At 49.7% G+C, this 70954-nt stretch overlaps 1 protein-coding gene across 3 annotated transcripts; it reads left to right on the top strand.

Annotated features, from left to right (window-relative positions):
* Positions 1-12613: 12613 nt before the first annotated feature.
* Positions 12614-67766, top strand: Colq (collagen like tail subunit of asymmetric acetylcholinesterase). 3 transcript variants are annotated; one of them, XM_005077664.4, is made up of 17 exons: positions 12614-12797; positions 36860-36972; positions 37495-37593; positions 39774-39818; positions 40137-40163; positions 41645-41716; positions 44434-44496; positions 44837-44863; positions 45507-45551; positions 45655-45690; positions 49950-50030; positions 54569-54674; positions 61034-61167; positions 61777-61896; positions 62236-62356; positions 64091-64193; positions 66312-67766. In XM_005077664.4, exons 1-17 carry the CDS (start codon positions 12692-12694, stop codon positions 66379-66381), a joined length of 1368 nt encoding a protein of 455 aa, XP_005077721.1. In that variant the 5' UTR covers positions 12614-12691; the 3' UTR covers positions 66382-67766. The 3 variants fall into 3 exon arrangements, with proteins under 3 accessions (XP_005077721.1, XP_005077722.1, XP_040603679.1); XM_005077665.4 differs by lacking the exon at positions 12614-12797 and adding an exon at positions 31471-32003; XM_040747745.1 differs by lacking the exon at positions 12614-12797 and adding an exon at positions 31902-32003 and having other exon boundaries at positions 36846-36972.
* Positions 67767-70954: the final 3188 nt, after the last annotated feature.

Below are 70954 nucleotides of genomic sequence, written 5' to 3'. Positions count from 1 at the left end.
ATGCAAATTAGCCTGGCCGTACACACTGAGCCCCCATTAGGCCCTGAAACTTTTTTTTAGACAGTGTTTGTAGCTTTGGTGTCTGTCCCGGAACTCACTGTGTAGACCACAGAGTGGCCTCGAATTCACAGAGATCCTCCTGCCTCTGCCTCCTGAGTGCTGGAATTAAAGGTGTGTGCCACCACCACCACCACCACCACCACCGGGCTGGGTCCTGAATTTTTGTTTCTACTGTAGGACTTCCTAGTCTGGTGGGGATAAAGTCCCTCTGTTTGTGCTGCTCTGGAGAAATTATTGTTAATCTTTCAGATCTGAAAATAGTTTTGCTGGGTGTGGTATTCCTACTGGGTTTTTTGTGTTCTTTTGTTTCATTTTAGTATCTCATATGTCACTGTGGTCTGTGTTCTGAAAGGGTTCTTCTGAAGTGTCTGCTGTAAGTCTAGTGGGAATCCCCCTACTTAATGCTTTTCTCTTGCTGTCGAGCCTTGGCCACAGTGAGTTAACAGTCTTCCAGGGCAATAAACCACTGCTGAGACTGAAGACATGTTCCCTTTGATTCTAACAAGGAAACCGACACCCAAGGTGACAGTGTTTGGAGGTAGGAATTGGGCTGATGAATGCACTGAGGCTGAACCATCACAGGCGAGACTGGTATGTTTATAACAGAGGCCTCAGGGAGAACCTTGACTCTTCCCCCATTGAGAAGACAGCAAGAAGACATTCAGGACCCCGGAAATGAACTGAATCTGCCTGTGCCTCAGTCTTCAATTTCCAGCCTCCAGACCTGTAAGAGAGAAAGCTCTGTTCCCTCCAGGGAAGTCTGTGGTCTTGGGCTATAGCAAGTCACGCAGACTAACAGCAGTGTATTACCAGATTGAAGGCATTGACTAGAGCTTCTCTCTCTCTCTCTCTCTCTCTCTCTCTCTCTCTCTCTCTCTCTCTCTCTCTCTCTCACACACACACACACACACACACACAAACACACGCACACTTCCTTGTTTCTGAAAGGTTTAAATGGCTCATGCCACATAACAAGGCATTTGGCAAGGCATTTCAAGTGTAATATTCCAGATCTATGCCACTGGTCTACCATGTGTCTCCTCATAAGTCTACCATGTGTCACCCCAAGAGAATCCATGCCAATCCTTCCAGCAAAGGTAAATAGAACCACCCATTAGGCTGACCAGAACACTGCTTGGGTCATTCTACTCATGGTCAGAAGTCATCTTTGCAACTGCTGATCAACCAAAGGGACCGCCACTCAGCCAGAGGTAGCTGTGGTTCACCCGGGTCTGAGCTCTGCACCTGTCCTAACGTATCTGGAGAAGGGCCAGTCTCAAATTCCCTGGGACTGGGTCTGTGTAGCAAGTGCTTAACCTACGGAGCCGTGTTGCAGCCTTCCTCTGTTTCTTAACCAGTGTCTTTTAGAGTGAGATCCCCCCCAACACAGACGGTATGGGAAAATGCAGTGTTGGGAAAGATTATTGCTGCGGTTGTGACTGAACCCCCGACGGTATGAACATCTGCCCAGAAAGAGGAAAATGGAACACCTGACCTAGAGCTGTGCCTGCCAATTGCCCCTGGATGTGCTTGACTAGCCTCGGCTCCCATGCCTTCGCACAGTGTGAGACTAGTCTCGGCTCCCATGCCTTCGCACAGTGTGAGACTAGCCTCGGCTCCCACGCCCTTTTCACAGTGTGAGACTAGCCTCGGCTCCCATGCCTTCGCACAGTGTGAGACTAGCCTCGGCTCCTACGCCCTTCGCACAGTGTGAGACTAGCCTCGGCTCCCATGCCCTTTGCACAGTGTGAGACTAGCCTCGGCTCCCATGCCTTCGCACAGTGTGAGACTAGCCTCGGCTCCCATGCCCTTCGCACAGTGTGAGACTAGCCTCGGCTCCCACGCCCTTTTCACAGTGTGAGACTAGCCTCGGCTCCCACGCCCTTTTCACAGTGTGAGACTAGCCTCGGCTCCCACGCCTTTGCAGTGTGAGACCCCATTTTATTGCTCTGGATCCGATTTAAGACGAAACTTCCGGAGGACAGACTGCGGTTCCCTGAGGCTTCTCAGCTGCCCAGTTCTGTCTATCACCGCTGAAAGAGATGGCCGGGACCTCCGTGTTAGTGAACCGCCACTCATTCTGGGCCAGAAAGACTAGCCTCAGAGCCGAGAATGTCTGCCAGAAGCGACAGCTCTGTCTGCCCCCAGTGGAGTGTGGGCAAAGGCCTTGGACTTGGAACACACAGGAAAAAATGTGGTTCTTCTTTCCTCCTAAGTTAATTCCTTGAATTGTTTAAAATGAAAGTTAAAAATTTTGCATACATTTTACACAATACAACTATTTATAAGATTAAAAAGGAAAGTCTTTTGTGGGATGTGCAGCATTCCAGATCTTTCTATTTGCACATATAAATAATAAAGTTTGTTTGATTGTTCAGAAGTTGAATGAGTGGATGAAAAAAATGTGCAACACGTAGAGATTGAGATGTGCTGCTGCGTTCCTGTTCCACTCAGCGATAGTCCGTGACAGCTTTTCACGCCAGTACACGGGTCTGAACTACCGTTAAAATACTTACCTATATTTATGTAGTTCCTTTTGCGTGCATGTGCATGTGTGAGTGTGTGTGCATGTGTGTGCATCATGTGCCTGTGAGTGTGTGCATGTGCGAGTGTGTGCATGTGAGTGACTGTGTGCATGTGTGTGAGTGTGTGCCTGTGAGTGACTATGTGCATGTGTGTGAGTGTGTGCCTGTGAGTGTGTGCATGTGTGTGAGTGTGTGCCTGTGAGTGTGTGCATGTGTGTGAGTGTGTGTCTGTGAGGGAAGAGCCATCTCCACTGACTGTGGTGGCGCCATGCACCGGCTGGGGTCCTGCACTGCATAAGAAGGAAAAAAGCAGTGGAGAGCATGAGCACCCATTTCCTCTGCTCCCTGACGCTGAAGTCATGTGATCAGCTGCCCCACACTCCCCGAATGCCTCCCTTCGCCCCCCCATACGACCCTCGCCCACGCCCCTGTGTGCCTCCCCCTGCCCGCACCCCGCCCCCATGTCTACCTCTCCCCCGACCCCCTGAACTGGACGCTCAAAATAAGCCTTCTTTATGCTGCTTTTATCTGGCATTTGTCACAGCAAGAGGGAAAGTAATGCATTATGATTTATCCTGTTAATGGTTTGCGTCTATATTTAGGCCTATGATTTATTTTGAACTGATATTTTAAGATAAGCCTTGCTACGCAGCCTGTGATCCTCCTGTCCCAGCCTCCCAGGGCTGTGTGTATAGGCATGCCCAGCTTGAACAAATTCTTTTTACTTTGTTTATTTATCGTGCATGTTACTCGTGTGCGTGTGCGCGTGTGTGGCAGGGGTGGGGCGGGGCGGGGCGATGCGGAGACCCGAGGCTGATATCACTTCCTCAATTACTTTCCCCCCTTAGTTTTTTAGACAGGGTCTCTCACCGAACTTGGCGCTCATCATCCCAGCTAAACTGGCTGGCCAGCAAGCCCAGGGATCCGCAACGGCAGGGAAACGGGTGTGGGCCTCCCTGTCCGGCTTCCTGAGCCACCCGGCACGAATTCTTACAAGTGGGACAAAGTAAGGGTTAGCCTTCACCTCTGCTTTCACTTCCAGTCTCACCTGTGACAGAGACTTGATTTTTGTGCGTGGGCGAGCGCCGGGGATGCAAACCCACGCCGGGCCGGTGCTTCCACCCCCAAGACCGGTTCCCTTCTGTGTTCTTCTTATTGAGGCCAGGCCAGGGCTCTGTGCTTGCAGGCTGATGATCATTGTGCATTCTTGAACCCGGAGCATCGGGCAGTTAGCTGTGTCCGTGGAGCGTCTCAGTCAGGGGGCGCCTGTGTTGAACAGAAACCATTATCCAGCCGATTTTCCCACCTGAAACTTCCGGGAGAAGAGATCTTGACTGGCTTCCCTGCTGTGAGCCCGTCTCGAAGTCTTCCTCGTGGACACTGGGCGTCGATTGTTAGATTCAGCAGGGTCAGCCCTTCTAGGAGGGTCTAAAAGAGGAGATCGTCTCTGCCCTGGTTAGTTGGGGTATCGTGAGAAAGACGCTCACAGCCGGGCGGTGGTGGCCTTTAATCCCAGCACTCGGGAGGCAGAGGCAGGAGGATCTCTGTGAGTTCGAGGCCAGCCTGGTCTACAGAGAGAGTTCCAGGACAGGCTCCAAAGCTACACAGGGAAACCCTGTCTCGAAAAACAAAAGCGACAACAACAACAAAGAGGGCTCACAAGATACGCGGGGGAAATGAAATTTCCCAAGAATTCATTAAGTAATGGAGCCTTTTACACTCATCTCCGTGCGGCCCCGAGGGGCAGCCATGCCTATGGTGACTGCATCGTCCTTTACCTTCCGTTGCATCAGGTATTTCTGCTTCTCTTTTTGGCACATGAGGGACATAAACCCACGGAGATGTGGGGGATTTGGGTGGCCGTCATTGTACCCCACCCACCACAGCCCTTTGGATTTCATTTGCGCTGTCTTTAAGTTCTAGTTTGAAGACAGCCCACCTCACAGTATCTCATTAACCTCTCCAACAACCCGAGTAAGGGAGCTATGAGACAGCAAAGGCTTTGGGAGTCTAATAATTACCTCCTGCCGCTCAGCTATGCAAGCCCAAATCTAGTTCTAAACTGTAGAGAGTGGTCTTTTTGTTTTGTTTTGTTTTTGTTTTTTGTTTTTACGAGACAGGGTTTCTCTGTATTGTTTTGGAGGCTGTCGGTCCAGCCTGGCCTCGAACTCACAGAGATCCACCTGCCTCTGCCTCCCGAGTGCTGGGATTAAAGGCGTGCGCCACCACCGCCCGGCTGAGAGTGGTCTTACACTCTGTCCCTGCCACGGTCCCCGTTGCTCACTAGATCCAAATAAACCTTTGCAAGGAGTCTATTATGTAAATTATAGCAAAATTAACAACTCTATGGATTAGCATTGTGTTTATTTCTTATTTTATTTTTTTATTCATCTGTTTATTTTACACCCTGGCTAAAGCCTCCCCATCCTCCCCTCCCAGTTCCTTCTTCCCATTCTCCCGTACCCACCTCCCAATCCCATCCTCTTCCATCTCCATCCAGGAAAGGGCAGGTCTCCTATGAGCGCCAATAAAACATGGCCTATCAAGTTGTAGTAAGACTAAGCACCTCCCCGTGTGTTAAGGCTGGGCAAGGCGCTCCAGCACGAGGAGCAAGGTCCCAAAAGCCAGTGAAAGAGTGGGAGGCAGCTGTTAGGCGTGCCTCAGAAGACCAAGGCACACAACTATAACGTGTATACAGAGGGCCTGCTTCAGACCATACAGACTCCCTGACTGGAATTCCTAAAGGGATCTGCCTGCCTGCATGAGAGACCTTTCCATCTTCTGATATCTTCTTTGACTTGAAGTTCTTGCTTGGTTAGAGTTATGCCAAGATAGTTTATATTATTTGTGGCTGTTGTAAAGGGTGTTGATTCTCTGATGTCTTTCTCAGCCCATTTATCTTTGGTATATAGTGGGGCTACTGACTTTTTGAGTTAATCTTGTATCCTGCCACTTCAGTTGAGAGAGTTCCCTGGTAGAGTTTTCTTGATAGCTTATGTATACTGCCACAGCATCTGTGACTTCTTCCTTTCCAGTTTGTATCCCCTTGATCTCCTTTAGTTGTCTTTATTGCTCTAGCTAGAACTTCAAGTACAATATTGAAGAGGTATGGAGAGAGTGGACAGCCTTGTCTTGTTCCTGATTTTAGTGGAATTTTTAAAAAATTTCTCTCCATTTAATTTGATGTTAGCAATTGGCTTGCTATATATTGCTTTTATTATGTTTAGGTATGTTCCTTGTACCCCTGATCTCTCCAAGACTTTTATCATGAAAGGATGTTGGATTTTGTCAAAGATTTTTTTTAGCATCTAATGAGATGATCATGTGTTTTTTCTTTATTTTACTTTGTTTATATAGTGGATTACATTGACTATTTGCAAACGTTGAACCAGCCCTACATCACTGGGATGAAGCCTACTTGGTCATCATGGTGGATGATCTTTTCAATGTGTTCTTGAATTCAGTTTGCCAGTGTGTGTGTGTGTGTGGGGGGGTTGTATTGGCTGTCTATTCTTTTTTAAATTATTTTTTAATTTAAATTAGAAACAATATTATTTTACATATTAATCCCAGTTCCCTCTTCCTCCCATGCCCCCCACTAACCCCTTCATCCCATCCCCTTTCTGCTCCCCAGAGAGGGTGAGGCATTTCATAGGGGGTCATCAAAGTCTGTCACATCTTTTGGGAGCAGGGTCTAGGCCCTCCCCCATGTGTCTAGGCTGAGAGAGTATCCCTCTATGGGGAATGGGCTCCCAAAGTCCATTCATACACTAGAGAAAAATGCTGATCCACTACCAGAGGCCCCATAGACTGCACAGGCCTCCTAACTGACACCCACATTCAGGGGGCCTGATTCTGTCCCACGCTAGTTCCCCAGGTATCAGTCTGGGGTCCATGCACAACCCCTTGTTCAGGTCAGCTGTTTCTGTGGGTTTCTCCAGCTTGGTCTTGACCCCTTTGCTCTTCACTCCTCCCTCTCTGCAACTAGATTCCAGCAGTTCAGCTCACTGCTTAGCTGTGGATGTCTGCTTCTGCTTCCATCAGCTACTGGATGAAGGCTCTAGTATGTTTCCAGTGTTTTATTGAGTATTTTTGCATCTAAGTTCATGAACAAAATTGGCCTGTAATTCTCTTTGTTGGATCTTTGTGTGGTTTGTACATCAAGGTGTCTGTGGCCTCATAGAAAGAATTTGGCAATGTTCCTTCCATTTCTATTTTGTGGGATTATTTGAAGAGTATTATTATTAACTCTTCTTTGAAAGTCTGGTATAGTTCTACCCTAACACTTTCTGACCCTGGGCTTTTTATGGTTGGGAAACTTTTAATGACTGCTTCTATATCCTTAGGGGTTTTCTGTCTATTTAAATTGCTTATCTGGTCTATTTAAATTTCTTATCGGATCTTGGTTTAACTTAGGTAAGTGGTATCTATCAAAATTTTTTCATTTCTTTTAGATTTTTCCATTTTTGTGGAATAGAGGTTTTTGATGATTCTCTGTATTTCTTCGTAGTCTGTTATGTCCCCCTTTCATATCTGATTTTGTTAATTTGTATATTCTCTTTCTGCCTTTTCCTTAGTTTGGATAAGGGCTTGTCTAACTTGTTGCTTTCCTCAAGGAACCAACTCTTTGTGTCACTGATTCTTTGTATTGTTCTTTTTGTTTCTATTTTACTGATTTCAGCCCTCAGTTTGATAATTCCCTGCCGTCCACTCCTCTTAGCTGTGTCTGCTTCTTTCTGTCCTAGTGCTTTCAGATGTGCCGTTAAGTTGCTAGTGTGAGATCTCTCCAGTTTCCCATGGAGGCTCTTAGGGCTATGAACTTTCCTCTTAACACCCACTTCACTGTGTCCTGTGCGTGTGGGTGTGTTGTACATTCACGTTCATTGAATCCTAGGAAGTCTCTAACGTCTTCATTTCCTCCTTGACCCAGTGATGACTCAGTAGAGGTCTGTTCAGCTTTAATCCATGGTGGTCTGATAAGATACAAGGAGGCCGTTTCAATTTTTTTTTATCTGTTGTGACTTGCTTTGTGGCCTAGTATATGGTCAGTTTTGGAGAAAGTTCCATGAGGTGTGGAGAAGAAGGTATATTCTTTTGTGTTTGAGTGAAATGTTCTATGGATATCTGTTAGGTTCATTTGAGTCGTAGCATCTGTTAGTTGCATTATTTCTCTGTTAAGTTTCTGTCTGACAGACCTATCCGTTGGTGAGAGTGGGGTGTTAAAGTGTCCCACTATTGTTGTGTGGGATTCTATGTGTGATAAGCTTCAGCAATGATTCTTTTACAAATGTGGGTGTCCTTATGTTTGGGGCACAGATGCTTAGGATTGAGACATCATCTTGATGGATTTTTCCTTTGATAAATATGAAATGTCCTTCTCTATCTCTTTTGGTTAATTTTTGTTGGAAGTCTATTTTGTTAGATGTTAGGATAGTTATACCAGCTTGCTTTCTAGGTCTTTTGATTGGGAAATCTGTTTCCAATCCTTTATCCTGTCTATCTTTGCTGTTGAGGTGTGTTTCTTGTGTGCAACAGAATGTTGGATCCTATTTTCACATCCAGTCTGTTAGCTGTATCTTTAATGTTATTGGCTAATTGAGTCCATTGATATTGAGGGATATTAATGACCAATGATTGTTAATTCCTATTGTTTTGTTATTGTTGTTGGTAGTGTGTGTGTGTGCGTGTGTGTGTGTGTTCTTTGGGTTTTGCTCGTGTGAGATTATCTATTGCCTTTATTTTTGTGGGTGTAGTTAACTTCCTGGGGTTGGATTTTCCCTGTAGTACCTTCGTCTATAGAGCTGGTTTTATGGATAGATGTTGTTTAAATTTGACTTTGTCATAAAATATCTTGTTTTCTTCATCTATGACAACTAACAGTTTTGCTGGCTACAGTATTCTGGGATAACGTCCATGGTCTCTTATAGTCTTCAAGACATCAGTCCATGTTCTTTGTAGCAGATTTTTTTTCAGGATCATAAGCTCCCCAATTATGACCTACAGACTTATTATTAATTATGAAAGCTTGGCTGATAGCTTAGGCTTGTCTCTAACTAGCTCTTAAAATTTAAATTTAGCAATTTCCACTAATCTATGTGCTGCATGTGGTCTGTGGCTGTTACCTCCTCTCCTGCATGCCCTGCTTGTTCCCCATCTCTCAGCATCTCCGCCTTCTTATTCCTGTGTCCTCTTCAGCCCCCAAATCCTGCATGGCTATTGCCTGTTCAGCTTTTTATTAAACCAATCCAAGTGACACATCTTCACAGTGTACAAAAAGATTTTTCCACAACAACCCTTCTGGATTTTAGTGTCTCCATTGAGAAGTTCGGTGTGGTTATAATAGGTATGCCTTTATATATTACTTGACCTTTTCCCCTTCCTGCTTTTAATATTATTTCTTTGTTCTGTATGTTTAGTGTTTTGATTATTATGTGGTGAGGGGATTTTCTTTTCTGTTCCAAACTATTTGATGTTTTATACGTTTTTTTGTACCTTTATAGGCATGTCCTTATTTAGGTTGGGAAAATGGTCTTCTATGATTTTGTTAAATATATTCTGTGTGTTTTTGAGCTGGGTTTCTTCTCCTTCTTCTATTCCTATTATTCTTATGTCTGGTCTTTTCATGGTTTCCCAGATTTCCTGGATGTTTTGTGTTAGGAACTTTTTAGATTTAGTTTTTTTTCTTTGACTGATGAATTTATTTCCTCTATGGTGTTTTCAAAACCTGGGATTCTCTCTTCCACCTTTTATATTCTGTGGGTCATACTTGCATCTGTAGTTCCTGTTTGCTCACCCAGATTTTCTATTTCCAGGATTCCCTCCATTTGTGTTTTCTTTATTGTTTCTATTCCCATTTTCAGGTCTTGAACAGTTTTGCTTATCTGTTTTTTCTTGGTTTTCTTTTAGGGGTTTATTTATTTCTTCCATTTTTTTGTCTTTTCCTCAATTTCCACAAACCACATGCAGCACATAGATTAATAGAAATTGCTAAATTTAAGTTATAAGAGCTAGTTAGAGACAAGCCTAAGCTAAGAGATTTGCTCATTTCCTGTTTAAGGACCTCTCTCTACCTCTATCATCTTCATAAACTAATTTTTAAGGTTGTTTTCTTTTGCTTCAGCTGTGTTGGATTGTTCAGGGCTTGCTCTTGTAGGATGGCTCTGGTGGTGCCATATTGCCTTTTCTGTTACTGATTGTGTTCTCACACTGGGGTTTAGGCATCTGGATTTGGAATGATTTTAGGTCTTGGTGTTGATTCCTGCATTTGTCTTTGTTGGATGGGTATTTTGTTCCTTGGTTTCTCTTTTCTCTCTGGTCTTCTGGTCTAAATGGCCAAGGCTTCTGGTGACTAGCCTGTTTTCAGGTTCAGCAGGGTATCCCCTCTGGTTTTTTTTTTTGTTTGTTTGTTTGTTTGTTTGTTTGTTTGTTTGTTTTTTGCAGCTATGGGTCCCTACATCTGGCCTGGCCTCTGATAAGGCCAAAGCCATCTTCCAAAGCTGTAGACCGGATATGGATCCCAGGGGAGGGGATGCAGACTAGGGTCCCTAGATGTAGTATGGTCTCTTGGGTCCCTAGGACCAGCTTGGTCTCCAGTACAGTTTCTGTCACTGGAGTCCCTAGATCTGGCCTGTGCTCCAGGAAAGCTGACTTTTTTCTGAAGTTGTGGCCTGGGGTCCCTAGATCTGGCCTGGCCAATGATAAAGTGGAAATTTTTCTTTAGAAGTTGTAGACTGTGTAGCCGGGCGGTGGTGGCACACGCCTTTAATCCCAGCACTCGGGAGGCAGAGGCAGGCGGATCTCTGTGAGTTGGAGGCTGGGCTGGACCGACAGCCTCGAAAACAATACAGAGAAACCCTGTCTCGTAAAAACCAAAAACCAAAAAAAAAAAAAAAAAAAAGAAGTTGTAGACTGTGATATGGATCCTGGTTTGGGGGTTCGTGTGTGTGTGTGTGTGTGTGTGTGTGTGTGTGTGTGTGTGTGTGTTTGTGTGGCCTCTGGTAAAGCCAAAGACTTCTGCCAAAGTAGTAGACCAGGATATGGGGCCAAGGGGTGTGGATTCAGTCTGGGGTTGTTAGATAGGCTTAAAAGGGATTAATGGGTGATGAATGGTGTCTTTCCTGGGGTCTCTAGGACCTCTCTGGCTTCCAGTACAGTTGCCAGGGGCTGTGGGCCCTAGTGTGGAGCCCAGAGGAGGGGTGCCTTAATTGATTTTCAAACCTAAGAATCATTTATAAATCTTTATAAACTCTTTTAAGGCCATACCTGTGATGGGGGATGTCTTTCTGTATATGTTTCTCTCATTGGTTGATGAATAAAACGCTGGTTGGCCAGTAGCTGGGCAGGAAGTAGGTAGGGCTATAAGATAAGGAGAATTCTGCGGAGAGGACACAGAGAGAGGCGGCCAGAGAACTACCGGGAAGATAGGATGCACCTGGTGTTCTCTGGCAAGATAAGTCCATGTAGAAATACATAGATTGATAGTTATGGGTTAATAATTAAGAGAGGCACAGCCAGTAAGAAATCTGAGCCATCGACCAAACAGTTTATCATTAATATAAATCTCTGTGTGCTTATTTGGGGCTAATTGGCTGTGGGACCAGGCAGGAATAGAACCTCTATCTAAATATTTTTGCTTCACTTTTTATTTATTTTTAAAATTATGTGTGTATGGAATATGAGCATGTGTGGGAGGGTATGTGCACATATGTGGGGGGGCATGTTAACATGAGTGTGTATGGAGCATGTGCATGTGTATGGACTATGTACAAACATGTGTGGGAGTATGTGCACATGAATGGGGGCATGTGCATGCATGTGGGTGAACGTGCACATGTGTGTGGGGGTATGTGCACATGTGTGTATGTGGGGTATGTTCACATGTGTGTGGGGTATGTGCACACGTGTGTGGGGGGGTATGTGCACATGTGTGTGGGGGTATGTGCTGCAATGAGTATGGGAGCAAATGCATGTGTGTGGGTGTATGCGCACACGTGTGGGGGGGTGTACACGTGTGTGGGGGTATGTGCACATGTGTGTGGGGTATGTGCTGCATACAGAGTGTGGGGGCAAATGCCTGTGTGTGGGGGGGGGGTACGCACACACACACGTGTGTGTGTGTGTGTGTGTGTGTGTGTGTGTGTGTAGAGTATAGGCATATGAACACAGATGTCCTGGGAAGCCAGAGGCATGGGATCCTGGAGCTAGAGTCACAGGAAGTTGTGAGCCAACTAGCATGGATGCCGGAACTGAACGTGGGTCCTTTTCTGTGCACATGCTCGTAACTGCTGAGGCATCTCTCTAGCCCTGCTAATTTTTTCTGTTTGAAGAAATTCAGTCTAATCAAGATTAAGTTGACGATGCTGTTGCTCCAAGTACGATCTGATAACTAACGGTTCACTTTTACGTCCTTTTACTAATCTCAATGCTTTGCTTTGCACGAGGTTAAAGGGTTGCAGCTTTGTGCGGGGCTGGTGGGGTTCTTTTCATAGTGACAGCTGTTTGGAAATGAAAGTCCCCAGCAGAAAGTCCCAGCTCACTTGCACTTGTTACCTTCGGGTAAGGCCGTCCAGTGCCAGCAGCTTGTCCTAATGGAAGGCAGTTTGCATATGGAGACTTGATTAGTGCCAAGGCAGCCCCAGTGTTTCATATGTGTAGATGATGGTGGGTAACAGAGTAGGAAACCCATCTGCCCCCCAGGACGGCTGCAGGTTAACACTGGAGACATGGCTGCCTCTTCATCATCTTTCCAACAGCCGCTTACCTCAGACTCAAAAAAAGAAAACTCTGACATCTTAATTTTAATGTGGACATTTGACCCAGTGCTTGAGATAAATATAACCCTGTATAGTACGGAGAAGGTTTAATGGGAAATGGTTGGCATTCTTTCTTGATAAAGGCATGGGGAGAGGAGAGGGAGGGAGGGGAAGGGGGAGGGAGGCAAGGAGGGAAGCAAGGAGAGAGAGAGAGAGAGAGAGAGAGAGAGAGAGAGAGAGAGAGAGAGAGAGAGAGAGAGAGAGAGATCGGCAAGCAGCAGTCAGCACAGAGCAGAGCTGGGAAAGCACCAGCAGCTTTGCCCACTAACTTGACGTTTACCAGACCTGGCCAGCATGGTCGTCCTGACTCCAATGACTTTGGGAATTTATCTCCAGCTCTTCTTCTGCTCCGTCGTGTCTCAGGCGGCTTTCATCAGCAGTGTCCTTCCAGTCTCGGCAGGTAACTGATGACCACAAGGTCCCTCGCTTCCGTCTAGCTGGGGCAGAAAGGTGGGGGGCGGGGGTGGTCGAGACTGTCTGGCAGTATGTCCTGGTACTTTTGACATTCTGCTCTTAGCAGAGGAAGGCTCGGGGGGGAGAAGATGGTCACCCAGGATGTTTCCTGCCACCCGAGCTTGTCTCTGAGGCCCTTCTGCTACTCAGCTGCTCAAAGCCAGACTCTAAACCGTGGCTTCTGTGTCCCCATCTCTCCTGCGGGTTCGTTGAGGGTCTGTTTGGGAGCCTGGGAGAGAGAAGTACAGTGTCTGGAGGAGTGAGTCCCAGGCGTTTCTGTAAGGCTGTCTCTGACCTCCTCGCAGTGGGGCTTGCCTCATGCTGGAGAGCAAACACCTGTCTGCCAACCCTGCTGAAGGGCAGGGGCTCCTGCTGGCCCCTTACTCCCTTGCTGGCTCAGGACGAGCCGTCTGTCTCCTCAGCCCTGGCTGCTCTCCTGTTGGGCTTTCTTCTCTTCATCTTCGACAACTCATCTAGAGGTGCCAGGAGTGGTTAGGGCTTCCAGAGGGTCTGAGGGCCTGGAGCCAGATGTGTCTTGCTGATGTGCAGGGCCGGGGAGGGAACTGGCTTGGTCGGCCAGCCTGGCAACCTCTGCTGCAGGAATTAGGCTGTTGCCTTTGCCCTCCCTGGTTTGGTGCAGGGGAAGTGTTGGCATAGCCCTTTCCAAGCTTTCTGAGGAATTCTGAGATCCCAAGGCTTGCTGCTCCTCTCCCCCCCAGCCCCCTCATTCACCTCAGCCACTGCTCCAAGGCACCTCTTAGTCAAGCCTTGTTTTCTAAGCACCGCAGTCGGCTCTGTGTCGTTGCCTGTGAAACGCAGGGAGGACATTCCTCTGGACCCACCCCCAGCCTCTCTCCATTCATAAAAACAGCTCATGGTCAAACTCTGCAGGCCCTAAGCGAGTGACAGGGAGATCGCTGTGAGGCTAATTATAAAAGTGTGAGAAACAGAAGCGGGAAGACACGGGAGAGGGCCAAGAGAATAGCGGGGGAGGAGGGAGGCAGAAGAAGCAGGTGGCTGGGCCACCAAGAGCGTGTGTCAGCGTGCGTCTTCCAAGTTCGTCTGGTCTGTGGAGCACTCTTTTCCTACCCACTGGAAAGCTTGACAGCCAAGTGTGGCGACACCTCCTATGACAGCACCCGAGAAGCAGAGGCAGGGGAATAGTGCGTTCAAGACTGGCCTGGACCACATAGTGAGACCATGTTTCAAGAATCCTGCGAGGACTCAGTGGCTAATTTGGCCCGACCTAGTGTTTGTTTCTTTGTTGCATTTGGGCTGCAGATTTCTTTGAGAGTCTGCTGAGGACTTAGGAACTAGGGACACCCGTTTCTCTGGTTTCAGCTCCACCTCTGATGTGCCGTCTGACTTCTGGGGGACAGCCGGGTGTAGATGGTGGGCACCAAGGGGGCAGGGACTGTGCCATCTTGTGCGTCCATAATCACAAATATTTCCAGGATCTGTAGATGCTCAGTAGCTACTTGTTGAGTGAAAGAACAAAAAACCCCTTGTCTGTAGGCTGGGGGGGGGGTCATACACATTTTAAAATTATCTAAGTTATGTAGAAGCCAAGGCCACCAAGTCCTTGGTAAAGCCAGACAGAAAAGAGGCTGTAATTTCTGAGAACAACTTACTTAGGAGGGAACGAACCCGCGCAGTGTAGACATCCCTTAGGGAAGGGTTTTAAAGGTTGTGCCGGTCGGAACACAACAGTGACAAGGTGTAGCTTGGGTGCTGGAAACGTAAACACTTGAGTGAAGGGCTCACTTTCGGGGGAGTCGGGTCAGGGACACCTGCCATGTGGAGGGGCACGGGCTTTGTGACTGCAAGAAGACTTTACCATCCTGTGCAGGGACAAGAAGTGAGCGAATGGACCCCCAGGAGCCTTGAGGCCTCGAGGGAGGCGGGAGGGACGGCCAGGCATAAGTGATGTCACTCAGGGACCCAGAGCAGGGAGAGGAAAGTCCCCCACCTCTGTCTCCTCCCATTCTGACCCCCACTGCCCAAACCCCACCCCAAGCAGAGGTCTAAGAAAGGAGCTCCTTCGTGCAGACGGTGGGGTCAGTGTATGGGGCCCAGGCGCCCGCAAGGGAAACATGGACCAAGTTCCCCACCATGCACAGGCTCGTCTGCCTGCCTTTCCTTTCCTGAATCCCTCCTCCCTTTCCCTCTCTGCCCATGCTCTTTTCTTCCTATCCATGGCACTAGGGATTGAACCCAGGGCCTTGAACGAGCTGGGCAAGCTCTCCCGGCAGAGCGACCCCCTAGCCCCTCAGGTCCTTGCTAGCCCTGGGTGTTGTGACTGGGAACGTAGGCTTCAGACACTTGGCCAAACGATGAGGTCAACCAGGGACATTGTTACCAGTCTAGCACAAGTGTCTGCTGTCCCCTGCGGGAGTCACTTCAGTTTGTCCCCCTCCTTTGGTTTACACGGCTTCCCAGAGCACCGTTTTGGAATTAGTTCAGGTCTCCTAGTGAAACTGTTCCCCGAGTCAGGCCGACCGGGGAACTTTCAAATACCCACCCACAATCTGACTTGACCTGACACTCTCTGCCCGAGCTTTGTACTTCTGAGGACGGTAAGCTGGGTGGATGCTGAAGTGGGTGAGAGCCTCTGGGGAAAACGGTTTCTCTTGGCCACTGTGTCTTAGGAGACTCTGCTGTGTGCCGGCAGCGTGTGAAGCGCTTCAGGGTTTCTCAGGGGCTGGTAGAGTGCAGCCTGTGTTCTAGGGGCTGCGTGGAAGCACCGGCTGGCTCAGAGTTCTTCAGGTCTGTGAGGGAGGAAGGTCCTCCTGCAGAAAGCGCTCACCCTCACGTGGGGGGCAGCCTTCCTTCTCTTCAGGAAGGGCCTCCGCCTGAACCGCACAATAGCCTCAGCTCTCTGAATCAGGTGTGCATTACCCGACAGCCCCCACCGGGCCGCAGGGAAGAACCAAGCAGGAAGCAGAGAGACCACAGTTGTGAGTAACCCAGCTCCTGAGCTCGGGTGTTTGACACACGCTATCGCAGGTTCCTGTCCCAGTCTGTTATGTCCGAGCATCATTCTCCCAGGCTCACACGCTGCCTCTGGTAGAGGCAGTGACAACAGGCAGACCATTTCTCCTTTTCATTTTCACTTATTAATGTGTGATGGTAAGGGGTCCACGTGGTCCTAGGACAACTTACAGGAGTTGGTTCTCTCCTTCTCCAAAGGTCCAGGGATGGAGCTCAGTGTCCCAGACTTCATGGCAGGCGCCCTTCCCTGCAAACCACCCAGGTAGCCCCACAGGGGGACTCGGCAAGTCCGATTGCAATGAGCTGAGTGTGACGTGCACACCTGCGGTCTCACGCTCTGGCACCCAGCCGCAGGAGAAGCCCAAGGCCAAGGCAGCTTGGGCCAGGCTGGAGGACTGAAACGAAAAGCGGCAAACATCCAGGGGTGATCTTAAAACCACAAAGAGTGGGGGCGGAGTGAGGCGTACAGCCCCTGGGATGACCCTGCTGTAGCGCAAGGGCTGGTTTCCATGGCGGCGATTGGGGGGGGTGTCCAGTGAACACAGAGGAACCGAGTTCCCTCATTGTTCTTCCTTCCAAAAGCAGACAGGTGACAGACACATCTCAGAACAATTTCTGTTGTAAACGCCAGGAGCCTGGAGGGTGCTGCCTTCGCCATTTGCTGGTTAATAAGCTACCACCCGAAACTTAAAACTATAAGTGTTTATCACTGAAGTTCACGTTTTGTGGGTCACCCGAGGGTCGTCTCATCTGGCGAGGTTTGGGCTGGCCCTGGCTGGGCTCTGTTTGTGTCTGTAGACTGACTTGGTGCTGGTGTCCACCTATAGGTAGAGCTCAATAGTTGTGGCTTACAGAAGGATAAGGCACAGGCCCAAAGGTAATCTTTCCAGAGGCACAGACCTCTCCTAAGATGTATGCGGTATTCACACACAGCCTAGGGCGGGGGTTATGGAGCAATGCTCTTGTTTCTTTGAAGAAGATGCAGAGGCACAGAGAGTTTAACCAAACAGCATACTCCAGGCCACACAGCTGGGCTGTAGGAGAGCTGGAGACTGGAATCCTGCCTCTAGGTCCAGGGCTTTTATCAATGTAGACCAAGCCTGCTTCTGGCCTGCAAGCGGCCTCTGCAGGACAGCAAGGCTGCCCCCAACCCCACCCGTGGAGACTCCACTCTCTAGTCTTCATTGTCCCTGCTCTGTCCTCAGGGTCTCAGTGTTGACGGTTCTCACTAACGATTGAACACTGGTTTTAGCTATTGCTGGCTTTTGATCTTGTTGTGTTGTCCTCTTGGCCTTGAACTCGCTACGTAGGTTGGAGTGGCCTAGCTATCACGATCTTTCTTAACCTTGCCCCACAAGTGCTAGGATTACAGACACGCATCTCTACACTCAGCTTGACCATCAATGCATTCACGACTTGCCCAGCCACTGATTTATCTCTCCGGTATTTCTATTTTAGTGTGTGTGTGTGTGACTAAAAAAAATCAGACCCAAAGGCCGTGTTAGGGAGATGAGTTTGAATCAGGCTGTTTTGGAGGATGGGACCTTCCTATAACCAAGACAATCCCACAACTACGTTAGGTCTCATGAATCATCCTACCCTGTCTGCCTGCACGAACACACACACACACACACACACACACACACACACACACACACACACACACGCTCCTCTTCCATAAAGGATTTCCCAGGCAGGCGAGAGGACAGTCAGGAGCTCTCCAGGGCGTTTGTGGATCCACACGCCAGAATCCAGATCAGGGAAAAGATGCAAATCTAGTGCCACAGGTGAGGTCACTTGGAAGGCTGTGACTCTGTGCAGACGCTGGAATCCTCTGCTGCTGTATTTTGTGGCCTATGCGATGCCCAGCTACCCACTCTGCTGCCTGGAAGCCAGCCAGACCACCATTTGGGGACCATCCAGATCTCGGCACTAGATCATGGGTCATTCATTTGTGTCTGATGCCGATCAGCTATTGTCTAATGTCCCATGATGCTCTTGCAAGCCGTCTCCTCTCATTTAGCTCCCCATATTTCCCCTGGATAATAACATCAGAGAAGGTTCTTAACATACAGGGCTCTCTGGGGGGTCTCAGGCATCTGCCACCCCCATCGCATCCTCTACAGAAGCAGGAGCCGCTCCATCCTCAGCGCTACGAAAGCAGAAGTGGTTTGGGAGGTGGAAGGCTCCCCCTCGTCACCCTTCACCCCTCACCCCTCCACAGCACTTCCCCTCGTCACCCCTCACCCCTCCACAGCACTTCCCCTCGTCACCCCTCACCCCTCCACAGCACTTCCCCTCGTCACCCCTCACCCCTCCACACCACCCTTCAGCGTATCCAGGCTGCCCTCCTCTGAGGCATAACCTCACAGAAGCGGCGTCGTTCCTCTGGAGACAGACAGCCTCTGGCTTCTATGTGACCCACAAGAGGCAGGCGGCAAGCCTTCCTTACATGCTCCTGATGCTCACGAGTCCTGCCTGAGACTGTTGCCCCAGCCCCAGCCTCTCTGCCACGGAGCCGTGTGATAGCCGTGGGAGTGCCGCTCTCCACAGCATCCCCATGGTAAGAGGTTCTGGGTTTGAACCCTGACTGCCATGGCTATAAACTGGGTGGCCTCAAGCTCCTCGTCTGTTAAATGGGCAGAGCAGATACTCTGGGGGTATTGATTCATTTGACTAAATTTCAATGAGAGTCGACAAGTGGGTTTAACACAGAGACAGTTACCCTACCTACAGAGAACTCTGTCAGTCATCTCTGAGAACGTGTCCTAGCTGGCCTGCTGGTTGCTGCCTTCATGCTTGGAGCATGGAGAGAGCACGGAGCTGAGGGTCAGATTGCTTCAACTGCAAATGTTTAAAAAGTGGATGACTTTATACTTTATTTCTGGCATCTCTTGGAATGCTGACTGACTTGGTGGTCCTGATCCATCCTTTCGGGGTGGCATGTCACTGTGCGGAGAATCTGTTCCCCCTCACCCAGTGTCTACACACCCTGCTGCCTTACACCCGCTTCAGCCTTCTGATTATATATATCTACCTCTGTGAGCTACTCTGCGCATGTGACTCTAGGCCTCGGGGCCAGAAGCCCTGCTGGCTTGGCCTCTGTCTTTCCCTCCCTTCTCAACCTCCAGCATGACTTTCTAGGTTTCCAGAGTTCCGCATAGCTCAGTCTGGAGGGAGCACTCCACATCAGCAACCCTCATAACACAGTGCTGGAGGGAGCACTCCACATCAGCAACCCTCATAACACAGTGCTGGAGGGAGCACTCCACAGCAGTCCCTCATAACACAGTGCAGGTTTCCAGCCCAGCTAGAACCGCCTCAGTAGTTCAACAGAGGGCCGGCATCTGAACTGAACAGTCCAATGAGGTCCGGGTCTGTAGGCTGTGGATGACGTGTGGGCAGCCTTTCAAGTTCTCCTGGTGATCAGAAGGGTTAGCTGTGGCTAACCACTGCACAGCATCGGAGACAGTGAGGGCTTGCTAAAATGCAGATTCTTGGAGCCCACCTCAAGAGGTTTTGATTCCGAGGTTCTAGGACGGCCCAAGCATCTGCATCACTGCCGTGTTTCTGATGCTGCCAGGCCCGTGGTCCACATGAACTGCTCACGGCGGTTACTTCATTGGCTTCCTGTGGACATGGACCACACCCAACACTGGCACAGGACACCCCTATTCTCGTACAGCTTTCGAGGCCCAAAGTCTGAAATAATGCCGCCGGGGGATGGAGGGCCACGGGGGACTTGGTTCTCTCTCCTTCTCTGGATGGAGGCTGCATTTCTCAGGTTCCTTGGTTCCCAGCCTTCTTTCCTGTGTTCATATGCAGCCGTGCTACATCTCGCCTCACATGGGATCCTTTCCGGATCCCCTTCGTCAGTCTCTGCTGTTTGTGGTGCTGGGGCGTGAACCCAGGAGTTTGCACACTTTAGGCAAGCACTCTGACACGGAGCTACATGCCCCAGCCTCTGCCTCTGTAGTCTGCACTTAGGGACCTCCCAGATAACCCAGGATTGTCTCCTCCCTTCAAACATCTTAGCTGAACCCACAATGCCCCCGTTCCCACATAAGGTCCAAGCCCCAAAGCTCAGGGCCTAGATATCGATGGGTCACCCAGGGCGCCGCATTTGTCTTAAATGTTGAATCCTAGCACACTAAACGCAGCCGACAGGATGCGGGTGCGAGCCGTGTGTTATCTGGTGGGACAGGGAAGAAAGTGAAACTCCATGCGAGGTGTTTTTCTGAACTGGTCACCGCATTGGTCGCCGGACCTCAGTGCTGCTGGGGACCCCAGGAAGACAGGGAGGGCGCTGGGATAGGTACAAACCAAGTCTTGGGGACCAGACTTTGTTCACAATCATCACAGAGGCAACTTGGGAGTAGCATTTCTAGCATTGTGCTGCTGGGGTCAAGCTTAATATTTCTCATAGTTTTGTGACCTTAGGCAAATTGCCATCCACACGGAAAGTACCTCACACCGCAGGGCTGTGAATATGCCTGTCACACAACCCAGGACACACAAACATTCTTGACCTCGCTTCCAGAATCTCACTGTGTGTAGACACGCGCCAAAAGGTTATGGCTCACCCTACAGTTAATCCCAGAAAACCCCAAAATCCTGAATAACTGTGTGCTTAACACACTTAGGGAATCAGAGCAGGAAATTCCGGTTTCTATCACTTTGTTTGTCGAGCAGGCCCCGGAGAAGGGAGATGCTGGGCCACGGGGAGAACTCTGTCCTTCCCTGGCACCGGCTTCCCTGGTGTCACTGAAGAGAAACCGGACACGCTCCCACCCCTGAGCCCAAGCCTCTCCCCATTCAAAGCTTACTTATGTCCCCATGGCAACGAGGAAAACATGGGGAGTTGCTGTGGACAGCTGAGAGGGAGCACGTGGCCCGTGTCACCTCATGGCTAACTCTGGGGTGAGCGCTGAGAAGAGGAAGCAGAGAAGTACGGGAAGGCGGGACTTGTGCATGCGTGGATAAGCCCTTCCAGCCCCCGACGTGTGAACAGAGAGGACATGTGACGTGTGAACAGAGAGGACATGTGACATGTGAACACAGTGAGGACATGTGACGTGTGAACACAGTGAGGACATGTGACCTGTGAACAGTGAGGACATGTGACGTGTGAACAGTGAGGACATGTGACGTGTGAACACTGAGGACATGTGACGTGTGAACAGTGAGGACATGTGACCTGTGAACAGTAAGGACATGTGACGTGTGAACACAGGAGGACATGTGACGTGTGAACACAGTGAGGACATGTGACGTGTGAACACAGTGAGGACATGTGAGGTGTGAGCTCAGTGAGGACATGTGAGGTGTGAGCACAGTGAGGACATGTGACGTGTGAACACAGTGAGGACATGTGACGTGTGAACAGTGAGGACATGTGACATGTGAACACAGTGAGGACATGTGACATGTGAACACAGTGAGAACATGTGACATGTGAACACAGTGAGGACATGTGAACACAGTGAGGACATGTGACGTGTGAACACTGAGGACATGTGACATGTGAACAGTGAGGACATGTGACCTGTGAACAGTGAGGACATGTGACGTGTGAACACAGTGAGGACATGTGAGGTGTGAGCACAGTGAGGACATGTGACGTGTGAACACTGAGGACATGTGGCGTGTGAACAGTGAGGACATGTGACGTGTGAACACTGATGACATGTGACCTGTGAACAGTGAGGACATGTGACCTGTGAACAGTGAGGACATGTGACCTGTGAACAGTGAGGACATGTGACGTGTGAACACAGTGAGGACATGTGACGTGTGAACAGTGAGGACATGTGACGTGTGAACACAGTGAGGACATGTGACGTGTGAACAGTGAGGACATGTGACCTGTGAACAGTGAGGACATGTGACGTGTGAACACAGGAGGACATGTGACGTGTGAACAGTGAGGACATGTGACGTGTGAACACAGTGAGGACATGTGACGTGTGAACACAGTGAGGACATGTGACGTGTGAGCACTGAGGACATGTGACGTGTGAACACAGTGAGGACATGTGACGTGTGAACAGTGAGGACATGTGACGTGTGAACACTGAGGACATGTGACGTGTGAACAGTGAGGACATGTGACCTGTGAACAGTGAGGACATGTGACGTGTGAACACAGTGAGGACATGTGACGTGTGAACACAGTGAGGACATGTGACGTGTGAACACAGTGAGGACATGTGAGGTGTGAGCACAGTGAGGACATGTGAGGTGTGAGCACAGTGAGGACATGTGACGTGTGAACACAGTGAAGACATGTGACGTGTGAACACAGTGAGGACATGTGACGTGTGAACACAGTGAGGACATGTGACATGTGAACACAGTGAGGACATGTGACGTGTGAACACAGTGAGGACATGTGACGTGTGAACACAGTGGGTTTCTTCAGCTGTAAAGAACCAGGCTGTGCTATTTTCAGGAGGGTGTCTGCTACTGGGGGTCATCATGTTAGTCAAAATAAACTGGATTCAGACAAATACCATGTTTTTCTCATATACGGTCTCTAGACACTATTCATAAACACAGACAATATATGTTTATAATTATGGTGCATGCAATTATAGAAACATTATCATATATGTTTCCACATGACAATAAGAAAGGACCTATCTGGAGGCATGAAATGCCTAAATAGAGAAAGAGCGGTTAATAGGGAAGAAAGACAGAAGATAATAATTCTCTCATAGGCAGAGTCTATACTAATGTGCAGCTTGGCTCTGTGCAGGTGATCATGGCTCTAGTGAGTCTGTGTGTTTAGCAGACATGTCAGCTTCAAAGCACACCCCACCTGTTCTACATGGTTTCTGCCCTCCTCTCCCATAATTTTCCCTGAGCCTTGGTATGTGCGTGTGTGTGTGTGTGTGTGTGTGTGTGTGCGTGTGCGTGCGCGTGTGTGTGGGTGTGTGTGCGTGCGCGCACGTGTGCATGTGGGGGGTATGGGGGTGTGTTGTGCCTGTGCGTGTGTGTGTGCCCGCGCGTGCGTGTGTGCAGATGGCTCAATTACGGCTGCATGCTGACAGTTGCTTAGTCTCAGCACTTTGAGCAGTTCTGAGTGTCTGCATTAATTGCTACAAAAGGCAGTTTCTCCAAATGTATGGATGCAAGCATAAATATTTAAAGGATTTGCTGTAGGACAGCAGTGCAAAACAGCAGTAAGACTCCCCGGAAGGGCCTGTGCCTCCTAGCCATGGGCTCTGACCAAGTTTATAGAAATAGACTTTTGTTTCCTGTTTTAAGGCACAAAAATATGTCTTCTGTTCTCTCATGTGTACACACACAGACACAGACAGGCACACACACACACACACACACAATAAGCAGGAGGGCCATGTGGGAGAAGAGAGACCAGCAACAGTGATGTGGGGACAAGGAATGCTGATGGGCACACATATGAGTACAATAAACGACACACATGGATATCAAATACAATAAAAACAATTAGTTTGTGTGCTAACTTAAAATCAATAAAAAGTTGTCCTCTAAGAAAAGTAAAGAAACTTATATCTTATAATACAAAGTACAAATATAAATACATTTTAAATATGAAATAGGAACTGTAAGATTATTAAAAGAAAGCTTGGGAGATTTGTTTTGTTTTCTTTGAGACAGGGTTTTTCTGTATTGTTTTGAAGCATGTCCTGGAACTCACTCTGTAGACCAGGCTGGCCTTGAACTCACAGAGATCCACCTGTCCCAAGTAGTAGGATTAAAGGTGTGCACCACTACCACCTGGCCAAGCACATTTTTTTTTTTTTTTTGGTTTTTACGAGACAGGGTTTCTCTGTATTGTTTTGGAGGCTGTCAGTCCAGCCCGGGCTCGAACTCACAGAGATCCACCTGCCTCTGCCTCCCGAGTGCTGGGATTAAAGGCGTGCGCCACCACCGCCCAGCCAAGCACATTTTTAATAGAGTGGAATGTAACGTATCAACACAGAATAATCTTTGGATGTGTGCACATGAGCTAAGTGGGTTAGACATGGTGGCACACGGAGGAGAGAGCTAAGCAGGACGATTTCTGCAGTTAGGTGGTCACACGAAGTCTCAGGGTTATCGTGGCAACTTGCTCCACTGAAGCCTTGTTGCTCAATGGAGCCCAGAGGGGCAGCCCTGTGTTCCCCAGTTTCTGGAATACAGGGGCTCATGCGAGCTGGCCAGATGCCTGTCTGTGTTTTTGGCAGCCAGGGGCTCCCAGGAACCCAGCTTCTCTCTTTCCCACTTGTGGAACCCCAGACAATATACATAGCAGGGTCAGATGGAAAGGGCGTTTAGTGATCCATGCAGTTTTGTATTTCAAGTTCCCATAGTGTTGCCGTGGAAAAACGAAGGCATGGAAACACAGGGTCTTCCCACCCATCCACAGCTGTCAGCAGGTGTTGGAAATAACTCACCCTGCACCCTGCAGGCCTAGGGCAGCTGACCTGTGGCCAGATTTCCTGAATAATTCCACAAACTTGGCCTTCCCTGTCAAGCCCGGCAGGAGATTTAATAGTGCCCGCTGATTGACGCTGGCTGTTGTAATCGAATTCCCAGCCAAGGAGCAGCCAGTGTTGAGGAGGCTTCTTGATGTTCCCTGGTCTCCTAATAACATTGTCTCCTCCTCCCTCTCCATCCACCACAGGCCATTTGGTCAAATTAGAGCTTGAACTCAAAGAAACAGATGCCTTCCTTTAGATAAGATCCCAAACAATTCCCTTGTGGGAGGAAACGGGGTGGGCTTGTTCTCTTCTGTTCTTGGAGCAAAGGAGGCACCCTTGATATGTGGCTTGGATAAAACATGGGCAACTGGGAGGTGGCCCTCGTTCTTCCTTGCAGCTCCTCTCAAGGTGTCTTTATGGCATGCCTGAGCGCGGGGTGGGGGATGGGAGGTGTCTGGTCCTCATGATGAGTGGCTGAAAACTCCCCAAAGCATTGACACCAATCTGTGTGGCCTCAGGGCCCCTAGATTGGTCAACAGAGGTACAGGGCTGACCTGCCTCGACCTTCATCTTATAATTCTAAGTTGCTTTCTTAAAAAGATTTTAATTTCTCTATTATTATAACTAATCTCAACAATTCAAAAGGACTTGTGAAAAGAACCGTTCAGAGACCATCAGTATGCAGCTCACCGCTGTGTGCCAAATGATGCCCCCTCAAGATTCCTCACATCCCTGCAGTACATCAGAACGAGACTGTTGAGGGTAGGGGGTCTTTAAAGAAGCAGTCGAGCTAAACAAGCCTTAGGGTGAACCCTAATCCACTCTAACCAGTGACTTCACGAAAGGTGGGGACTCAGACATACAAAGATAGGCCAGGGACACAGGTCCAGGGGAGAGGCATGGCAGGACACAGCAAGATGACGTCCGGTTGCCCGTGAGTCAGGAGGAAGGGCGCAAGAGAATCTAACCCTTCAGCATGTTGGCTTTGGTCTTCCAGGGACCTGAGCTGTGAGAAATGAGCGTGTGTAAACAAAGCCACCTGGTCTGAGATGCGCCTGCTCACAGCTCAGCAGCGAATCGCCAACTGCCCCGATTCTCCCCCGTCGGAGCTTGGTCATGCTCGCTCTACCATCTGTTCAAACAGCTGTCTCCTTTCTGTTACTGTTTTGGTGGACTTTAAAGTGACTAGGAGACTCTGCCCGCTCTGAAGAGAAGCCTAGAGAAGGTAAATGTGTTTCAGAAAGCCAACCCGCCAACACATATGGTTGAGCCCTGGCTGTGCAGAGTCAGAAAGGCCGCCAAGACCAATAATCCAGGAATAATCGCAAAGTTTCACTGCAAAGACAGGATGTGGGCTGGAGAGATGGCTCAGCCAGTAAAGGCACTCGCTACCAAGCCCGACGTCTTGAGTTTAATGCCTGTGACCCACCCAGCAGAACAAGAGAACCAATTCCTGCATGTCATCTCTGACTTCCGCATGCATGTCACGGCACATAGGCACATGTGAACTTAAATAAGATAAATAACAAAACTCCAAAAGTGTAGGATTTTCCTATATTTAAACATAGATGCAACAATTATACACAGACACTGTATGTAGCAATTATATATATATTATAATATATAGTGAAAATAGGTGACCTATAAAGGAGGAGAACAGATTCTAGCGGGAGTGGGGGAAAGGTAAACAAGAGAAGTTAATGAGGGGAGAAAAGAATGTCTTCATGTCCTCTTGTGTGTAGAATATAAACATATATATAACTGTGTGGCAGGAATGCAGAAGGGGATTGCCTGCCAGGGGAGAATTGATGGAGAGGAAAGGGACAAATCAGAACGAGAGATGACGTTTGAGTGAGAATGCGATCATAGGAGGCCCATTATTTTATGCGCTAAACAAAAATAAAGTAAATGTAGACAGGTTTCTACATGGTAAACGGCCGTGTCCCCAGACGGAATTTTAGATATAGCCTCTGGCTTCCCTAGGTTTCTGTTCTCTGGGTGGTATTGGACACTGTGCCCTCAGTCTGACAGGCCAGTCATGGCTACAGAGACCTTGTCTAAAGAAAAGAAAAATCCAGGACTGGAGAGATGGCTCAGAGGTTAGGAACACTAGCGGGTTTTCCTAAGGTCCTGAGTTCAATCCCAGCAATCATGTGATGGCCCACAACTGTCTGTAATGAGGTCTGGTGCCCTCTTCTGGCCTGCAGTCATACATGGAGTCAGAACACTGTATACATAATCCATAATAAACACTTAAAAAAAAAAAAAGAAAAATCCCAATCACAGTTCAGCATCCCCAGTGGGGGAAGACTCAGCCCCAGGAGACACTTGGGCTGTGGGCCCTCTCCATGCTGTGGCTCCACCCTCCCCTCAGATGGAATCCCCTGCACTCAAGACTATTGGCAGGAAGGGTCCCGTGCCCCAGTTCTCAGGGATTGCCCTGGCCTGTGGAGTGCTGAACTCTTTGAGGGAGGGGGGGTTAGCCAGCTGGGTAGGGAGTGGTCAGAGTGGGGGAAGCTGCTGGCTCCGCTCAAGTACTGAGAAGAACAGGGAGGGTGCAGGTGGCTGGGTCGGGTGAGCTTGGCCCAGGTGGCTGTGGGGGCCACCTCTTCACAGGGCTGTGTGTAAGATCCCTTTGAACTCCATTTCCAAGTCTGTTCTAGCTGTGGAGCTCAGACCTGTTAACATGATTCTGCCAAAAGTAATTTTCCCTTCTCAACATGGAGACGGTGAGCCAAGAGCACTAACGGCAAACGATGTGGAAAGTGCCAATCCACCATCGCCATTATTTCAGGGTTCAAAGCTTGCCATGCCTAGGTGTTCAATTAAGTATTTGTGGACTCCAGTAGAATGTTCAGTAGGCCTGTTCCAAAAGCAGTGGTTCTGGAGGCAACATGTAGTAGAACTTAAGGCTGTGAGCAATGTTGTTAAGACTAGCCCCGTGAGAGACAAAGTTCTAGATCAACTCCAGTACAAGGAAAAGTGGGGACTTAAAGGGGCCAGTTGGATGAGTGGATGGAAACGTACTGGGTAGGGGGATTCTGCCAAAACCAGCTCACAAGATTTTTGTTAAAAGCAGGCCAGAGTCATTCAATGTCAAGACTCAAGCTGATGTCAAGAATGAGAAATTCCTTTAGGTTGATTAGTTGGGGTGGGTGCAGGGTAGCTACAACTGTAAGAATGGATGCAGGGGCCCAAGTTCAAGCTGGAGTCCTAGTCAAGAGGAGAGAGGGCAGCATGACTGAAGTCTGGTCAAGGGGAGGGGCAGTCTTTGTCAATGGACTTCTTCAGCTACGCTGCCCACAAAGGTCTGGAGATGGGACAACAGAGTTCAAGTGTCCTACGGCTGGTGGGATCCTGAGCTCTGCTCCCAACCGTGTAGACTTCTGAAAAGTATGGTGTGTGTGTGTGTGTGTGTGTGTGTGTGTGCGCGCGTGTGCACATGCATATATACACATGCATGCTCACTCATGCATGTGTGTGGCATGCATTCAAAGGTCAACTTGCAGGGTTGGTTCTCTCCTTCCACCATGTGGTGCCCTGGGACTGAACTCAGGTCAGGGTTGATGACACGTGCCTTAACTCTTTGAGCCATCCCAATGACTCTTTCCTCGAATTCTGAAATACGTTCTCACTGTTAGCCCAAGCTGACCCAGAATTTACAACGCCCTGTCTCTGGAGCGCCAGGATTGCAGGGTCATGGTTGTTCACCACCAAGTCTTGCTCGAGTATGGACATGTTTTCCTCGCATGAGAACTCTGGGTCCCTGGGGTCCGGTGCTGGAACTGGTTTGGCCACAGATATCTATCTATGCAGCAGTGGCAGGTGAGCCCGGGGAGGCAGATGTTGTGACAGAATTCATTTTGGCTGTGATTTGCAATGACAGGCCCCTGTGCTGCAGTAGGGACTGGAAGTTCTGGAATGGTGCCCAGGGAGGCACTATTCCAGAAGTGGTCCTCTGGCCTGGGTGATAAATCCCAGAGCCACAATTAAGACAAAGCACTGTGAATGTGACACCTGTTGACAGTGGCAGGATGGCCCGAAATTGATTATGAATGAAATTTTGCAGGCAGCTCATCAGTAGTAAGCTGGGCCTGGGCCCAGGAATAGAGGTGAAGCTAAGGACAAGGCTTGATACCTTGACTAGAGGGACGAGGGATGCACCTCCCTGTAGTCAGGGCCCTACAGAGGATCTGTGTGCAGGAAGCATGGCCTCTGTGGAGAAGTGGGAGACAGCTCAGAGCACACCTGGCCGGTGCCCTTTCATACGCAGGGGAGAGAAGCCATCCAACCCCAACAGCAATTTCCTGCCAGGGATAAGGACCAGGGATCCTACGTCCCAGGCTGGCTGGAGCTAGGGGAGTGGCAGGAAGGTGGTCCCAGGACGAAGAGAGCAGGTTAAAGTTGGAAATGGGGTGAGACAGACGGAAAAGAGCAGCCGAGGGAAACACAGAAAGACGCAGGACGCAGCCTGTTATTAAGAACAATAGGAATTCAGAGCTCATGGCCCAGCGACTTTCACAGGAGTCACATGAGGCCGCTGAGCTGGTTATTGTTGAGGGCTGAAGACAAGGCACATCTTGCAGAGGACCCGGGTCCTGTTCCCCGCACCCACATGGTGGTTCACAACCATCCATAACTCCAATTCTAGGAGTTCCAGTGGCCCTTCTTACCTCTGAGGGCACCAAGCACACACGTGGTGTACACAAACTTATGCAGGCAAAACATTCACACATAGAATAAAACGAATAAACCTCTTTTTAAAAAGCCTGATGCTACATGGTATTTAAAAAAACAATGGTTTTACTGTGGAAATGGGAAACTTCCCAGGGTTCGTGACATAATGCTTGGGGGAGGAAAATGAAGCTCTGACCAGATGTGCGGCACACGCTTGTGATCCCAGGACAGATGTGCGGTACAGGCCTGTGGTCCCAGGACAGATGTGCGGTACAGGCCTGTGGTCCCAGGACAGGAGAGTCACTGTACGCTGAAACTGCACTGTGCAATCCTAGGATAGCTTGGGTTACAGAATGAGACCTCTCCAAAAAAGATGAATAGGAGGAAACAGAATAGGAACAGGAGGAAGAAAGGGGACAACATGGGGACTGTCTTAGTTACTTTTCTGTTACTGTGACAGAACACCATGACCAAGGCAACTAGTAGAAGACAGCGTTTAGTTGTCCGATGGCTTCAGAGGGTTCGTTAGATCCCTGACGGTAGAAAGAAGGCGGGGTGGCGGGAAGAACCACGAGCACACACCTGGTTGGGGAAGCACGAGGCAGAGAACAGTGACAGTCTTTGGAAACCTCAAAGCCTGCCCCCCAGTGACACACCTCCCTCCAACAAAGCCACACCTCCTAATCCTTCCAAAGCAGCCCGGACCAAGAATTCAAGCAGATGAGCTTCTTGCTGAAACCATCACAGGGACTGTGACCGCAACGCCGGGGCTGGGGAGATGATGCAGGTGACATTGTTCAACTGTTGGGCCTCTAAAGTGAGTGCTCCCTGCCCTTGATGCTGCTTGCTTCGATGTCTTAGACCTCGTTCCCAGAGGAACTGGGTCTGAGCCTTCCTCCTCCCCCTCCTCCCCTACTTTGTGCCAGAAAAAAATCTCTGCTTTTAAGGCTCGGCTCAAAGCCACCTCTTCCAGGAAGCCCTGCTAACTACTCATTTCATTCTCTCTCCATCAACTATCTCTTCCTCCTGCAGATTTCTCCAGACATCCCTCCCTGTGTTCCACTCTTTCACCCTGAAAAGGTTATCCAAAAGCCCCAGCCCGAATCCTCCCAACGGAGTAGCAAAGTACGTATGCAGCACCCACTTTACAGGTGGAAAAGCTGAGACTCCGAATAGAGTCTTCCTCATGGGCACATGGCTGTCAGGTGGCAGGACAGGACCTGAGCCATGCTTGCCTGATGCCAGAATTGGTGCTGTTTCTGCAACATTGAACAGCACGTGGCTGAGGCTGGAAATCAAGCCTGGTCGTTGTACAACCACACACTCCCCTCTTCCCGTGTTCCTAGTGGATGATGCATACGATGGGTAGACACTGTCCTTTCATGTGATAGTATAGTGCTAGGGTCAGCAGACTACAGCCAGGGCCCAAGTCCAGCATGCCTCCTATGTTTTTATAAATAACGGTTTTTTCCCAGGATTTGGTTACACTCATATCTTTACATATTGCCCATGACTGCTTTTATGTATAATGGCAAAGTTGTTTGCCACAAAGACCATGTCTCCCTGGAATCCTAAAACATTTAATGTCAGCTGTTTGTGGAAAGAGTTGACTGCTTTTGTTATAAAGCTCATCACTAAGATGCCTAAGTTAGCATTTTACAAAGTACCAATAACCTTATCTGTCGTGCCTTAGAATACTATGTATGTTCATGCTCTGGACACATAATAAAGTGTCAGGTAGCGTATTTCACTGTGTATCTGGGCACATAATAAAGTATCAGGTAGCGTGTTTCAGTGTGTATCTGGCATGGGCCACTTTATTATTTTGTAGACAAGGTTCCTATAAAAAGGTTTGAGGCTGGGGATGTAGCTCAGTGGTAGACTACGTGCTTAGCAAGCATGAAGTCCTAGTTTTCAACCCTCATGGTCTTTGAAAAAATACATATATGTGTGTGTATGTATATATTCAAATATATATATTTACATATATAGAAGACTACATAGCAAGATTGTGTGTGTGTGTGTGTGTGTGTGTGTGATATATCCATGGTTTGTGTTTTGTGATTTTGGAGTGTGACTTTATTGACAACACCTTGCCAGGCATAGCAAACCCCGAGCCACAGGTCTTCCCTGAAGCAGGAGAGGGCAGTCGTCTCCCTGGACACCCTCTGTGGAGTGCGGAGAGGGCAGTCGTCTCCCTGGACACCCTCTGTGGAGTGCGGAGAGGGCAGTCGTCTCCCTGGACACCCTCTGTGGAGTGTGGAGAGGGCAGTCGTCTCCCTGGACACCCTCTGTGGAGTGCGGAGAGGGCAGTCTCTCTCCCTGGACACCCTCTGTGGAGTGCGGAGAGGGCAGTCGTCTCCCTGGACACCCTCTGTGGAGTGCGGAGAGGGCAGTCTCTCTCCCTGGACACCCTCTGTGGAGTGTGGAGAGGGCAGTCTCTCTCCCTGGACACCCTCTGTGGAGTGCGGAGAGGGCAGTCGTCTCCCTGGACACCCTCTGTGGAGTGTGGAGAGGGCAGTCTCTCTCCCTGGACACCCTCTGTGGAGTGCGACTCTGATGCGTGCCAGAGCAGCACAGATGAGGCAGTTTTGAGGCGAATGAAAAGCTGCCTGGCTGACAGGCTGTGTTGTTTCCTCTTAGCGGTGTATGAGGTGATCAGTGCCCTGAGCTCCCAAACTCATATCCTCCCGGGGCAGAGGGTGCTGTGTCTCCGTGGCCTGCCCCACAGAAGCATCTTTGAGGAGGTAGAGAAGGACGGCTGACCCATCCCTGCTCCCCGGAGCTCAGCACTGGCCCCTGCGAGCCTGGCATCTGGGGCAGAAGCAACATCAAAGCCGGGATTGGCCGACTCCCACCACGAATGCCAAGCAGGCCAGGCGAGGGCAGCGTGGGGGCGTGACAAATCTCAGCCTGCCTCTAACTTGTGTTCCCTGTCAGTCTGCCCTGGCCTTGCCTCGCGATGACGGGCCCGCCACTCAGCCTCACTCATCTCCTCACCATTTCAGGACTTCTCTGTCACTCAGTTGGCTACCTGGGTAAGTGTGTGTGTGTGTGTGTGTGTGTGTGTGTGTGTGTGTGTGTGTGTGTGTGTGTTAGAGAGAAAAGGGAGAGGGAGGGAGAGAGAGTATGTGCATGCAGTTTTTTAAAAAAGACTTACACAGTAAGCTTGTCCTGGGAGCATTAGCGGACTTTAAATTTGAAATTCCTCAGCCAGTGTTAGGATTGCAGGGTAAAGGGGTGTCATGGAGTCAGTGGGGGCCTTGCATATGTGTGTGAATTTGTTTGTTGTCCCTCTCGTGACCTTGACTCCAGGGTGGCTGGCAGCTGTTGTCCCCTTGACTTTGGAGTAAAAGCGTGTTCTGTGGGCCATGACCCCCCCCCCTCACATTAGGTGGCTGGGATGCTCGCCACCATTCCAGGCCAACTGGCTTAGCTGATGTGGCTCACAGGCAGCAGCCACCAAAGCACTTCCTCTGCAGCCATGTCCTCACCTGCTGCCTACGCTGGCGCACATCTCCCCGGCGGCCTCCCAAAGGATTTCAAAATGCTTTCACCGTTTGGATAAGAGTTTGTTTTGCAAAGGCAGTATGGTCTGTGCATGGGGCCGAAGGAAAGTCCTTGGAGTCAGGCTTTCCTGGAATACGTGAATTGTAGACAACGCTGGGCAAATTGCAGCTAGCGTGTGGATGTTGTTGTTGCTGGACCTTCCAGCCTACCGTGGGTGCACCCAGTGACAACAGGGACTGTCCCTTTCACCTTGCCCTTTCTGCCGTTCCCTTCTGTCACCACTCCAACCGGTGGATGCAGTGAAAACCTAGGCTACCACCTTATGCACGGCAGGTGCGGAGTCGCTGGCATCTGGCTGCACTTGGCACCTTCCGACCTGCTAAGGCAGGATGCCTTCTTTTACAGCTGCTTCCTTTGGAGGCTTTAATGACACAGTGGCTTGCCCTGAGGGGTGCTGTTTGGTGTAGGAGGTTGAAATAGGAGCAGCTGTCTTGGTGGCCTTACTTGATGGTCTGAGCTTGTCTTGCGTGTAGGAAAATGAAGATAGACCTGGTGGTGATCCTGGTGTCACACTTACCTTAAGAACTGCCTTTGTACGTCAAACTCTTGGTGGTACAGAGGAGGGAGCTCAGTCCTTGGGCTGAGTAAGTGAGTTGCTCTGTATCACGTGGTCACATGCCCCCCCCCCCCCAGATGCACACTCCTGGAGTCAAGTGCCTGAATTTCCAAGAGCCCAGGGGTATAGATAACTTTCCAAGAATGTATCTCATTTGCTCAAAATAAAGCATGGAAAGGGATCCTTTCCAATGAGAAGGAAAACCAAACACTGCTGAAACCTTCATTGGACAATTGCCTCTACTTTGGCAGTACCATACCCACAGATGATACAGCATTGGTGTCTTTAAGTGAGGGCTGGTGGCCTTGGAGTCCCTTGGTAGTTGACATTGCCAAGGCGGCTGCCTGGGGCTGAGCTATACATGGTGCACCCCGGTCACAAAAGGCACCATGTAATACACACACACAACACACATACACTCCAGTTCATGGCGTTAGCACCTGCCTTCTGGGGCTCTTCCAGGCTGGTCCCTGAGCTTAGGTACCATCCCAGCAGAGACAGCACAGGCCTGGGAGACCCACAGGCCACTCAGCACCAAAATAGACATTGGAAGCCCTGGCTTAGCTGATGGGGGGGTGGTGCTGCTCCCAAACTCATCCACCTGATGGAAATACTCAGTGCTGGAATGAGCCGTAAATAAGCCAGACTGTGCTAAAAACAGACATCTCCTGGAGTTGGGGGAGGGGCAGAAATCCAAGCCCCCCACCTGCTGGGATGAAGTAGGTCAAGGGGGAGAATGGGGAGGGTGGGGGTAAGTGTTACAGGCAGACGCCTTGGCAGCAAAAGCAGCTGATAATTTATGTTCACTGAAGATGCCTCCAGTTTCCAGGAAGAAGTTAGAGGAGCGATCCATTGCCTTGAGACACCCAAGCTCTTCCCTGAAGGGGCTCCCAGGGTGCCAGACAGGCCCCACTGGAAACCATATATGGACTGGAAAATCAAAGGCAGGGTGCAAATTAGGCACATGGTCCGCCAGGCCCCCAGGTGTTCTTTCCGGGAGGGGCCATCTGGAGAACTCAGCCTTGGATCTTTGCTGTCTACTGAGGCCATAGGAAGACGAAGGGAAACGATCTGGAGGGGGCTTTAACAGGTTTCTGAGGCTAGTGTGTACCTGCCGCCCTCTTCGCTAGCCCAAGGTAGCCTGGAGAAGCCAAAGCTGTCTACTCCTGGCTTCTTGCACTGGTGGCAGAGGAAAGCTTGAAAACATAACTATCATTTTCTACCAAGAAAGAGAACAGTGGGGGGGGGCAGCTGGAGGATGACTCTGTAGTTGAGAGCACTGGCTGCTCTTCCAAGTGACCAGGGTTCAAATCCCAGGAACCACATGGCGGGTGTTACCCCAGCTCCAGGAGATGCCCTCTCCTGGCTGTCTCAGACACACCAGGAAAGACATACACGCAGGCCAAGCATCCGTACACATGAATTAGCATTTACAAGAGAGAACAGTGACCACAACGGCTGGAGCTGCCCAGGCCAGGAACACACAGCATCCCCTGCGGCACATGATTCCATAGATTCAACCTCAGACAGCCCCACTCTGTGACCGTGGTGGATCAGGACAAAAGCAAGAATATCCCCAAGTCATAACCAAACACAGACAAAAGCCAAGGCTATCCCTCCATAAGATGACCATTCTTGTATGTAATCGGCTTGTGTTTGTCTCCACTCCCAGAGAAGAACTAAGCCTGCTGATAGCCCACTCCGGTCGGTAGCTGCTGCTCCAAAGCAAGGCTAGACCTTTGCATCTGTCTCCCACAAGGAGCCAGGGTCCGAGAACAAGTTTCTCTCAGTGCCTCCTGGTTCTTCCCGTGTGCTCCCCTTTCTTGCCATGAACCAACAAACCCAATTAGGTTCCTCTTCGGCCGTGTTTCTGGCGGTCTTTGGTTGGAAGGCATTGATACAGTGGTCTCAAGCAGCGTTACGGGGGGGGGGGGGCTGCCTCCTTCCTGGGTCCCAGTCTTAATTTCTGCCCATTTGGAGTCAGAGTTCAGAAGAGCAGTCTCTGGTATGGGTTCCACTGCTGCCTTGCTGTTTGAACCTATGCTGCCTGACTCACTCATGACCAGTGGGTGGGAATGACGACGGCAGGGTTGGTGGTGTTTAGCTCGTGGTCGCTCTGCAGATTTGACATATTTGTGTACATCTCGCACGTAGTTAGCACCTGACACTAAATTGTTAATTCGGCGACCATTTATCGAGGTCTAGTGTCTACCAGGTTTGGAAACTGGCCCTTGCCCCCCTTCTCAGGAAGCACAGATCGTGCTGGGAGAAAGAAGGGAATAGTTTTAGCTCAAGGAGAAGCACGGGCACGGGGATAAACCCCCAGAAAAGAGTAGCCAGGCCCCTGACGCTCGGTGTGAAGGAAAGCTTCCTACTGATGAGATTCAACCCGGAGCTCAGTGCTGAGAGGCATGGGAAGGCCCACCTGGGCTTGTTTTGTGAGGTCAGGCATCCAAGCAAGACAGGGAGGTTGAGATGCCAGGAAAACCAGGAACTGAAAAACATGGCTTCCTGCTGCTTCAGACAGTCCAGTGCACCCGCCTTCTATGTTAACTCCTGGAAGTCTCTGAGCTGCAGTGCTTGTCTATGTCCTGCTCTGACAGAAAGCACCAAGCAAGTTTCCAGAGAAGACATGAGCCTCCATTCCCACCTGCTAGCATGTAATGACGGTTCGGCCGTCCCCCATCCTCTCCACACGGTCCTTTTCACTGGAGCCATTCCGGTGTGTGAGCACCAGCATGATCCCATGTTTATCTGTGATGCTCAGCAGAACGGATAAGCTCATTATGGTCTAGCCGCAGGGCAGAACGCTGACAGCCTGCTCCACTCCCCCAGACACTGCGCCGAGTAAGAGAAAGACAAACAGAGGAATTCACACTGTAAGATTCATTTTGCTTAAAATGCAAACATCTTCATGATGTGTCCCGGTGCTAAGATCCGGGGGGTGTAGGGAAGCCCAGAGGCTGGCATTCACAGGCCTCTGCTGCCAGCTTTGTGGAACTCGATCGTGCTGTACTGCAGGATCTGTCTTGTTGCATGCTATGACACTAACCCTGTGCTAAGGCCAAACATAGATAAGCCTCTGTAGAAACCAAGGTATAGAAGACCAGTAGCCTATTTGCCTCCTTATGCTGGGGTTTGGTCACCTATATGGAGACATTTAGGTGGGACTCACGTGGGATGGAGCACCCAAGTGAGTGTTTAGAGTCTGTTTCAAACGACGGCTCTGAGCACATTGGAGTCAGCGCCACCGTGTCCGTGGTGACATCTCTGTCTAAAACATTTCCTCTTGAGACAGCATCACAGGTGTCCACAAGCACTGCCGAGCTGTGAGCCACATTAGGGTCTGTCTAAACTTTGCATTCCTTGTCACACCTACGAAGCTTGTCTCTGAAGGAGAAAAGGACACACACGCACACAGGCATGCATGCACGCACACGCACACACACATGCACACACACGCACACACACATGCATGCAGGCACGCATGCACACACACAGCAGTGTCTGTGCCACCCCCATCCATCAGAGACAAAGAGAAGGTCTGGGTCAGGCAGCAAACAGGGTCCTGAGTACTCACAACTCAAACAGAAACTGCATTTGAAAATCCGAGGTGAGCAAGTGTACCCTGGGCATGGTGGGCACGACACAGGTCATCACCCTAGCCCTAACCCCCCAATCCCACTCCCCACCCCCACCCTCCCGCCTCCCCCACCGCCCCCTCCCCACCCCACCCTGTGCTAAAGAGCAGCAGTTTTCTCTGAACAGCCCTTCCTGGCCTGGGTCAGAAGAAGCGGGGCAGCCACAGAGCCTGCTGCCTGCTGACCCCGCCGCCTCCCCCGCTGTTCCCGCCACCGTTCTTCAGAGGCAGCAGAAGCCCGGTGAGTGCTCTGGACTTCGGTGAGTGAAAATCTCCAGGCTCCTCCGTGTCAGCTCAATACCTGGCTAACAGGGCCACTCCAGAGTCTCGTTTGAGAGAGGCAGCTGCCCCTTCCCTCAGGGGCCAGGAGGGGGCGTTTCGCCAATTTCTCCACATCTGCTTTCCTGCCGGCTCAATGCTGTGAAGGACAGAGTTTTTTTCTTGCCTGAGAGGTAGAAGTAGCAAAATGCCTCATCTTTTTGAGAACACTAGGGTGCATTCATGGCTCCCATAGATAGATGTTCAGATGCAGGGCCCCCATTTCCTTTTATAAATAAAGTGTTTATGAAATTGGGATGGGGCAAGAATGGGATATGGAGAGAGACAGAGAAGCAGGGTAGAGAGAGGTTACAGGATAGGTATCAAATGCAGTTTCTATTAAAAAAATAGGAAAAAAAAAGAGTTCAGAGGCTCCCACAGCGTCGAGTCCAGGGAGGCATCTCTGTCACTGGTCTGACCTCTAACCCATTGCTTTATTATGAAGCTTCTCTCTCCAGACATGAAGAATCTTCTGGAACTTGAGGCCTCACCATCACCCTGCATTCAAGGCTCACTTGGCTCTCCTGGGCCCCCTGGACCCCAGGTGGGTGCACCCTCCCAGACCCCTCCTGTGTCTTCCCGTAGACAAAGAAGCCTAGTGGTCAGCACCTCATGGCTCCAGACCTATGGCATGCCGTGTGCTGGGGTTTCTTCTGTAGCTCCTCTCCAGCTAGCTCCAGAGTCCGAAGAGTGTCTGGGTGAATCGGGCCTCACCCCTGCAGCCCTTGTCATGATAGATTTGAGGGTCTCATATAGAATGCTGCCCGTACAGTAGTGGCTGTTGTCACTATCACCAAATGCAGACGTGACGGTCAATCCACTCCACCCTGGGACCTAAAAGTGCTCATGCTCAGTGCAGGAACATGGCGGTCAGAGGGACCCGAGCTTTCCCGAGTCTGAACCGCTGCAAGCAGCCCCCACCCAAGGCAGAAGAGAAGAGTGAGGAACAAGCAAGTTGCTAGAGAAAGAACTTTCTAGACAAACAGGAGTGCACTCCAGAGCCCCCCACCCTGGGGCTGGCCTGCTGCCAAGAGGAATTTTGCAGCTGCCCCGAGGCTCTGGTCCCCCAAGGGGGAGGTGCAAGCACACAGGTTCTGAGTGCTGGCCTGGGCGGGAGGCACAGACATCACGACTCGGCCATGTGAACCTCCTAGTGTTAGGGGACTAGAGGCCAAACCTCCCAACCTGGACGTCCCAAGAGTGGACCCCGCCTTGGACTGCTCCATCAGCTCACACGCCCTCCACCTTCGAGCACGGTGTCTGCCTGTCTTCCTCACACCCCAAGCTCACCTCAGCCTCCGTCTGTGCACTCAGGGCCCTGCCTGGTTTTCACAGCTCCTCCTGGTCCCTCGGAGGTTGGCTTTCATGGTACCTCCTTAGGGATGCCTTTCTCAGCCAAGCATGGTGACACAGAGCTCTAATTCCAGCCCTCGGAGGAGGCTGAGGCAGGAGGATTACCAGTTTGAGACCAGACTGAACTAAATAGTGAGTTGCAGGACTGCTTGGGCTACAGAATGAAAACATCTCAGGGGGTGGTAGGGAGGGAAGGAGAGGCGTGGAGAGGGAAGCTTTCGGCAATTACCAAACCTAAAAACCACAGCATTGCATCCGGCCCCTATCTGGTTTTCTACCTACGGTTTTACTCTCTGAGACCGTTTTCAGGCTATCAGGGCAGAGCTGAGGACCCTGCAAGCCTAGGAGAATTACTCTCTGGCTTTGCAGAGGAAACGTTACTGACCCCGTGTCTGCAGGGACAGGGATAATGTTCACAGTTTATCCCACCTGTGGGCTACATAGCTAGCCTGTCCTCCATTTACATTTATTGACCCAGGCATGGTGACAGGTTTATTACCCCAGCACTTGGGAGGCTGGGGCAGGAGTTTAAGCCTAGCCTAGGCTGCATAGTAAGCAGAATAAATAAGGAAACAATAAAAGCATCTGAAGAATGGTATAGTGAAAATGACTTCATAACAGGGCTGGAAGTCTGCAGAAAGGCCAGGTGAGGCTCCTGTAAGGTAACTCTTACATCCCTCCTCGGCACTCTCCTCTGCCGGGTCCTGATACCCCAGCAGAGTGTATGGAAAGAGGACCAGCCTGTGCTCATGTCAGAACAGCAGCCACAGCCACACCCATGTGTCTGTGAACCCCGGCAACTGAGTCACATGGAGGGGAGGGGAGGCTGCCCCCTCGTTCGGTCAGAGTTGGTTGGTGGGTGCCAAGCTCAACAATCTTGTAGATTATTCTAACCATTTCAAGAAATGGAAGGCTTGGCAGAGTGAAGAACTCCACTTCCCCAAACAGACGGCAGATAAACCGAAGGTGGTGTCTCCCAATTTTATCTTCACAAGATGGCCCACCGGGAACTTCGAATGCTTATTCCTGACACTTATTTTCTGTCTCAGCGGGGGAGGGGGGATCCCTGAGGCTGAGGAGTACCCCTGTCTCAGCAGGGGGGCTTCTTCAAGACTCTGTTGTTGATCTTGCCAACCACAGAAGGATTCTTAAAAAGCAAAATCCAGAGAAAGCTCAGGAGGAAGAGGGACAGAGGGGAGAGTGGGCTGCAGGATTGAAGGTTTCTGCAGGGCTGCCTGGAGCCCCCATGCTGAGTCTGAGTGATCTGTAAAGAAAGGCCCAGTGTCACAGACCCCTGCACAGACCCTCCCCGTGGTCTCGCCTTAATTGGGTATATGTCTTCTTCACTTCTTTCTTATCTCCATTGTGTAGGGTCCACCGGGGCTCCCTGGCAAGACAGGAGCGAAGGGAGAAAAGGTATGAGCCTCTGCGTTCTTAGTCCGCCTCTCCTTGGTCAGTACAGCTTGCTTTATGGGGGTGCCACTGAGAATGTTCTGGTTGAGATATCAAAATCTGCTCTTAGCAGATGAGGAGGGCTCCCTGATGAATGGCGGCAGCTGTAGTAGTAGGGAGTGCTATTGCTGTGTGTGCTCTGGGCCATTGGCGTGGCGGGCGCGCTATAACTGGTCGAGCGACCAGCTGACTGACTGAGCCACAGCCACGCCCTACTAAGCGTTCTGAATCCAGAGTGTCACTTCCAAACAACCTTTGTTTGTCTGTCTTCTCTCTGCACAGGGGGATCTTGGCCGCCCAGGAAGGAAGGTATGACCCCTGCTGCTCTGTGCTGCATGAGTGCATGTGTGTTCAGTGGCCGCCAGTACCTGGTGGCGTGCTGAGGCTGCCGTCCCTCGGAGGGTGTCAGATGCTTGCCTTTTCTGGAGCCTGTGGCGGCTAGGCTCTGACAAACCCAGAGGCTCCTGGGCCTGTCCACACCTCCCTAGCCTCACCCTGCCACCTAGCAGAGAACTCTCCAAGCCCCCAAACAGTGACACAAAATGATCTTCACTACTTAATTAGACTGGATTAAAGTGCTTGAGCAGACTGGAACAGGCCGCTTTGCTTGGGAAGTTACTGTGGCTCAGAGCGAACCAGCCGTGTGCCGTCATCAGAGCCAGAGAAGGAACCCGCAGGGGATGTCGCTGGGGTCAGTGGGTGCTGGGACTTAAGTTCTAGGTCTTGACTGTGGTTGAAGGAAGAGCAAATCCAGCCGAAAAGATGACAGTGGCATGTTTAATATCAATATCAACAGAAGCCATAAGCAGACTTTCACAAGGCACAAATATCAAGGGCAGCCACAGATGAGTGTTGAATGCTGACCTGCAGAGAATCCTGTTGTGAACCCATGCTCAGGTGCATCAAGGTCTGTGTTGCTTAGTAATGTCTGCCACGGACACGGAGAAAGCCGAATGTACGCGCCGGCATCGGGCATCACTGAACTCTTGGCTGAACCTTTTGCATCCCTAGCTAACTGTGGAGTGAGCCACGGAGTGAGGAGCTGAAGTCTAAGCTCTCACCCTCTTTCACAAGGGCTGCTCCTCCGTAACCCGGAGAGCTGAGGTGGGGCTCTCTGGAACCAGAGACTCATTCACTTGGATACGTTATGAAGGGAGCGGGGTCAGGAGGAACTCGTAAAGAGTGGAGAAGGGTGTCATCAGAGAGTCATGGGATTGGGAGTGTGGATCCCCTGTCTGTCTGTCTGTCTGTCTGTCTGTCTGTCCTTCTTTGATGCCTCGATGGTGAGAAGTCAGGGATGTTGACTGTAGGAAGGAAAGTTCATAAGTGACTGAGAAGCTCCAAGGTCCCAAAATGAACCTCTAGACTTCAGGCTTTGCTAGGAGCCACCAGTGTAGCCCCTGGGACACAGTACATCAAGCAGGGAGGATGCCTTGGGGGACTTCCCACAGCACCTGCGGCTCCTCCCCACATAGTCCCAGCTCACGCCACATGACAACCTTGCGGAGAACTCATAGGAAGCGAGGCCAGCGGTACAGTGGATAGAGGTGACGAAAACTGAAAAACCAAGAAGTTCGGAATCCCTCTACCCACTGTTCTCTTTCTTAAATAGAGTAGAATCTAACTCATATCTGTTTGCAGGGACTTTTTAGGCCCTCATTCTTTGTAGGGTCAGGATAAAGATACAGGGGGACACATGTAGTGGCCTCATACCTTATCAGGACCCCAAATATTCTTGGCTGCAGGGAAGCATATCGAGGTATCTTGACTTTTGTTCTTGGTCTTTGAAGGGTAGACCTGGACCCCCAGGTGTTCCTGGCATGCCTGGGCCTGTTGGCTGGCCAGGCCCTGAAGGACCCAGGGTAAGTGTTGCATGTGTCTGGGGCTCATGTAGTATCGGAACACGAGGGGGAAGATGGCTGCCTCCCGGGTCCTGGCCAGCAGTCAAGCATACCATTTCCTTGAGAGGGAGAGTGGCTGGAAGGCAGCTCCCAGCCTGCAGGCATTTCCCCTTCATGTGGCCTGCAGACCCTGGTCAGTGCTGTGACTCTGCTCCTGGGGAGAAGAGGGGGCCGATCCTTTCTTTCCCAGGAGCCCCATTTCTCCCTTGATCTGAGCATCAGTATGCTAATCTTTAGTTTCTCTTGAGATGACCCCAAGGGAGCCTGGGTCTGGAAAACTATCACCCGCTATGCTGGTCTGGCAGGTGGAGAGTTGGGGAGTATTGGCAGGCTGCAAGGATGCAGATGCTATACCAGGAGAGAGTATGAAAAGCAAACACACTCCCATCTTCTCTTGGTTTGTGTTCCTGCTGCCCGGCACAGAAACAGGGCACAGAGGCCATGACTCATAAATCTGACCAGCAGAAGCCAGGGCAAGGCAAGCGGGTATCCTCTGTGCTTCCCCTTCCTGGCTGTGCTGGTAACACAAAACTCCCAAGAGATTTCTCTTTAAAGCCACTGGGCTGCAGAGATGGAGAGACGGCTCACATTAGGAGCACTTTTGCTCTTACAGAGGTCTTGTGTTCAGTTGTCAGCACTGGAATCGTGGCTCACAGTTGTTTGTAACTCCAGTTCCAGGAGATCCAATGTCTTCTTCTGGCCTCTGTGGGCAGAAGGCATGTATGCTCATGGTATGCATACATACGTGCAGGCAACTCTCAGTTCGCTGTGTGGCCAGGCATGGTGGCTCATACTTACAAACCCAGTACTCAGAAGGCTGGGGGAGGACCACCATGACTTAGAGACAGCCAGGGCTACAAAGTAAAGTTCCAGGTCAGCCTGAGCCAGAATCAGATCCTGCCACAAACAAGCAAGAGTCCCCACTCTAGAGAGCTAAGCTGTCCACCACGGCAGCCATGTATAGCTGGGAAGCCCTTAAACTGTGGCTAATATAAATGAATAACTGGAGGTTTAATTTTGACTTACCCAAGTTTTAATTTATAAAACTGTATTCAGGGCTGGGAGATATCAGCCAGTGAAGGTTTCTCACCAAGTCTGGCAACTTGAGTTCCATCCCTGGAACCCACATGACTAGAAGAGACAACCAATTCCCAAAAGTTGTCCTCTGACCTCCATATATGTGCTGTGGCACACACACACACACACACACACACACACACACAGACATACACACACAGACACACACACACAGACACACACACACCCACACACACACACAGACATACACACACAGACACACAGACACACACACACAGACACACACACACAGACATACACACACAGACACACACACACAGACACACACACACCCACACACACACACAGACACATACACACACAGACACACACACACACACACAGACACACACACACAGACATACACACACAGACACACACACACAGACACACACACACACACCCCCCACACACACAGACACATACACACACAGACACACAAACACACACAGACACACAGACACACACAGACACACACACACCCCACACACACACACAGACACATACACACACACAGACACACAGACAAACACACACAGACACACAGACACACACACAGACACACAGACACACACTCTCTTTCTCTCTAAAATGTAATTTAAAATCTCATTATTTTACAATGATTACATTTGAAGTGACAATTAGATTAAAGGAAAGTAAAATACTGGCAAAATTAATTTCACTTGCTTAGTTTTACACTTAAGGCAATTTATAAAGACATTTAAAATTCAGAATATGCAGCCAGGCATGGCGGTGCATCTCCTAGAACCCTAGCACTCATGGGGGGGGGGCATCTGCTCAGAGGTCATCTTCACCTACATTTGTGACCAGCTAGCACTCATGGGGGGGCATCTGCTCAGAGGTCATCTTCACCTACATTTGTGACCAGCTAGCACTCATGGGGGGGCATCTGCTCAGAGGTCATCTTCACCTACATTTGTGACCAGCTAGGGATACATGAGCCCCTGCTTCAAAACAAAAGCAAAAACCTCACAGTTAATCCCAACAATCAGCATATAGTTGACTTTATATCTCTACTAATTAGAGATGACATGCAGTTATGTAATATAGAGAATGCTTAAGATTCAAACTTGTTCTGAGTGCGACAGAGCCCATCGGATGCACTTACCCCCTCCCTCCCGGGTACATATCATCCAGAGGTTCGTTTTCCCTCTGCTTGGCTTCAAGCTGAGGTTGAGAGTATAATGAGATGTCTGAAAGGCCCTCCCTATGCAAAAGAACAAATCAGGCAAAGAGTTTATGTGTGGCAAGCCTGTCTTCTGAGGCCCCAGGCTGTCTCCCCTGCCCCCCCCACAAACCTCTCCAGGAAAAGATCAAACACCACCATTCACAGCTTCTCAGTGAGGATTTAGTTTGGCGATCTGTACCACCTCGGGCATTTTTGTTCCCTGTTTGGTCTCAAAGGCCACAATGAAGAGTGAAGAGGAGTCCTGGGAGGAGGCAAAGGGGTTTATGGGTCCTCAAGTTCACAACCCAGCTCCAGTGCCTTGGTTCCATCCCGGTTTTGCCCATGATGCCTGTTTCTGTTTCTCCAAGAAATATCACTGTGGGGCTTCCTTTCTGTCTTCTAATTGCCACAGGGTGAAAAAGGTGACCTGGGTATGACGGGCTTGCCGGGGTCGAGAGGACCAATGGGCTCTAAGGTCAGTGTGTGGTCCCGATGGACATTCCCAGGCCTTCTTTTTAAGACTCAGGAGCAGCATCTGTCTACAAAGATGGGGAAGGCGGAACTGGGGGACTCTCAGCCTGTGCTGGGGAGTCAGCCCTTTGGGGGGCATCATGCCCTGGGCTACAGGGACTCGAGGATCCTGTTCCCGTTGTTCTCTTTAGCTATCCGGCATTTGAGGGCTGAGAAAAGCTATGTCCTTCCTAGGCCTGGCATAAGCATCTTTGTGTTTTCTGTTGCATGCTCCTTAAAACTCACGGTAGAGTGCGCACTCAGCTGTCTTGGGGGCTGAGTATAAACAGTCTGCTTTCTTTTAGGGCTTCCCTGGATCCAGAGGGGAAAAGGTCAGTCCTCGTGTCTCTCGTGGCATCCCAGATCCTGGTGGGTGGGAGACAGGCCCAGCTCTCTCTTCAGATGTCAACTACAGGCATCATCCGGCTGTCCTTCTGTCCTTGGTCCTGAGGGCTGAGGAAGAAGTGTGGGCGTCCTGAGGAAGGGAACACTGGTAAAGAGGACCTCCCAGTGAGGCTCCTGGCCCCACCACAGGGGGCAAATGAGAGCAGGCAGGCAGGGAGTTTAGTCAGTCAGCATTTAGGGGTGCTGGGAGAAGGGGACTTGTCCTTGGGCCAAGCTTCTACCACAGAGCCTTCTCATCCACCAAAACAAAACAAAGACTAACAGGCAACCTGCAGACACATATCCTGCGAGGTGAGAGGCTCTGAGACCCAGAAACTTCTATGAGTTTCCCTTTGCAACTAACATTAAGAGGTCTTAGGGATCTAGCCAGGAAGCGTTCCTTTACTGGGCAAGTCACCTATTGTTTGAGACTAGAGCTTTGTAAAAATGAGGGTGTTGGTCTAGGCAGTCTATCATTCTGAAATCTATCTTGTCCCTACCGCCACCCACACACAAGCTCAATATTAGTGCATTGACTCCCCCCCCTCTCTCTCTCTCTCTCTCTCTCTCTCTCTCCCTGTTTTCTCCTAGGGATCCAGAGGCGAAAGGGGTGACTTGGGTCCCAAAGGAGAGAAGGTAATGGAGAATCTGTACAAGAGATAGTCTGTAATAGAGGTGGGATGGGCAGCCAGCTCCAAGTGGCATTTCAAAACAGTCACAATATTTGTTCCTTTCACAGGGTTTCCCTGGATTTCCTGGAATGCTGGGGCAGAAAGTAAGTATTTAGAAGTAGAGGTAACAGACCTCAGATCCTCCAAACGGTGAATGGAGTCCTCCTCTTGGTCCTTCAGGCGGAGATACTGATTTTAATTGTGGAACGTTCCAGTTTGAGATGGGGACCAAGTTGTCCATTGAACAGAGGGTAGCAGAGAGGTCTGAGGTCAGCCTCCAGTTTAGTGGGAAAGGCTATCACCCCCCCCACACACACACACACATACACACACCATGGAGAGAGGCCCCTCTTTCCTTCTCCTACCTCCTGGAGCTCAAAGCCAGAAAGTTTGTGTGGAGCTACTATCTCCTATCTGAGCCACAGAGGTCAAGAACCATCTTACCCCTCAGACCCTGGAGCAACGTAGGGTTTTGTTTGATTTAGTTTCACTACTGCCTAAACACTCAATACAGCCTTCAAGGGTGGAAAATACTGTTGGAGGGACCTGGGGTTATTTTAAATAGGTGACACCTATTTTATTTAAATAAGTTAGTTATTTAGTATCTCATTTAGGACAAGCCTAATTTTAAAAGGAAACAGTTTAGGTGTTAAAGGAGAATTATTCAGTAAATAGCCATGGGGTGATGTATTGACATAACAAAAATTGTGAGGGTGGCAACAGACTGACAGACTTGGGGCAACTTTGGCTTAGGTTTAGGATCTGGAATAAGGTTGGTTGGGTGTTGGATGAGTGAAAACGTCTTAGCATAAAGAGAGAGATGCATAAATGTGGAAACACTGAGTCCTTACATTGTAAGGCATTGACCGTGTAAAACAGCCCCTGGCATGACGCTATGTTACTGACCCCGCTGAACAGCTACTGAGCTAACATGGAAACACTGGGTCCTCATGACATAAAGCATCGACCGTGTAGGACAGTCCCTAAGCTGTCTTGGTTACTTTCCTATTGCTGTGATAAGACACCAAGACCAAGACAAGTTATGAAAGTGTTTCAAAAGCTTACGTCCATGATAGGGGAGGGGAAGCGTGGTATTGAGTAGCTGAGAACTTCCATCTAGATCCACAAGTGGGACTCAGAGAGAGAGTGTGTGTGCTGCACTGGACACAGCCCAAGTCTTTTGAACACCAAAGCCCACCCCGTAACGAGCATTCTTCCTGCCAGCCTGGTCCCAGAGCCACGTCACTCCCAAATGAACACGCAGGAGGCTATATTAATTATGAAGCTGTTGGCTGTTTTCTATGGTGTCTTGTTGGCTAGCTCTGACTTAATTATTAACCCATAACTGCTAATCTGAGTATTTCCACTTGGTCTTCTCTTACCGGAGAAAGGGTCCAGACCTCTTATTCCTCTCACGTCCTACATAGTGAGAGACTGTGCCTCCAATTCCCAGAATCCTCCATCCCTCCTAATCCCACATGTCTTGCTTTCCTATTGGCCAACAGGGCCTTATTTATCACCCAATAAGACAAATGTATATACAGAATGATTTCCCCATCACACCTCCAGTGACACACTTCCTTCAACAAGACCACACCTCCTAATCCTTCCCAAAGAGTCCCCTCAACTGGGGCTCAAATGCATGTGTTTATGGGGTTGTTCTCATCCCAACAGCCACCTAAGCTAACATGGTAAAACTGTGTCTTCATGCTGTAAGGCATTGGCACTGGAAATTGTTATCTTTACCTAGGACACAAACTGAAATTCTTCAAACATGTAAACAAGTATTTTTAATTCTTTTTAAACATCTACTTTAAAGTGTTACTTCCTAAAGTGTAACATTTTTACTGGGCAGTACCCAGCCATCAGGACATGATGAAGTACCTCTATCCATTTTTAAAGCCGCTATGACTTATCCTTACCTAAACTGTCAGAAACAAAGTTTCTGCTATCCTAGATGGGATGATACATTTTAAAAATACAGTAACTATATAAACAAATTGAAGCAAACTTCAAAAGAGAAGTGAGTCCCTTAAGATATTTGGTCTAGGTTTTCATTCCCCGCAACAGTGACATCAAATATTCATAAATCACTGTGAAATTAAATATGATGGCTCCTCTGGATTCTGCACCATTTACTAGACCTGGCAACAAAAGAGCCGTCTTCCCCCTTTCATGGCAGGCTGTTTTAATACAGAGATGATATGATAACCATAATTAGGTCTTAGGAGAGAAATTAGATCAAGAAATTACTGGCTGCTTCTAGTTGATAAAGAGAAGGGCCACACTTCCTTCTGACAATCTCTTTTTAAAAATTCCTATTTTTTTATGCTGATGTTTTCTCCTGGACAAACAAGACATGCCCCTTAAACAGCCCAGGGAAATTGTGAAACATCTCCATGGCCCATTGACCCATCATAATCTCACCACTGAGAATCCTGAAGGTCAACATGGTAGAAAGGCTATATGGACTTAAGAGCAATTTTTCCTCAAAGATGTATTTACGTGTGTGTCTATGTGTGGGTATGTGCACATGAATGTTAGAGCCTGCAGAGGTTGGGGGTCTTGGACCTCCCCTGGAGTTGGAAGTTTTGTGACAGCTCACTACTGCCTGGAGTTAGAGGCAGTGTGAGTCATCTGATACACGTGGCTGGGAATTGAACTTGGGTCCTCTGGAAAACCAGTAAGCATTCTTAACTGCTGAGTGTGTTGGGAAAGGACGGAGTCGTCTTGTTGCTAGGCTGTCAGGTCAGCTTGGGTTTGATCCTCACCATCTATTGGTGTCCTCTGGAATTTTCCAGTGTGTTAGAGAGCTTGGAAAGGAGGCTGGGTGTCTGTTGCTGTCTCTGGGTGGCTAGGGTGGTACATCATGGTCAGTTTCTGCTGATAAGTAGAAACTCTCTGGTAGCAATTATTGCACTGACCATGTTGGTGATGTAGTTTGGGATGCAGGGCAATTGTTGAAGTAGAAATAATGTGCTCCATGGGTCCATAACCCCCAGAGGCTGTTAAGCGGGACAGGAATTCTAGACAGGCAAAGCTAAGGAAAACTAAGATGGAGAAAAAAATTCCCCCCCCCTCTGTGTGTGTGTTACACATATCATAGTGCACGTATAGAGGTCAGAGTTGTACTGGTGGGAGCTGTTGCTCCATGTCCAGGTGTTTAGGCACAGCAGCAAGCACCTTTATCAACACAGCCACTTTGACAGTCTGAGAAATAAGTTTTGCAAAAGTTTGGCCTTGAACTATGAAAAGGTTTTCAATCAGGAATGCAATTTACATTGTTTTCCATATTTTAATAATATTTTAAAAGGTTTATTTATTATGTATACAGTGTTCTGCCTGCAGGCCAGAAGAGGGCACCAGATCTCATTACAGATGGTTGTGAGCCACCATGTGGTTGCTGGGAATTGAACTCAGGACCTCTCGAAGAGCAGCCAGTGCTCTTAACCACTGAGCCATCTCTCCAACCCTTAATCCTATTTTTAATGGTGACCATTTGAACACATGCTTGAAACATGGCTCCTCACAGAAAGGGTTTTCAGCTGAGCTGGGCATAGTGGTACATTTCTGTGACCCCGGCACAAGGGAGATGGAGGCAAGAGGCTTATAACGTCAAGGTCGTCTTTAGCTACACAGAGAGGTGGAGACCCTCTAAAGGGAGTTGTCTGAATACACAGAAGTACACTGGAACTCAAAATACTATCTACTGAAGTATGGAGCACGCTGGACAGAGTGGCACACACCTTCAGTCCCCGCAGGCAGAGGCAGTTGGATGTCTAGGAATTCCAGGCTAGCCTGGCCTATATATCAAAATTCTGGCCAGTCAGGGCAACATAGTGAGACCCTATCTCATAAAGAAAAAAAAGAAGGAAGAAAGAAAGGAGGAAAAGAAGAAGAGTGGAGCGCTATGTAACCCTAAATAAACCCTATAAAATATCGAACATTACAGTAGACAAGACTGTTCCCAAACATCATAAGAACCCCAACTCATATGTGTGATTTTGTACTAAAAAGAAACATAATAAACCATTCTGCAAAATTTCAACTAGACAAGAAAGGTTTTCCTAGTCACGTGTGTGACTGAAATGCAGAATCCACCTCTGGCTGCTGTGGACGGGGCTGTCCCTCTCAAGTGACCACCAGAGCACCAACTGCTCTACAGCACTAAGTCACACCCTGGGGGTATGCTTTCTTTCTTTCCTGTTCCTTGGATATGAGCTCATCAGTCTCCCATGTTCCCAGGACAGCCTGCTTGGAAAAGATTTAGAATGATGAAGAGGGGGTCCCGGTGGCCAGTGATTTGGGAGACCAGCACAGATGTGTTTACTCTCTCTCTCTTGCTTCTCTTTCTTTTCCTCAGGGTGAAATGGGTCCCAAGGGAGAACCTGGGCTATCAGGACACCGAGGCCCCACGGGGAGACCGGGAAAACGAGGCAAGCAGGTAAGGATCCTGGGGTCTACCCCGCTGAGGGCACACCTCCTGGAGGTGTGTGGAGAAGCATGTAGGAGTCAGCTCGAGCTAGTCCACGGGCCTTCGATTCAAGCATCCTCAGGGCTAGTGGACAGCACAGCCTAATTACAGATGTTCAGGCTTCTCTCCAGCTAGCCACGGTTCAAGGTTACAGGTTCCACTCACAAGAGTGGCCCCGGTTCATAGGAACACATATATATCTTAACCGAGTAACCGGAAATGGGCATTATGCAGTAAACCTGCTTTTTGAGTCAGTATAGTGGGGATAGATTGAGTTTTATAGAACAGCCTAGGTCTGTCTTTGCAGCTAACAGGTCTTTTGAACCTTAGCGACAGTTTCACTAGACAAATCCCTCATTTGGAAGTGATCTTCTTCACTGGGTTTGCTAAGAGCTTAAGGGAATTTTTTGCTCGGAGCCCCTTGGTCATCAGTGTAAGCCAAGTTATAGAACTGGGAAAAGAAGGAGGGGGCTCGCTTTTCTGGACTGCACTAAATGCCCACAGGGAAACCAGCATTTTTGATAATGGACAGATGTACCTGAGAGATGTGGATGCTACCTTTTGCTTTTGTTTTTTGTTTGTTTGTATTAAGACAGGATCTCACTATGAGACCTTGAAAATATTTGAAATCTGTCCTTCTAGTTGGCGTTTTATCTCCATTCTCTTGGTGGTTATGGTTTGATCTGGATATTATATCCTTCCATAATTCTTTCTTTCACTTTAACAGTTCTTGCTTATTCATTTATTGTTGTTGTTGCTTTAAGATAGAGTCTCATGTAGCCCAGGCTGGCCTCAAACTCCGGCTGCTCCTTCTTCCACCTCAGACATGCTGAGGTTATATGTAGTTGAGAAGTATTTCTTCTCATATCTTACATTATTTCTTTCATGTCCACCATGTAGTTATTTTGTCCTTCACTTATAGCCTAAGATCACAATGTGTACAGCTTCTTGTTGCTGTAGTATTAATACATTTAAAACATCTTCTAAGAATGCCCACATCATATTTAATAAACAAGGAAGCATAGGTTGCTTGGAGGAGAGGCTCACCCAGACCATTGGTAATGCTCAGAGGAAGACATCTTCTGGCAACAAAGCTTTTCCATCGTGTTGGTGTGAGGATCCTCAGACTTCAGCTTGCATCAGCATCACCTAGGCATTTACAGACATCCCTACAGTGACTGCATCTCCAGGTTTTGCCTCTGAACACCCCCCACCCCCGTGCCTGGGCCTCATCTCCCAAAGACTTCAGCATGTGCTTTGCTGAAGCCACTTATGGGATGCTAATGCCCAGCCAGGAGTCAGAATCACGGTAGCCCTATGAAGGTAGTGCTCTTCCCTGAGTCAACGCAGAATTGCCCTGGCTCTGGATAATTCAGACTCACGGTGACGTTATTTTGTTTCTCAACTGAAAACAAAGCCTTTATTTTTGTACAGTCGTTCAAACCAAACATGGCAAGATTCTTTTAGTTTGTTTGTTTTCAAAGTCACAAATCGTTAGTCTCGTTTTTTTGGACAGTTTCACAGGGTGCCGTGGTCACGTGGCTTCAAAAGCACGCCGCAGGTGCCAGTCTCAGAAAAAGAGGGAGAAAGTTCTCCCCTATCATGATTTCATTCCAGAATGGTCTACATCAGTTGTGAGGAGAGACTTGGTTTCTGTCCTCTAGATCTTTCCTGGGGCAGTTTCTCTTTTCTGGCAAAGCCAAAGCCGAGTAGGCTGTGTCATCCACCCTGATGACGGCAGTTAATTTGGAATGACAGTAAGAGCTGCACCAAATCACTTGGAGGGTTCAGAAGAAGCAGGGAGGACGCTGCCCCCTTTACAAGACGCTGGAACTTGCCTCATGCCCTCCACAGAGCCGTTCTCCTCCGCAGACCCCTGGACGGTTATCGGAAGCCTGCCCTGGTGCTTCCTTCATAGCGGGAATAAACTCCTTGTGGTAGAGCCATATATCCAGAAGGACTATGATTTCTCGAGCCACTGTAAATTAATCCAAAACTAGGAAACAAAAGTCCTGGAAGATTCCAGAGTACAATTTCCAACACAGGATTTCAGAGATCATTTAATCCAGTCTCTCTCCCTTCATAGCTCTCCCGTTTATTCACCGGGGCTCAGTGAGGTGGAGTTGTTTGCCAAGACCATTCAGCTGAGCCAGCTTCAAGGCCAGGGTTAGGATTTTGGGCAGTGTTCTTTCCCCCTTGCTATGGCTATCATGGTCCTGTTTCCAGACTTGTCTCCAGGCAGGTCCAGGAAAGCAGGCTGGGGATACGGATCAGTGGTGGAGTGCTTACCAAGTGTGAAAAAAAGGCCCTGAGTTCAAGTCCAAGAACCACAAAAACAAACAAACAAACAAAAAACTTCAGTTGAGGAGACAGAATGACTTCAAGAGAAACCTCCCGAGTTCACAGAGAATAAGGAATCAAGAGTCCTTTTCCTGGGCAACTCCATTCAGTTACACCTACCATAAGGACATGGCACCTTCTGCACATGACCAGTTAAGTAGAAGACTCCTCTATTCCTGGTGTCCAAGCCAAGGAGTGTTTCCTGCTCCTTTAAGCCATGCACTTCCTGTGCTCAGAGCCAGCTGGCCTGGCTGTTAGAAAAACTAACTTTACAGGCTATATTAAGCTGGTGTGACTTCCTTTGCCATTCTGGGACCCATCTTGGTTATCATGCGGAATGCTTCAGCCTGGCCCGAGGATTAACAGCAGAGTTGGAAACAAACTAACCTCATGGGTCCTCTGGGACAAGTTTAGTAACTCCTTGGGCATTATGGAGAAGACCCCTAAAGCCGTGTTGGTAGGAGAGAGCACCTCACAGAGTTGGTGTTGTGACTGGAAATAGAGTATCTACAGGTGTGACTCTCTAAGCAATCAGGACTTGCTAGGTGTAAGGGGAACTTGGCTTGGGCATCTGTCATTCTGTTGGCCATCGTGGTTGACCTAGGTGGTCTGGCTGTTGAGAGGGGAACTTACTGCTCCTGGTGTCTCTTCCAAAGCTGTGTGACTGGCTAAAGATGACCTTCTCCAGTAAAGGGCTGTTCTTTGGCTAAGAGCATACAAGTAGTTGTACTTCTCAGCCAGAATCTCCAAAATGGTCTCAGGAAATCAGAACTTCTCTCTCCTTGGGTGAAGATGAAGCCTGGCCAGTCACTGGGACAATCAGCTTGTCTCCCCCATCACCCCTCATTCTTCACAAGCCACATTTTCACTTCTGCCATCTTTGTTGGCCTCACAATGAGCCTAGATGGGTACTATGTTCTGGTCCTTCTTCAGAGAGGGTAAAAATCAAGGCATAAAGCAATGACGTGGTTTATCCAGCCTCACTGTCAAGGTAAAACTTCTTGACTGACAGATTGCCAAAAATCCCTCTCTGTGTGCTGCCAACTTCTTTCTCCTCCTTCATTTGGTCTGGGGAGAGAAGACGAACATGATAGATTCTAACCCACATGGAATTTATGTCTCTTAGGGGGACAGTGATGAAATGAACATGCAATAATCTATGGTCAGTGGTCTGAAATAAATAGGAAGAGCCATGGTGTGTGTGTGTGTGTGTGTGTGTGTGTGTGTGTGTGTGTGTGTGTGTGTGCTGACTTTAAACTAACAGCAATCCCTCTGCCCCAGCCTGTTGAGTGCTGTCATGGCAGGCATGTACCTCAACAAAAGCTTGAAAAAGAAAGTTTTGAGAGAATGTGGTGAGAAACACCAGTGCAGCCTGGGGAGATCAAGGGAGACCTTGCTGCTTAGACATCGGAATTGAAAACTGAAGCAGAGAGGCATAGAGAGGAGTTTGGGGCAGAGAGAAAAGTTTTTTTTAAAGAAATAGAATAGGAATCAAGGTGGTTTTGGCTAAAAACAAAAACAAACAAACAAAAAGCTCTGGCTGGGCATGGTAGCAAATGTCTTTAATCCCAGCATTAGGGAGACAGAGGCGGGTGGGTATCTGAATTTGAGGCCATCCTGGTCCACAAAGTTCCAGGACAGCTATGGCTGTTACGCAGAGAAATCTTGTCTCAACAACAACAATAAAATAAAATAAGCAAACAAAAACTCCTCTGACTGGAGAACAGGGCCATATCCAAGTTCTTGGGTTCAGTAAGGGGCTGGGTCTCTACCAAGACAGCAAAGGGAAGTCCATGGGTAGAAACAGATTTTCTGACAGAAAGTAACCCTAGCAGGTAGATGAAAGCTTAAATTATAGGCCTACCTCAGCTACCTCAACACTAGGATATTGCACAAATACCCTGAAACTCCATTCCCTAACTCATGCGAGGGGATGAGGTGGGTTGGTTCTGTTGTCCTAAGCCATGTTTTTGCAACAGAATGAGAACTTAATGAGGCCTTCAAATATGCACAGATCACTTGCTCTGTGGGCCTGGGTGCTGGAGACCAGTTTATTCCACCATGAATTTTGCTTGTCTGAGCTAGGTGGTCTCTGATTTAGCGGCAAACAGAGAAGGAACTTTGCCATGCCATGATATCATAACAGGCTTTATCTTTCTATCTATCAGGGTCAAAAGGGAGACAGTGGAATAATGGGCCCACCAGGCAAGCCTGGGCCTACTGGTCAACCTGGTCGTCAAGGTCCTCCAGGGCCTCCAGGTGCCCCATCTGCAGGTAAGACCCCAGACGCCCCATCGGCAGCTTCACTTGGTCTGCACAGTTGAATGCCTAACTAGGTCCCCAGAGAGGCCGTAAGGAGATGCCAGCAGAGCTCTGCTTTGTCTCTTGTTAGAAAATGCCAGAGGCTCTTTTATACACCTTCATAATTTCTCTATGATCTGGTTCACTCAACTTTGTTGTAACATTTTGGAGAATACATCGAGGAACTTGAGAGGGACTAAATTACATTGATGATGTCATTTATACTTTCAGTGAAAAGGATACCTATTTTTTTATCAACTAAAATCTTTTTCTAGAAAAACATGTTTCATGGCTCCAAACATTATCTTAAACCCAGAAGTGAAGCTTTTCTATCTCACACTGTGATGAAAGATTATTTATTTGCATTGGTTATGTTGGGTGCATCGGACACAATAAGAGTGGATTATTGAAGATGAGCTAGGTCTGTTTCTACCATGTTCTACTCTTTAATTTGATTAGCTAAGCCCTTTATTTTATTCCTTTATCTAATCAACATAAGATCCTTTAGAGACATTGCCTGTATAAAGACAGCATTCCTAGATCTGTCTTCAGCTATACAATAGGAATCACAATCTTATTTTCTTAATGAAAGTGGAACATTTTAAAATTCCACAGTGCCTTTCTCCTACTGTATTTATGGTAACATGTTTTCCACGTCATAGTGAGGTTGTTATAAAAAGCCCTAGTCTGTAAGAGCCCTTAAACCAAAGGAGAGTTTCCTCTGGGACTCCATCCTGACAGGTGCCATGAAGAATCAGTCCTTTTGGTTTGTTTCTTTCCTGCCTTTTTAACTGCAGCAAAAGGGTCAGGTGAAGATCATGGTAAGTTATGGCGTAACAACATAGGGGGAGGACTCTGCTGCTTGGACCTACCCCTTGCTCATCTCTTATTTAGTTATGGTCCATGGATGCCCGGGGAAATCATTGTCTCAGTCTGTGCGTGGGCATCACACATTTATAGAACTGAAAATTCTTGGAGCACCATGAGATACCAATTGGATGGCAGTATGGTGGAAGCCTGGTTTTGCCCGTGGAAAGAACTTTCTTGGGCCTTGAAGTGTTTAGGGGCTAAAAAAATTCAAGGATTCCGGGGACAGGTGGTGAGGAAGAGTCATACAAAGGTGGCTGGCAGATTTTAATGGTCCCATTGTGCTCATTGTCTGTGTAAACCTGACCCCACCCGACTTTAGGCTCCTTCCTGGTCCTGGGGACTGTGAGCAGGTTCTCACAGAGCCACTCTGGTGTGCGTCAGGCTTGAGAACTGGAACCTAAGGACGTAGCAGCCAGCACAGTTCTGTTTTCCTTTTCTGACTTTCTAGCTTCATCTCTTCCGCATGGGTTCCCCTCCCCCACATACGCACACTACCCTGTGCTCTCCCAAGAAGACGCACTGCACTGTCCTTCTGTTATGGCTCCACCGTTGGCAACTTGCTTCTTCTTTTCCTCCTTTTTCTCCTACACGACTGCTGTTGTTACTATGTCATTATCACTGTCGTATGTGTGCGCGTGCGTGCGTGAGTGTCACAGCATGCTTGTGGAGGTCGGAGGACAGCTTATTGATCGGTTCCCGCCTCACCTGAGGATCAAACTCAGCTCACCAGACTTGGTGAGTGCCTTTACCTTCTGAGTACTCTCTCTCTCTCTCTCTCTCTCCTCTCTCTCTCTCTCTCTCTCTCTCTCTCTCTCTCTCTCTCTCTCTGTGTGTGTGTGTGTGTGTGTGTGTGTCTAGTTTTTCGAGATAGTGTCTCATATAGCCATATAGTCCAGACTGGTCTTTAGCTCACTATGTAGCTGAGAACAACATTAAACTCCTGATTCTTCTGCCTCTACCTTTTCCAAGTTCTAGGATTACAGGCATGTGCCATTGAGGCCAACTCAGATGATATGGCCATTCACTCTCTCTGTCTCTCTGTCTGTCTCTGTGTGTGTGTGTCTCTCTGTCTCTGTCTCTCTCTCTGTCTGTCTGTCTCTGCCTCTGCCTCTGTCTCTCTCTCTTTCTTCTCTCTCTCTCTGTGTCTCTCTGTGTCTCTCTGTCTCTCTCTCTCTCTCTGTGTGTTTTACTGGGTGTTGAGCATGGGCTTCACGCATGCTAAGCTATCCCCAGCTGACTCTTGCTTTCTGCAGGTGTGTTTCATCTTCCTTCTCTATGCCAGCCACCTTGACAAGTGAGTCAGCATCTCACCCCCCATGGAAACTGGAGTCTACAGGGACTTGCTCTGTCCGCCCGGGGCTACACCTGCAGTCTAGCAGGACTGTAGGCCGTCTCTCTGACTGATGCTCTCTCCCTCTGCCTTCTCTTCAAATTACTTCCTTTCTGAGGAGCCACTCGGAAGATAAAGAGGCAAAACGGGGCAGTCCCCTGCTCCTTGTGAAAATCTGGGGTGGCTGGGAATGTAGGAGAGGTTAGAAGGGACTCCCCATACCTGACTTGGATAATGATAGTTAGAGGCCGCCCCTGGAGTGACTCCCCACAACGTTAATCTGATAAAAGCCACAGACACACCAGGTATTATGGCATAGCCCGGTATCCATTTGAGAGAAAGGGAAGTTCTAAGACTAACCTGGAGAAAACAGGCCAAACAAAAACCCGCAAAGCCACTCAAGAGGAAGCTGTCTGATCTGCCCCTTCTTGTGGTAGCCTCGGTCTCCAGAGAACACAAGTTAAAGTGTGCTGGTCTATCCCAGTCACTCATTTGAGTCTGAGATCCTTGAGCCTCCACAAGGCTACGGAGCTGGGTAGTGGCCACCAGGGCCCGGATCCCACCCGTGGTTCCTAAAGCCTCCACACCGTCTTTTGATTGTTACTGGGTTCCTCCGCCTTCTGGCACTATCCCCAGTGACCTGCTTTCCACAAGAAGCTCCTGGGCAAAGTTGGAGAGTGAGGTCCTCTGGCAGCAGGGCCCGGCAGTAAAGCCGGGGTGAGTGAGGCAGTTCAAGCTGTTGTGCCCTTCAGGGCATCGCGGCAGGAAGCTGGCAGGATGGAGGATGTTCTCTGCCAACTGGGAGGAAGTGGAAGCAGTGGGGAAACTTGCAGCCTTGGCAGTGGGCTCCCGGCCACGTCCTGCTGGGGGTTGTGGCAGTCGGCTCCCGGCCACGCCCTGCTGGGGGGCGTGGCAGTCGGCTCCCGGCCACGCCCTGCTGGGGGGCCACCTCAGGTCTGGTTCTCAGCCAGCTGGTGCTAAAGGAGGGTAGGGAGTTTCAGTTACTCAAGTTAAAGGGAAAGAGGGGAGGAGGGCGAGGAAGGAATGAAGGCAAAATGTAAGATGTAATTTGCAGTAACACAATTACATATTTGGATAATTCTTTCCTGTACCCAGACGGGGTATAAACGAATCCACGTGGTACCTGGGAACGACAATTCCCCGAGAGCACCCGAATGCTTGTATCTGCCCGTCTGAGTGGGACATTGTCAGGTGAAGCTTTCGGCCACACCACTGATTAACTAGATGTCTGAGAAGCCTGACTCTTTCTGAGACTGTGGTTACCGAGGCGATCTGGGGTCACAGGGCATTCTGGAGGCGTGCTCCAGTGTCACTCTCCCATCCCTCCTTGTCACAGCCTCACTTCTCCAGGTGGAAACTCCTCATGGTCCCAGACTTTCACCCAGGGTGTTGTGGAGCTGGTGATGTCTTTGTCTCTTTGGAGTCTTCTGAAAAATCAGAACCCTAGACTGGTGCTTTACCCGCAGAGCTCGACCCCGGCTCCTTGCCAGAGCTGTTGGGCCAGCTTAAGAGGTGGGGTCTCTCCACTGGGCCCTCTTTAGTGTGTGAGCTCTTCCCTATGGTCTGCTTTTTCTGCTGGCATCCTAGCATCTTCAGTCTCTGTTCCAGTTCCTGTCTGCCTCCACCAACTCCCTAAAACCAGCGACAGCCGGCTTCCAGTGGTCCTTATTGTCCCTGGGTGGGGGCATGTTCTTGTCAATCTTTTCATCCTTCCTCTCTTTCCTCGTCCTGTCAGGCAGCTGTGACGTCCAGTCCTTCACAAAGACCTTTGCTCTCTAATTAACCGCCCAATCATTGAACAGATACCCCATTCCAAATATGTGTCAAGCCGCTTGACCTGCCCCCGTCAGATTTACCCTATGGGGAGAGATGTTAATGGAGTAATCTGGATGGGGAAGCTTGTAAGCAGAAAGGAGTACCATGAGGAACAGACACAGGTGAATGTCCCAAAGCCAGCGTGCCAGAGTGGGAGGATCTGGGAAGGCTTCTGACAGAGGAGGTGACGTGTTACAGGTCGTTCTTCCTGCCAGCCTGGTCCCACAGCCGTGAACACTCAGAGACTTATATTAATTATGAAACTGTTGGCCAATGACTAGGGCTTCTTATTGACCATCTCTGTCTTAATTATTAACCCACAACTACTAACCAGTGTATTTCTACATGGTCTTATCTTACCGGAGAACGCCCGACTTGTGTCCTCTCTTCCCTGGATCACACGGTGACTCCTCTGCTTACACTTCCCAGAACCCTCCACGTCTCCTAGACCCACCTATCTTGCTGCCCTACTGGCCACAGTGTTTTTTTTTTTTTACTCACCAGCCAGTAGGAGAAACACACATACAGAAGACGTCCCTATCAGCGAAGTTTGAACTGAGAATGGAAGGGACCTTGGAGAAGGGAGGGGTGCAGGGTGAGGAAGGTAGTTTGAGGTGGGTTTCCTGCACACGCACCGTTTCCCTACTGGTTCTCCTTCTTGATGTACAATGGAAACATCTTGAGGACTTTTAAAGTCATGGATTCCTAGCCGGGTGGTGGTGGCGCACGCCTTTAATCCCAGCACTCGGGAGGCAGAGGCAGGCAGATCTGTGTGAGCTCGAGCCGGGCTGGACCGACAGCCTCCAAAACAATACAGAGAAACCCTGTCTCGTAAAAATAAAAATAATCATGGATTCCCAAGGGTGGGGAGTGTGCCTCAGTGGCAGAGCACTAATCCAGTGTATGTGAAAGGCCGGGGTTCCATCCACAGCACTGGAAAAAGCAAGCAAACAAACCTATGGATGTCTGGAGGTTCATATGAAATTGGTTTGGATGTGACTTAAGCATCAAGGCCTCTAAAGGCCAAGGTGAAGAATCTGGGTATGGTAGTTTAAGCCTGCAATCCCAGCACTTGGGCAACAGAGGCAGGAGAATTGCCACCACTTTAAGGCCAGCTTGGGCTATATAACAAGTTCCTGGCCAGCATGGACTACAGTGTCCAGAAACATCATAAAAAGCCAAGGCAAAACTGGGTAAGTGGTTCTAGTCACTTTGGAGGCTGAGACGGGGAGGGGGGGCATTGCTTGAATCTAGGTGTTCAAAACCAGGCTAGGAAATGTAGTAAGACTTCATCTGAAAAATAAAAAAATAAATGATAAGTAAAAGTCAAAATGAGAACTACAGACCTAGACATTGCTATAGAGTGTATTTTCCTAATCATACTCTTCCAGGATGCACCCTGACTTTTCTCAGTACCTGGAGAGAGAAATGTCCTAAGTAGAAAATATTCTATTTTCTTCAAGGAGAAATAAAAAAACACCCCCAATTCCTTCATAAATATCCTCTATATTAGAAACTAAAAGATAGTGAAATGACTGGGCGGTAGTGTACACCTTTTATCCCAACTCTGGAGAGGCAGAGGCAGTCGGGATCTCTGAGTTCAAGGCCAGCCTAGTCTACAGAGTGAGTTTCAGGACAGCCAGGGCTACACAGAGAAACCCTGTCTTGAAAAACAAAAACAAACAAACAATGCAGTGAAAGTTGGACTAGCAAGGTTGCTCAGTGGTCAAAGGCACTTGCTGCTGGGTCTGATGGCTTGAATCTCATCTCCAGGTCTCATATGGTGGGAGTTGAGGACTAACTCCCCTAAGTTGTCCTCCGACCTCTGTTCCTGTGCCCTGGTATACGCAACCTCCTCCCCTAAATAAATAATCATTAAAAAATCCAGTAAAAGCTTTCCATCCACTGCATATCCATCTGCAAGAAGACCTTTTCAGCAATGGTCACAAATAGGGCACGGTCTCCTACAGGAATCTAGAGACAATCAGCAGGCAATTTATTAGTTTGGTTCGGCCTCTAGGTGGCACTCTCAGGGCTCCAGGTCCCACAAAACCCTCATCTTTCCCACAGGTTGTTAATAACTGAGTCAAGCAGCTACCGCGCAGCTGACTTGTGTGTCTTCAAGGCAGGGTTGAGGAGGAGGCCCGTTGCTTACTGGCTGTTTTCCCCCACCGCGGCCCGGAGCCTCCCCTCCGCCAGCCATCTGCCTGCGGCTTTCAGGTCCCTTCCTCACGAAGGCTGCTCACATCTCCTGACTTGCTTGGCTCTAGTAACGCAACAGTCTGTTGCTTCCTAGGACAACTTGTCATGGGACTCAAAGGAGAAAGAGGACTTCCAGGGCCTCCAGGAAGATGCCTTTGTGGACCCCCTGTGAATGTGAATAGCCCCTCCCACGGGGACTCCACCTATGGCTCCCCTCGGGTTCCTGCGGTAAGGCTCTTCAGGGCACGGCCCCGGTGGGTGCTGAGGATGCTCTGGACCTGATTGTAGGCCTTCGTGATGTACTTTAGGAAAGAGAATTCACTTTCCCCTGTTACAGTAGCTACCCTATTGCTGTGGGAAATTGCAAAGTGGGGATAAAATCCAAAGAAAATAAGACTTTGTTAATTTGGTTGTGAAGTCACTGAGGGATATTTTCCCCACCTTTTACTTTCAGGACTAACTCCAGTGTGGTTGAGATTATATTGTGTGAAAGAGCAGGGTCTGGGCTACTCGTTCAGCTTGCCTAGTGTGCCCTGAGTTCAACACTTGTAATAATCATCATGGTGTATGACCCTTGTGAAGACCACTTCCAGATGTCAAATTACTTACCTATGCATTAGCATCATCTTTTAAGCCTTGGCAACATGTTAAAAAACATTTAAATACGTTACATCAAGGTGGATAGCTTTGTTTCAAACTCAGGCATTCTGAACCGGACTGGCATGGGGTGGGCTTCTGACCCTCCTCCCTACGAGAAGCAAACAGAGAGTCTGCTCCTCTGGCCCTACTTGATCTGGGGAATCTTTTCTGGACCCTGACCACTATGTTCTCTGGCAGATATTTGTGGTCAACAGCCAGGAAGAGCTTGAGAAGCTGAACACTCAGAACGCCATCGCCTTTCGCAGAGACCAGCGATCGTTGTACTTCAAAGACAGCCTTGGCTGGCTTCCCATCCAGGTGCTCTGGGGCAAGCCTGTTGGGCTGTGATCCTCCTGTCCTCAGCCAGGAAAGGGACGGTCCCATTAGAGGGGAGGAAGGCTACACAGTTGGGGCGACTGCACGTGTGCCCGAAGGAGAGCTACGCATCCTCTCTCCCTCATCTTGTGAGCAGCCCCCTCAGCCCCATCCCCAAACAGAAGCTCATCGTTGGGAAAGATGGTCTCTCTCACCATCCCGGAAGGAAGCTAAGGGATGCCACCTAGGCTCAGGGGATCTGTTCCCAGTGCTGGAGGCTTGGAGCTTTGTGGCTGCCTGGGCGTGCCGTGGTCATTAATGGCTGTGTGTTTCCTTGGGCAGCTGACCCCTTTCTACCCCGTGGGTTACACCGTAAGCCAGCATGGCACCTGTGGGGACGGGGTGCTGCAGCCCGGAGAGGAGTGTGACGACGGTAATCCAGATGTGGGAGATGACTGCATTGGTGAGTGGGGCCAGCCTGGGGGCCTGAGCAGCTGAGGGGCGGGGTAAGCCTGGGCTACCAGATGTGGTGCTCTGAGGCGAAGGCAAGGGATAGTGCACAGGGACTGTTTTGGAGGGCCCCTTCCCAATTCCAGGCGGCATTTAACTCTTCCCTCTCCCAAGCACGTCAGCAGGGGAGGTGCTCAGGATCGAGTACCCCAGACAGGCCTTCCTGGCCTCTTTCTTCCAAGCCCTGCTTCTTCGTAAACTTAGAAGAGGAAGGCAACGTCCCTCACTTGGGACCCTAGAAAAGCAGGAGAGGCTGAGATGGGATCAGAACTCCTTTCTAGGTGGACACTAGGTGTAAGCTCTGCCAGTAGAGAGACGGGCCACCAAACCTGCCTCCAGCTCTTGTGATCTGTTAGGACCTGGCTCTGGAGGGTTTTCAATGATTTGGGGTTTTTGTTTGCTGTTATTGTCTTTTACATAAAGTGATCAGAGCAGGAGATGAGGTAGAAGTACAGTTTTCATAGTCAAAACAGAGTTCAGGTGCTGGCTCTGTGCTACCCACCTCATTAAAGACGGCAGCGGAGGACCATTTCCAGGGGAGCCTGTCTCTCTGGACTGGAAGAGAGGCTTGGCATGCGGCGCAGGTCTTCAGACAGTCATCCAGCTGACACACGTAGGGGTTGTCTAGATGTGGCTCGGGGTCAGTGCATTCATCCATGACTTGGTTTGCCAAGAACTGGGGATGTGTGGGCACCGTTGCTGTCCTTGTCCTTAGGGGACAGACATCAAGATGAAGTTCCACTCAGGGTGGGGCTGAGACTCAGAAGGAGGCTGTTTCTGTCAGTCTAGCTGCACCAGACCCCTGCAGCTTTTGGATGGCAATCTATGGGGGACTGGCTTTTCCCAGAGTCCCTTCAATATTAGCTGTCACGATCAACAGAAAGTAGTGAGGTCTCCGTTTCATCTAAAAATGAGGGTGGGCCATGCATGGTGGCACATTTGGGACGTTGAGGCAGGAAGATTGCCAAAAGTCAAAAGGCATTTGGACTACATAGCAAGACCCTGTGGGTGGATCGGTGGATGGGTGGATGGGTGGATGGGTGGATGGATGGGTGGATGGGTGGATGGATGGGGGGATGGGGGAATGGGGGGATGGGGGGATGGGTGGATGGGTGGATGGATGGGTGGATGGGTGGATGGATGGGGGATGGGGGGATGGGGGGGTGGATGGGGGATGGGGGGATGGGGGATGGATGGGGGGATGGGGGGATGGGGGGATGGGAGGATGGGTGGATGGATGGGGGATGGGGGGATGGGTGGATGGAGTCCTACTCCTTGTATGAAGACAGATGTCTTTGTGGAGGGCACGTGGTTCCTCAGGTTGAGCCTAGTGGTAGGTTGCCTCCAGAGCTCTGGCTGGCAGAGGCCTCACCGTGCTCTCTCACGGGGGTCTGCTGTTCCAGTCCCCTAAGCCTTACGTTACCAACGTTCCACAGTAGTTCTATGAAGGGGAGGCAGTGCCATCTTCCCAGTTTTCCAGATGACACGAAGGATCTTTGTCCCCTTGACAAGTAAATGGCAGGTGTGTTACACAGCACCCTGGTATGTCAGTGTGACACGTCTGAACCTTCCAAAAGTTGGTTCCAAGGCGGGTGGAAAGCTCTAGGGACTCCACTGGGCCACACTGACCTCACTGTGTAGGCGAGCCTGTTCCACCCTTCTCAGAGCTATACTTTTCTCCCCCTAGACTGTCACCGGGCCTACTGTGGAGACGGTTACCGGCACCAGGGCGTGGAGGACTGTGACGGCTCGGACTTTGGCTACCTGACATGCGAGACCTATCTGCCTGGGTAGGGAGGCCTTCCACACTCTTCCAGAATCTCCCCTCCCCTGCTCTCCTTCACAGATTTTTTAAGGGCCTTTTATGTTGCTGGTACTTTCTAGACACTGAGGTGGGATAGAGTCCATGCTCCCCTACTGATCACATAGTAGTCACCGTCCCCAAGAGGGCTCTGTCAGAGCAGTCACAGCCATCAGTGTCAGCCCAGTCCAGGTCAGAACAGCAGGTTCCAGGTCTGCTAGTCCCAGTGATTCCTGGGTTGTGGCCTCAGAGGAAGTAGAGAGGAACACAGCCAGCCAGTAGCATAAGGGGGTTTTACAGACTCCATCTGTCCGCCCACCTCGATTTCCAGAGCACAATACCCACTTCCCACAAATCTAAATGAGATCGGACCAGAGTTAACCTTAGGGATGTGAGATAGCTCAGTAAGTCTAGATTCAATTTCCAGTTCCTCAGGAAAGGAAAAGGAGGCCCAGCAACACGACATAGTGGGTAAGGGCATGTGCCATGCTAGCCTGGTGACCTGATTTTGATCCCCAGAACTTGTGTAACTGGAAGGAGAGAACCAACTCCACAGAGTTGTCCTCTGACCTGAACATGGCCACCATGGCACCCTTACTCCCCCACACACACAGAGAGAGAGACAGACAGAGACAGAGAGACACACACACAGAGACAGAGACAGACAGACAGAGATGGAGAGAGACACACACACAGAGACAGAGACAGACAGACAGAGAGAGACACAGAGACACAGAGAGAGAAAAGGAGAGACAGACAGACAGACAGAGACACAGAGAGAGACAGAGGGGGCAGCGACAGAGAGAGACAGACACAGGGACAGACATATACATAATTTTTTTTTAAAAATGAAAGGAAAAATTTCTGATCTTGACAATTTCACGGTCCCTCCAAGAAAACATCTCCTTCAAAGAGCTGTCTGGCTACCTTGGAGACTCCTCAGTGGGTATTCAAATGTGTTAGTGCCCTTGCTCCCACAATGTCATCTTCAAGCTACCTGAAGACCCCTCCCCAGAATGTAACCTTCCAGTACAGAATGGTGCTAAATGGCCCTGAGCTCACCTGACTGTCCCGGAGTCAGCGTATGATGCTCTAGGGAGCCACCCATCCCCATCTGCTGACCTTTTAGGTCATCGGGTCTCTCAAGAGTCCATGTCCTCAGCTTTGCGTTCCATCACTTACCTTCGGGCAGGACGTCAGCAGACTGGGAAACAGACATCACCTGTCCCACATTTCCCTCAGGAGTCTCCTCAACCCTCAGCCTCCAACACACATTAGCATACACAATCTGGCTGAAGGAGTCGCATATCTCCAGTCACCCCAGGACTCCACCCCGGGGAGGCTCGGCTAGGACCCCACTGCATATGTGAGTCTGTGTGCACTGCCCCATGCCCGAACTAAGGAAGGCTCCTGACAGCCACCTCCTGGATCTTGTCTGACGAAGCTGCTTGACAGCTCTGTGGAGTCACAATGTGTCAGTGTCTGAAATGGAGTTAACATTAGAGCCTGGGGCCTACTCACTAGCTCATCAGGGCTACGCCTGTGTCCTCTAGAAGCTTCCAAGAGACAGCTGTGAATGTGTGTGGATTATCATTTGTGTTTCCAGATGTGTAGAGCACCCTGTCAAACATGGCAGCCTCTGTTCCATGCACCTATTTGATTTTAAAATCATTAGTGCTTTTAATTTAGGTATTCAGTCACACTAGCCAAATTTCAAGAGCTCAGAATCTGTACCAGGCCAATGCTGCCCCTTGGGCACAAATAGAGGACATTTGTATTAGTCTTGAGTGATCCGCAGGCAGCCCTGGACACCCTGAGGCATTGAGGAAGGGGTGGCTGTCTCACAGGTGATGTGGTAACATCGGAGCCAACTGTACCTCCCACTGTAGTCTCTGCTAGAGCTTTATGTGGAAATCTCCAGAAACCCAACTCACCCTCCCTGAGCCCCACACCCGGAATGAGGCAGAAAAGCTTTCCTAGACCTTGGCACTCAGTGAGGGGTATGGTCGTGGAATGCAGTTGGAACACCAGTATCTTTTAGGATGTGCCTTTCCCTGCCCACCATGCCCTCTGCTGTCTGCCTGATCAGTGTCCTTGTCTCTCCCAGATCGTATGGAGACCTCCGGTGCACCCAGCACTGCTACATCGACTCCACACCCTGCCGTTACTTCACGTGAGGGGCTCGAGGGACAGGTGGGTGCAGCCCACGTAACTGGTGGCTGTGTCTCTGCCCTGCACAAGCTGGCCTTACTCTCTCTTGGGCCAGAGCCCACTGACCTTCAAGTGACAAAACAAGGATACATTCTTGCTGCTAAGACATGCTTTTGACTCAGTTTGACTGGAAGAGTTTTGGACCACTGCATCCTGTCTTAATTAAAAGAACCAGAAACCTTCTGTCCACCCTGGGACTACCTTCCCCCCAACCTCCCCATCCCACCCACACCCTGCTCCCTGCACATCGTCTGGCTAAACAGCTGGCTGTGATGCCTTATCTCTTCTGGAAAGATGCTGGCTCAGGCCCTGAACTCGGCTTAGCACTGTTAGACACACGGGAATCGGCAGGGCTCCTGCATTTTGTTCTGCTCTCATCTGGGTTTGGGCGAGCTGGTGCACAGGCTTCCACACCCTTCAGACCTCCAAGTGTAGCTCTTCTCACCCAAGGCAGCCACCTGTTGGGTCTGTCAAGGTTTAAGAACCACAAGACAGGAGGTGAGCATATTCTCCTGGTGCAACTCCCAGCTTCAGACCTGCTTGAGAGACCCTGCAACTGGCCAGGGCCCGATCAACTTCACGTGGAGCTGGAAGACTTGAGGAAGCCACGTGATCCAAGCTCACTCCCAAGGAAAGGGGGGAGACTCAGCTGAGTCACTTTTCCCGGTGGAACCATGTCGGAACAGAAGCCTTCCTCTTCCTGAAGTTCTCCAAGGGACAGTGGTTATAGCTTCAAATCCCAGGTGCCCTCTTGGCCTCTACCTTGAGGGTATCCTTCTCAACCGCGTCTTGTGTGAGAGACTCACTCACACACCCTCACCAGGGCAGGTTGCTGGTGTTTTCTCATGCTGGCTTCCCTGGATAGGGCTCCACTGCCGAGTCCTTGCTGTCTGCTGTCTGCTGTCTGCTGGAATGGCCCCGTGAGCCTCGTCCGTGCCTGCACCTTGCTCACCCTGGTGTTTCTCGTGTGCCTGACTGCTTCCGTTTTTCCTGGGATTCACTTTTCCTTAACCCTGCCTATTTGAGAACTGCCTTCCCCATATTTCCCGAGTGGGGTCTGGCTCTATTTTGGAAAGACATGTCTTTTTGTCCCCCTCCCCAGGTACATACACTTATCTTGTCACCGTATGGGCTGTCCCCCTGTGCTGTTACACAAAGCTCTTCAGTGAGTCGAAGTCTTGGGAACTCAGTGACAGCACCTTTTGTTACCCAGCAATTCAGAACTGTGAACTGTATTTCCTGAGAGCAGTTAACTGGAGGCTGTGTCTTCCAGGCAGGCATTGCTATTTATATTACATTACTATTCTGGGGCTTCTGGGTGAGCAAGCAAGGAATAAAGGTAATTCCTGGTTGTGGCCCACTCTCCTTTGGGTGCTGGGGTCAGTGCTTACTGACCGTGGATGGAGTGGAGAGATTGGGTTCAGTTCTGCTTCCTGGACTCTCAGATGACTGGGTTTTTTTAGAGCACACAGTTTTCTTGAGGGTAATGGAGGAAACGGATGTCTAGAGAGGTGTGAGACTTGCCAAAGATCACCATGCCCAGTCCCGACAGCTCAACCCTGGCTCTCACCTTGCTCGAGGACCTGTGGGGTGGAGACCTAGTGTCACTTGCAGATGCTGTTAAGACACATTCTGTCCTGAGTCCCACACCTGGGGAGCAGCATTTGCTGCCTTAGGCGACTTGATACCCATCACAGGCGGCCACAGAGCCCACATGTGCCTGTGAAATGTCCCTTGAGGCAATTTTATAGCCAGCATGAAGCTACATGAGGGGCTGCAGTGTGGAGAGAAGAACAAAGGAGGGTACTCGCTGAATTCACATCTGGTACAGCGCCTCTCCCAGAGTTAGTCAGCTTCTAACTTGCCTGAGTAGATGCTGTTCTATAACCTGACGAGGCATTCCCTGGACATGGTGAGAGAGTACCTCTTCTGTCCCTGAGGCTGTCATATGAGTGGTTGAGATTATGACTAGGTTTTCAGAGGTATGGCCGGCAACTAAATGAGGTTAGATCAGCCACAGGGTGGTATTTATTGAGTCACAATTGAGGTGTCCAGTGGTGGGTAGACCACTTCATTTCCCAGCCTCCCCTCTGCTGCCAGAATCTCATCTGCTAACGTGAGCTCCATCTGCTCCCCAGCATGACCCAGAGGGGTAGAGAACAATTGTCCTGCGGGCTCTCAATCCCAGGCCACCCCCCTTAAATCCTGCTTTAGACTACTCAGCCTGCTTTAAAACAGCCAGAAGTATGGTGTCTGCTGAGTCTACCAGAGCTGGGTTCCTGAACCCATGATGGCAAAGGCTGCAATATCACACTTAGCTTATCCTCTGAGAATTCTCCAGAAACGAGGTGGCTACCTGACTGAGGGGCACAAATAGGGCTGGGATGCTGTCGGGTTTCCTGTCCGGTTGCTCTGATAAAATGCCCTGGCAAAGACAGCTTTGGGGGTGGCCTGGGGTGGAGTGGTGAGACCGGGTGACGGGTAAAGGCACTGGACTTGATGGCCTGAGTCCAATCCCGGCGGCCCACACGGTGGAGGAAGAGCCGACGTGTTGTCCTTGAGTTCCACAGGCCCACACCCTTACACACAGAGGGTAAACAACGACCCTCATTTTAAGGTATGTTCAAAGAAGAGCTGAGAGAAAGGGTTCGTTTTTACGTACAGCTATGGGCTACCGTCCATCACTGTGAAGAAGTCAAGATGGCGGAACTTGAAGCCGCCGGTTACGTCGCATTCACACTCCAGCTCGGAGAGACATGAGTTAGTGTGGGCATACCTAGTGGCTCAGCTCACTTCCTCTCCTCTTGTAAAGTCCATGACGCAAACCCACGGAATGATGCTGCCCACATCGGGCTGGGTCCTTACATACCGACGGCATAATCTAGGCAGTCTCCCGTCAAAACTCTCTTCCACCATAACTCAAGACCATGCTAGGCTGACAAGGTTATCACAGATGCAAACACCCTCCATCCCAGGGGCCATGACTTTGGATCTTCTCTATCTGACAGGGCATCGGGAAGACTGTGCATTCCCAGTGTCTATAGAGGTTCCACTAGGCCTACTAAGAGAGGCTGGCTCATAGGGTACCACAGCTCCAGAAAGATGGGGAGGAATCTGGGGGGAGGGAAAAGAGATTGGATTCCCACGTTTATTTAATTATTTAATGGTGTGGGGTTAATAAATCACCCACTTAGAGATCCAGCAGTGTTTCTCCCTTAAGACGGGTTACCTGAGCTGATCTGGGGACCGTGTTTGGACCACAGCCCATCTTACAAGACAGGGGAAAGGACAATGGTTCTTATGCTGCTGCAAGTCACCTCTCAGTGTGTCCCACCCAGGAGGGAGAAGCCCACCAACGTAGGTTCCTTCCCTCGCAGGGGGACAGAGAGAACACCAGAACAAGGGCAGCTCTTCAGGCCAAGACAGGGGCCAGGGTTTGGGGAAAGATGCACGTAAACGCACTGTAAATTGTTCAGTGATGAGCTAGGCTCTGAGCACAGCAGGCTACACCGAAGGGATTGGCATCAGGCACCACGGCAGAGTGGGCGCAGGACCTGGTTCTTTGGAGACTCTGGAGTCGAGGTGAATATGTAATGTTGTGCCTGGAACCCTGCCGGGAATTAGCTGGGGGCTGGAAGGCCCATCAGGCTGTGGAGGGCTTGCCAGACGAGCACCAGGACCTGAGTCCTGAGTGCTATCCCCAGATAGCAGGGTTCAATTCCCAGCACCTACACGGCAGCTCACATCTTCTGTCTGTAACTCCAGTTTCAGGGTTTCTGACACCTCACACAGACAGACACGTGGGCAAAACACCAATGAACATAAAATAAGGTAAATTTTATATATGAAACACATCGACAAGGAGGCAGATACAGGTGGAGTCCTGGACTCTACGGGCAGCAGCTAACATAGCCCACTTGGTGAGTTCCAGGCCAGTGAGATACCCTGCCTCAAAAAAAAAAAAAAAGAACAACACCACCACCTGAGGTGGTGTCCTCTAACCTCCACACACACGTTCCTGCGTGCACACATACACACATGTAGAGAGAAGGAGGGAAAGGACAAAAACAGGGACGGGGAGAGGGAGGCAGACAGACAGACAGACGCACGCACACATGCAGGCATGCACGCACCCTGTGGGGTGCAATTCTGTGTTTGAGCTACAAGTTGAGACTGCTTTTCTGTGGTCAGTTCTCTCAGGCAACAGAGATGCTCCATTCATGCTGACTGACTTTCAGGGCACAGAGGACTAACAGCCTTTCAGAGTTCAGTCACGGAGCCTGCAGCGATAAAAGTGTCAGGCGACGGCAGGAACAGAGCAAGACTGGAAATGTCACCAAAAAAGAAGCAGCAGCCACTCGGGAAAGGCGACCACTTGGAACTGAGGTGACAGCACCTTGGGAGAAATGCCACTTTCCGCTAATCCTGTAGCTGGCTTCGTGGTGTCTGATGAATGGCAGGGGTATAAGGTGACTGTGACGCCTCCTGGGCTGACGTTCTACACTTCAGCACTTTGCTTTTGAGCATTTTGTTAGCGAG

This window comes from Mesocricetus auratus, unplaced genomic scaffold, assembly GCF_017639785.1.
Source record: "Mesocricetus auratus isolate SY011 unplaced genomic scaffold, BCM_Maur_2.0 Super-Scaffold_100006, whole genome shotgun sequence".
Taxonomy (NCBI): Eukaryota; Metazoa; Chordata; class Mammalia; order Rodentia; family Cricetidae; genus Mesocricetus; species Mesocricetus auratus.
Note: the sequence above shows the minus strand (reverse complement) of the source record. Positions and strands in the feature narration are given on the sequence as shown.

Bases quoted from the DNA above. Each gene is read 5' to 3' on its own strand.
- Colq (XM_005077664.4), top strand. From the start codon at position 12,692: ATGGTCGTCCTGACTCCAATGACTTTGGGAATTTATCTCCAGCTCTTC. The intron at 44,864-45,506 runs GTCAGTCCTCGT...GTTTTCTCCTAG, and splicing joins CTGGATCCAGAGGGGAAAAG to GGATCCAGAGGCGAAAGGGG. The intron at 62,357-64,090 runs GTGAGTGGGGCC...TTCTCCCCCTAG, and splicing joins TGTGGGAGATGACTGCATTG to ACTGTCACCGGGCCTACTGT.